Genomic DNA, 54,556 nt, shown 5'->3' on the forward strand with positions numbered 1-54,556 from the left:
AGTGATTTTCATGTGATTAATTTAACGCTCTTTTTGAGTTTTTAGATCTTCCTAATCTTTCTGAACTTGGGTGTTTGTGTTTTCAATATCTTAGGCATCTTTATACTTAGAACTAAGTGTTTGATTGCTTTAGCAGATATGGATTTCATGAATATGCGATTGCCATGTAATAGTCTGATTACATGATATTGTAGTACAACTACTTTGGTCACTATTTGTTAGAAATATTTTTGAGATATATTCTTTGTTGTTCTTGAAGCTGATAAAACATGTTAATTTCAAGAGTATTTAAGTGTTTCTCTAAATTAATTCCAAACTAATTAAGCATCTAATGTGGTTATTCACTAATTCTATTATAAGAAACACAATTCCCTTGTTTAGATTGAGAAATATTGAAAAAAGTTTCCTAATGTGATAACTACTCTCGATTTTCAATTAATTCGACCTGTTTTGTTGGTTATTTTTAATTGTATATTTTGGGTTCACTGCTCAAGTTTGTTTTTCTTCTGCTTTAACTTTAAGAGCTGTTGCAGGATAAGCATTAGCAGCACGATGGATCTTAGATAGGATCTCAAAGTGTTAGATTTTCATGGGCTCGTAGTCCATCGGCTAAACATGTCTGCTTGTTTTACTTTTGAACAATGTGAATGAATTTGTTTTTGCATGTTTGAATATTTTTTTGACAAACATATCTTCTTTCGCAATTTTCCAGGCTCAACCTAGCCAGTGTTAGTGGAACGGAGCATATGGATTTGGGTGTCCGCAGGGGGGTTATGATGCCAATGGATATGCGACAAGAGCCGCGCCTCATGATCCTAACATGTATTATACAAATTATGTTGCTGACGGGTATGGAAATTACCAGCAACCACAACAAGTGAATGCGGTTGGTCTTTTCTTCCTTTTAGAAGGAGAGAAGAAATTGCAGAACATTAAATTGTTTCATGAATATAATTAATTACTAAGACACCGTACCATAAGATTACGTTACTTGTGGTTTTTTTATTGTGTGAACATTCCTTGTAAGGCCGGGATTGAGAACAAGCGATATAGGAATGTGTTAGCCTCTTTTTTTAATGTGTTAAATCGGAATGAGATTTTGTGTTTTGCGTTCTTAGTTAGTTAACGGTTGTAGTAAAAACTATTATGACTGTCAAACTTAATATTTTGGTACAGGAAAAGAAAAGCTAATAAAGGACATTGGAGAAACTTAAAGAAGGGAAGGTTGGTGGTGCCATTAAGCTATTTCAGGTAAGATAAATACTACATATGTTTTAGTAAGATTTCTGATTGATATTATCTTGTTAATGGGATGCATTCGCGGTTGACTGCAATCCCTATATTTTTCTAGACACAAAACTACTTATGAAAGCATAATGGCATGTATATAATGGTACAAAATACATGCAAGACGCATCTCCTTTCTTTTCTGATTTTAATAAAAATGTACGAAACAACACATAAAGATATACTAACCCTGAATCACACTCATCTAAGTAATTTACATGCATATGTCAGGGAATTACACTCATGCTCATGTAATGCTAATGAACGTGTTCTTAACGTTGGCAATACATGCTCGATTTCTCGGTGCGTCTCCTTTCTTTTCTGATTTACACAACTGATTATACATGAACTAAATTCACACTGGTTTAATGTCTATTTATTCATTATTTCCTTTGGCAGGCTTAATTACCGAACGTGCTAAATCTTAGGGGTTAAGTGAGTTCTGATGTACGTGCTAAATCTATGGGGTTAAGTGAGTTTTGATGTACATGCTAAATCTAAGGGGTTAAGTGAGTTCTGATGTACGACAAGCAGCATTACAAATTACAATAGTCTACTATCTTGGCAATATAAATCCTTTGATCGTTGGACTGTGTTAAAGGTAACTACTGATCATACAATATGCCAAGCTTTTATGCAATTAGAAAACATATCACTCTGAATTGTTTAGATTTGAGTAAAATATACTCAGTGTATTATAAAATATTGTACATGAAGGGTATGGAAAAGGTGCATGTGGCATACATCTTTGCTACCATAATCCAGACACTTACGGTAGCAGGCCTGCATAGTATTGGTCATACAAGTAATGTTCTCTTGAACTAAACTCTTCTTGTACTCGCATAATAAACCTTTCTCATCATATTCCGCTGATAAAAGAAACTACTATTTGATGTAGGTTCTGAAATATGCTCATGCTCATTTGTAGCACCAGTCCTTTCAGCAGACAATACATCAAGTTTGGAACACCTCTAGGGTATATTGGGTGAATGGATTTGACTTCTTATATGTTGCAACAAAACGTAATTAGTGCTCGAAAGTGTGTTTTCTGGGATAAGATATACCCTATGGTTTTTGTTTAGATTAATCGCCATTTCTGATACATTGGTTTTTGTTTAGATTAATCGCCATTTCTGATACATTCTCAATGTACATTTCTTCACAAGGTAGTACTTGCATACCACCATATACACTACATTTCCGACAATTTGTTCACTGATATTTTCACCACGTATTGACACAATAAATTTTTATTTCTTGGGGGACCGTGCGCGCTAGCGCACGGGTCAACGACTACTATTGATAAGTATTTATTGTACTTTAAAATAGATGGTTCATTTTTTATGAGAAACATTTGTACTAAGACACAAATACTTGTAAAGATAGTACATATTGTAGGTATTTATGCAGGCCCGGCTTTGGGGCCGGTCCAACCGGACCTACAGCACTGGTAAACAAAATTTCGAGGCCCAAAAGAAATTTTGCTAGTTGAACCTCAATTATGTTATATCTAATATATTTTCAGTTGCCTAGCAAAAACAATAAATGCACTTGCCGTAGTTGGTAGAGAGGTATGTATCTGGGATATGACAATCGAGTTCGATTCCTGCCCCCATGTACTTTCTCCCCCCCCCCCCTTTTTTGGTATAATTAAAAGAATCATCCATTTTATGTGTATCAAACCTTTCAATTCAGTTTTTAAAAACCAACCCACGTAAAATATTACATCCTAACATTAATTTGGCTCTATATTTTTTTATACACAAAAAAATATTAATTGCTATAGTAATTATGCATTTTACCTTAAATAATTCTCCTCAAAATTTTATAGGGCCTAAAATTTGAATTTAGCACAGGGCCTCCAAATTTCCGGAGACGGCCCCGGATTTATGCTAATCAAATTAACAAAGCGGAATTAATCCCAATCCAGAATGCAAAAGTAAAACTTAGATTGAATATACTTTCAGAGCATGTACTCCCATTAGCCTCACGATCACGAACAAGAACTTCAAGTGTAGTTCTTCTACAAGTATCCACCCGCACGTTCGGACCGCCTTTGATTATGTTAGCTTAGAACTTCTTCAAGGTATGATGGTTGAGGAGTTTTAGATCACTTTAGAGTTTTCTTGATTGGAGGGAAAACTGAATTAGGGTTGTGTGTTTAATAAACAAACCTTAATTAAAACCTCTTGCCCAAGCAAAGAGAAAATCGGCCAAAGCTTTAAGCATTATGGCACGGCCACGTATAACCGCACAACCGCGTGGACCAGCGAGCTTTCGGCCTTGCTTCACAATGCTACGTGTGCTGCTACACAGCGCACGCGCCCATTGGGCTAGCCTCCAATGCACGCTGGCTTGTTGTTGCATGTAGCAACGCTAATGCGCCCATGGGCCTTGCGCGTTTGGCTTGTGGGATGGCAACGTTGGCGTTGCTACGTGTGGCCTCGTATGCGCCTATGGTCTTATGGCCAATACTCGGCGTATAACACGTGACGATCTAATGTCTTACGATATGGCGATTCGTGCGGCCAATCCCACGACTTACACGATATGATGTACGACTCTGATCCAACGACTAATTGTATATTATTTGTTTCGATCTCAATTTCCCTTTAGCTATTAAATGAAATTCCGATTTATTTAACTCAATGATCCGTTATATACCATTGATGTGACCTTGTAGGTACAGTCAAGAGTAAGTTTGAGCCGAATAATAAGGATTTTAACTCATTGATCGGAAGCATTTCTCCCGTTAGCTATTCCTATCACTTGATCTCACTGAATTAAGTATTCCCGTAATTAGTCTGAACCTTAATATTCGACCAATGCACTTTGGCTGAAGGACACATTACTTCAGCCTCCCACTTGTCCTTTTGACATGTGTGCATTCTCATTCCTTTGTCTCTTTGGGGGCGTTTGGATGATGGGAATTGGAATTTGAGGAATAGAGGGTGATATTGGGAATGAGAATTTGTGGATGAGAGTTCAATTAATTTTGCCTATTGCCTTGTTTGGATAGGGATGGGAAATAGATTGGGAATACATTTTAAATTTACCCAAATAACCTTGTAATATACTCCACCCTCTATTTCATTAATTGCAAGTTGGGCATTAATTTATTTCTCTCTCAATTCTCATTTAAAATTCCCATCCCGGCCCTCCCTAGGGAATTAATCCAAGGGAATTGAGGACATCATTTTCCATTCCCAAACCCCCTCCATATTCTATTCGTACCAAATAAACATGGGAATTGTTTCAAGTTGGGATATAAATTCCCATTCCCTACAACATTTCACACAAAACAAACACCTCATTTACTTACTAAGATAAATTAAGATGCAAACCATCCTTATTAGGCCCAGAAGTGTTTCTCGAATTACCGAGTTCAACTGTTATTGTAGATGATTAATCCTTAATTAATTTGAGCATAACCATGCATTTTCACAGCATCTAACTCTCTGATAGACCTTGTAAAACAACAACACCACATCCTATCAAAGATAGGAGGACAATCCCTTCTTGTAACTTATGAACAACTTACTTTGATTCATAGTTTTCCTGAATATTGCTTTTATAATTTTCTTTTATGGTGCGACGTTTAGCGAGCATCAAAGCAAACTAATTGTCAAACAAGTAATCATAATTACTCATGTTTTGAGGAATAGTTCAAATTACCATTAATGAGAACCACTTATGACGTACTTTTAATCTCTTAAATTGTTCTAATGGTCAATCCGATACAAATTTCAATAAGTAGCTATGCAAATGATTTCTGACATCCAAGTCTCATTTAGCTCAAGAAGCTGAACTGCAAATAAACTTGCAATCTAATATTATTTAGTCATTGTCCGTCCAACCGTTTAATGACCTGGATTAGGGGTCCTTTTATGATTCAATATTCAAAGTTCACTTATGGGTGTTTCCTTTTTCAACAACTCCAATCTTGATATCCCATTTGAATGATTTGTATCATTTGGACTTTTTCATTTAATACTTTTTTTATAATATAAAATTTAATCAAAACATGTTAAAATTTACAAAAAATATTGGTAAAAATTATCTTGTGCGTGCTCCACTTAATTTAGTGGAGCGTTAAAATTCGTCCTATATTACTCAAAACCGCCCCACTATTTTAACTATATACCGTCCTTTATTTGCCCCTGAATTAACATTTACCATCATCATTTATCCTCTTAACTTCCCACCCCCAAATCGGACCACCGTCGGCCAGCACCGCTGTCCACCATCATAGGCTAAAGTCGTATCACCTAATCAAAGATAAACATAAAATCACTAACTAAATAGCAAGGGAAGTCAGGATCGAATCCACGGGGATACATTGCTATTTCTACTACTAAAATAAAGGTGTAGACTATTGGTAACAGGAAAAATGATTGGTTTTTATATGATTAAACTACGACAATAATTAATGAAGATAATGACAATATTAGAGGAATATAGGGTAATGGTTTACCACAAATACAGACTAGGATTAGACGACGGACAATAATAAACAACCAATAATCATAACTAGGAAAAAATGTGCAATGTTATGAACTCCTTAAAAAATATACAAGTAGCAAGCTCTTGCAATTTACTAATCCAAAAAGTTTAAAACATGATTATTATCGCTAACATCAATTACTCAAAAGGTCATTACAGCTGACATGCGACGCTCCGAGGCGCCTCTCCAACTTTCTCTCTCCTCAAAAAGAAAAGCGAGGGAAAATGCCGCTTTCATTCTCCCCCTCTTTCAATTCACTTCGCATTCAAGCTTTCCCTCTTCCCCTGTTATTCTCTTCACCTGTTCCCTTCTTTCTCTCTCCTCAATCTTTATCATTCCCCTCTTCATTTCTTTACTCGTCATTTTATCTTACTTCCTACGCTAATAATCTCCATTTTAAAACCAATCCGCCATTGTTTGGATAGTTTCAATCGATCAATCCCCATTTTCAATTTTCCAATACCCACAAAAAATTTCCATTCATTTCATTCCCCATTTTCAATTCCGATAATAATGGGAAATTGTTTTTCTAAGAAGAAGAGTAAATGTCTAGCAGAAATTGCGCCGGCGGATGAGATAATTGGTCGGAAACCTTCGCCGCCGGTTGTTTATCTACATGGAAATCCGACTAACTCAGCTACTTACTACCTCCGTTTCGCTCTCTGTTACAAACCAATCTCTCTTCGTTTCATCCCTCAGGCCGAAACGGTGGACTTTACCGTCCGTTTCGATAGTGATGAATCTATATCGGGACCCTTCGAAACGATCATGAGGTATGTGGAATCGAAACTGCCTCACCCTGCACTGTTAAGGAGAGAGAAGAATGAGGATGAAACGACGGCGTATTGGGTGCCGGTGGTGAGGATGGTGGCGCTTCAGCACAAGAGTATGAAATGGCATTTGGGGAGGGTGGTGAGGTGGGGGTTGGATCTTTCAACACGTGGTGGAATGAGAGCGGTTGATCCAAGTATAGGGACTCCAAAAATGGAGGTTAATAAGTTAGGGAAGAGTTATGGAAATTTGCTTGAGATGTTGCTGGAGCATGCTCAGATGGAGGAGCGCATTCTTTTTCCTATTTTACAAGCTTCTGATCCAGGTCTATTTTATTTCATTACAAAACTAGTTCATTTATTCAAACAAATTTATTATGCACCCAATATATCGTATCGTATCGTACCACCTATGCTATTTTTTTTAAAATGAGTAAAGATTAGTTTAATTGTACGTCTATACAGTATGAATTATACACCCCAAATGTATAATAAATATCGTGAAAATTTAAAGTTCCTAAAAATGTAAATAGGTGATTGATGAATATTTTTTTTAAGGAAATTGGAAAAAAAGGAAGGTAACAAATGAAATACCCAAAATTGTGACAGAGCTCCTAATTTATTGCTAAATACAGTAAATTATATGTAATTAGGAAATTGATTGTTGCAGTGTTTAGAGTAACATGTGTGATCTTGCAATGAAGATTGGTTAAATGGATAGTTTGAGGATAGGTTATTGGCTATTTAGCTAAGCAGAAATAGGAAAAATAAGTTATAGCGCGGTGGCGGCTAATGTTAAGTTGAGAGTTACTCCGTAAAAAAGAATGAGGATGAATGGTGGTAGGAGGGGGAGAAAAGGGAAGGATAGTACATAGTACATAGTACATAGTACATAGTGTAAGTTGTTAGGAATAGAAACATTGAGTTGGTTTAGTAGGAGGCTAAGCATTAAAGTAAAAAGCTAAAATATGAGTAATTGAGTATGTAGGAGGAGGTTGCATAGTGATATAATACAAATACATTGAAAATGTTAATACAGGAGTGTGTAGGTGTGTGAATGAGGAACATGGAAGGGAGCTACCTGTAATGAATGGAATCAAAGAAGATATAAAATCGGCAGGAGTTCTGAATGCTGGCACTTGTATCCATCGGGAGGCCTTGTCTAGCCTTTCTGCTCGACTGCAGACATTGCAGGTTAATAACAATTCATATTCATTTTTAGGCCATACATAGCATGTTTGATTTATTATTATTATTATTATTATTATTATTATTATTATTATTATTATTATTATTAAAAACAGGAGAACTGCTGCCAACATTTTGAGGAAGAAGAGATAAATCTGTTCCCATTGATGGAGGCAGCTGATTTGACCCAGGAACAACACACAAATTTAATTGAACAGAGTATCAATGTGATGCAAGGGACTCATTCTTCTCACCTATTCCCTTTTTTCATGGATGGCTTACTTCCTCATCAGGCTATGGAGTACTTGGATTTGCTCATCACTTGCATTCACAAGGAAACAACACTCTCCATGCTTCGTCTACTTGTCCAGTAAGTTTACCCACCTTCTCATTCTTTAACTTCCAATTATTAATTATTTATTATTTATTATTTATTATTTATTATTTATTATTTATTATTTATTATTTATTATTTATTATTTATTATTAACAACATTTCTTAATGCAGAGATTGATAGCACCCATCTGCACCTGTCATTTCATTTTGTGAATCAACTTGAAAGTGAATGGGAGACCTTGAAGATCCAGATTAGCTATTTTCACCATTAAAATGTCTTTGTTAATGTAAATACATATAGTATATACTATATACTATATAGTATATAGAAACATCAACAGCAGCAACAGCCTTTGATAGTAATCTTCTGTCACTTAAATTGGATTCTAAAGTTTTACTCGTACATTGTCTTGTCATACAGGATTGTAAACTTCTCAACAATTCTACGGTTTCTACTTTCAGATTTCAATGTGCATACATCTATCTTTTTTTCTTTTCTTTTTCAAGCATAGTTTTCAATAAGTTTAAGAGGATTAAAATGAGTTTCATTAAATAATTACTAGCCTTTAATGCACGCAATGACGCACCGTATTCGTGGTTTTTATAATTTACATTAAGAAATCAATATATATTTCTTATCATATAATGACTACTTTTTCTTTTCCTTGGAACTTACAACCTTATCAATGGTTAATTAATCATGACTTGTTTTTTTAATCAAATACTTTTTTTACAAGTCGAAGAAACTTCTGTCAGGAATTGCGTGTACTATATGGTTAGCAAAATACCATCATACAATTGTTTATGGTTAGCAAAATACCATCATACAATTGTTTATGGTTAGCAAAATAGGTAATTTGTTTTTTAGTTTTAAAAAATAAATTAATTAGAGGGTAGCTATCTCCAAACACATCAAAATAACTTCTTAAAAGTAGTAGTGATAGAGATTTGAGCATATTTGCTCAGCCTAAAAATCACAAACAATAAAGATTTTGAATTACTGATCTAACCTAAATTAAATGTGAACCATTACATTCCCACATAATATTAATAGTAATTACTTTTAGATCAACCAACCATCATTATAATCCTTATAACTTAATATAAATATAATTGTGTTACATTTCTGATTAAAAATTTACTCTAATCCAAATTACATTCTAATATGTTATTTTCAATAACAAATTCACCAATGAATAGAAAATAATAATTTTTCACATAGTTTTTCACATCAATCAAGATATTCTATGCACCTCAGTTTCTCTTAATAATCCATTCAAAAGTAGCCAACAGATGGAATCACTTTTTTATTTAATTGGCAGCCCATCCACATTCCACCCATGGCATTCTAAGTTGAGAATGTAGCTTTTGTTTTGAGATGAAGTAGAGGATGTAGCTTTTGCCACCCATGAATTAGAAACCAAGGACAAAAAGAATAATAAGGTATAATTTCCTTTTATGATATACTCCCCCTATATCGATTTAATGATTACACTTTACCTTTTATTTTTGTCAATATAAATATTTGAATATTAATATCTCTACTTTTATATTCGTAAAATATATAAAAGTTGATATTTTGAAAGTACATACTCCATCCGTTGTCGAATATTAGTCCCTTTTGAAATTTTGACATTACTCACAACTGAAGAAATCTTCTAATTTTCTTGCATTACATATTTCAAAATATATTCATGTGTGATTTGTTTTGTTCATCTCAGAGTGTAGTTTAACAATATCAAACTTTTATATTTTTTTAACGTACGTATTGAGAGATATTTACATTTAAATATTGAGTTGAAATGGATGAAAAAATCAAAATAACACTAATATTTAAGAACGGAGGGAGTATTTAGATGAATCAAATAAATGATAATGATATTAAAATTTGTAAATAATGTCAAAAATCAAAGTGTTTCCTTTACTTCATTAAGTGGGTAATCATTTGTTCTTTTTTATTTGCTTTTGCTCTATGAACTTGTATAGAACAAGTCATCTATCCATAAAACTCAGTATCATATGTTCAACACGAAGTATACAACAGACAACAAAAAGTTAATTCGAAAATTTGAGATATGAGAGCTGTGGCTTGGTTCTGCTTGATGATGTACCTATGTGTTTTGCTTACGACAGCATCATTGCCCTTTCATCGAAGCCTCATCTCAGGTACTTTCAACTGCAGAAAACTTCATAGGTTTTTTTTGTTCTTTTTTGGTAATCCACTAAACAACTATTTGTTCTTCAATCATGCAAATTCTTCACTTTAGTTTCTGTACGGGGTGTCCTACCGGCACCACTTGGTACCGGCAGAACTCCCCGTAGGTAAACTTAACCTGCAGGTAATCTGGTCATCTTAGGTACAGAACCCTTACCGGCAATATTTGCAAAGACCCCTACCGGCATTATCATGAAGATAACCAACCAAGGGTCACTATCAACAGGTCGCTATCTAAACACAAGGGACCCACCTGATCGTACCTTTGGATTGGTCTATATAAGGAGCACCTCATTTATTGCTATGAGGTACACAAACACTTAAACACACTTCTTTCTTACTCTCTAATCATCTCTTAATCATCTTTTAATCTCTCAGTAATCTTACTTAAGCATCGGAGGGGGATCCTCGAACCACCCCCGAGGCTAGTTAATCCATTCTGTTGTGCAGATATCAACCGGCACTCTCAACAGGAATCCAATATCCCACAGTCAGCTGTTCCCATTCCACACCCGGAACAATTGGCGCTAGAAGGAGGGGACCTCATCCCTTGAAACGGTAGAACAGTTAGCATGGATCTCTCACAGAAAGACGGTAAAAAATCAAAGAAAAGTCAGGAAAAAGCAGCAACTCCACAACCGGCGACAACCTCCAAATTCCAACCCTCACTTCTAAACCCAGCCCATCCCTTACAAGCACAATCAATTGTAAGCCCAGCAACAAAAAAACACCTCGGTACCGGCACAAAATGAATTCACAGTGGAGGACGATGATGAGTTAGAAATAGAAAGCCCTGCCAGAGAGCAACCGAAAACTCTGCTGGAGCAGACGCTGCAGGAGCGCCGGTCTCCCCTATCGGAAGTATTCACGGGAGAGCAATTGAAAACATTGTCGGCGGTGATGGCCGCTTTGTCAGAGTTACCAGCCTCGCAGCAGCCAAGCTCAGTCGGCAGTCTAAGAAAGACCAGGTCGGCGATTCCCCAGTTACCCGTTAGGGATCTCCTAACCGCCCTGAATCAAGAAAACACCCCAGAAAAAAGAAAGCACTCGGATCCGGCGGAAACAGAATGGCCTGAAACAGAGCAAGTCCCAACCGCAGAGTATGAGCGAAGAGCGCCGGTTCTACAGATAGCTAGACGGCAGACAATCCAGCCAAAGGATTCTCCTCTGTGCAGAGAAATCCTAGAAGAAAGGATGGAAAGGATAAAAATCTCGACAGGGAGATACGATGGGACGACGGATCCGGAGGATCAATGCACCACATTCGAACAGCACATGATGCTGTACACAGATTCTGACGCCATGTGGTGCAAAGTATTCCCATCCACACTCTTAGGAGTTGAAGCAAGCTGGTATAAGGGCATAGAGGCACACTCCATTTACAGTTTTCGACACCTGCAGGCGTCGTTTTTGTCACGATTTGTGAGCAAACAGAAGAGAAAGAAATTGTCGGGAGAGTTAATGTCGTTTGCTCAAAGAGATAGAGAGCCGTTAAGAGATTATCTCACCCGCTTTAACAACGAATCAATCACTATTCCCAATTTGCAGCAGGAGGTTGCTGTTCTGGCTCGGATGAGGGGAATGCAAGAGTGCGAATTCAAGAAGTACCTTAGCCGGAAATCATACACTAATCTGGGCGACGTCCTGCACAAGGCCAATGAGTACATCAGGGGGGATGAAATGATGAAGATCTCCAATGTGGTAGTGGCAACCGGCGGAAATGTCGGGTACAATCCAGGCTATAACCCCCAGGCGGGAAAAGGAGGAAATAATTTTCACCAGAACAATAATCAGCAAGGGTCAAGCCAGAGAAACCAGAATAACAGAAATGCCAATCCACAGGGGCAGAGACCCCGACAAGACAGAAGGGAGTCTAGAGGACTCTTTGATAACTACACTCCGCTGAACACACCGCGGACGGCAATTTACAACATAAACAACAAGATGGACGGTTGGAGAAGGCCGCCACCAATGCAGAGTAGGGAAAGAAATGTCAAGAAATTATGTGACTTCCATAACGAGCACGGCCACCTCAGAGAGGACTGCAGAGACCTCAAAGACAACATTGAGGATATGGTCAGAAAGGGGTATTTTTCGCAGTATAGGGCGAGACAGGGAAATGGTAACAACAACTCGGTGGGGGGAAACCCTAGCAATTCATACCGGCCACAACAGCAAAATCAACAACAATACCCTAGAATCGAACAGCCATATCAGCCACCTAGAATCGAGCAAAAACAGCCGGAAACCAGTGCCAGAGCAGAACAGAGGAATGGCGGGAAAAAGCCACCCGTGTATGTAATTTCTGGCGGTCCAGTCCACGGAGGGACGATAAGCGGCGCCAGCAGAAGTTTGGAGGAACACAGGCACATGGTAAACTATCATAACACAAGAGTGTGACCGAACCCACCCAGCATACCAGTGATGTGTTAGGTTATGATACATATGACATTACATAGATCATGCGGAAACAACCATTAACCCAGGACAACATATTATTTACACATAATCATATAGCATAATTTAGATGCATACTCTTTGTTGCGTGCCCTCCCTAGCTGCGCCCGAACCGAACAAGAAAAAGTCTTTTAGGACTCCAAGTGTCGTCCCTCCGTAGATAGTCCACAGCACGTCCGGATCCGCCTTAAGATTGACCAACTAGAATCGCCCTTAAGGTACTAGAAAATTTCGGCACTTTATGAGCAAGATGTGTGTTTTAATTTTCTCTCAAAAAACTCACTTTTGAATACTTTGAAACTTATGTATAAATTATGACCCCTAGGCCTTTATTTATAGAGTTATGGAAAAGGAATCGTAATCCTAGTAGGATACGAATTAATTGGAATTAGAATTCTACATGAATTCTATTTAATTAATTTATCCAATTAGGAATAGAAATTTAATCATATACTGACTCTTGTAGATTCAGGAATCACGCATGAGCACAAACTCACACACACACGGCAGCCACAAGGGCTGCCCATGCGCGTGCGAGCAGCAGCCCGCGTAGCACGGCCCACGCAGCCGTGGCCCTTGGCGCGCGCTGGGCCTGCCTTGCGGTAGGCCTGGGCGCTGCCTTGGCTGGGCTTGTGGCGCGCATGCTTGCTGGGCGATGGCCCCGGCTTCGTGCTGGGCCTTCGTCCGGCAAGCCTCGTCCGATGCTAATTCGTACGATACGCTTCCGATTAAATTTCCATTTCCGGAATCTATTTCCGATACGAACAATATTTAATATTTCCGATTCCGGAATTAATTTCCGTTTCGAACAAATATTTAATATTTCCGTTTCCGGAATTATTTTCCGATTCCGGCAATATTTCCGATTCTGACAATATTTCCGTTTCCGGTAATATTTCCGATTCTGGTAATATTTCCATTTCCAATAATATTTTCCGATACGTACCATGTTTCCGTTTCCGGCAACATCTACGACTTGGATAATATTCATATTTCCGATACGATCCATATTTCCGTTTCCGGCAATATCATCGTTTCCGGAGTATTCATTTCTTGCCTGTGACGATCTTAGCTCCCACTGAAACCAAGATCCGTCGGTTCCGAATATTCATAGATGGAGTATTTAATGCCATTAAATACTTGATCCGTTTACGTGCTATTTGTGTGACCCTACGGGTTCAGTCAAGAGTAAGCTGTGGATTAATATCATTAATTCCACTTGAACTGAAGCGGCCTCTAGCTAGGCATTCAGCTCACTTGATCTCACTGAATTATTAACTTGTTAATTAATACTGAACCGCATTTATTAGACTTAACATAGAATGCATACTTGGACCAAGGGCATTATTTCCTTCAGTCTCCCACTTGTCCTTAGGGACAAGTGTGCATTTCCTAATTCCTTTGTCGCTCGATGCTTGCTCTTGAACATAAGGTAAGAGTTGTCATCCTTATTATGTCCAGAGGTGTTCCTCGGTTTCAGAGTTCAACTGATCAAATAAACAGATAATCATAGCCTATGATTCATCCGAGCACGGCCATGCATTTCACAGTTTCTAGCTCTCCGAGTGGCCTTGTACAACTTTTAAGCATCTCATCCCGATTTATGGGAGGACAATCCCAATCTTGCGATCTTGAGATTAGACTTCGTTTGATAGGTGATTACCTGAGCGTTGCCTTTATAGCCTCCTTTTACGGTGCGACGGTTGGTCAACGTCAAAGCAACCAGTTCTCAAACAAGTAATCTCAAATCACTCAGGTATTGAGGATTTAGTGTCTAATAATTTAATGAAATTTACTTATGACAGACTTTCATCTCTTACAGTAAAGTTTCATAGGTCTTGTCCGATACTAGTCTTCCCAAAGTAAGTATCTATGCAAATGATTACGACATTGCCATGTCCACATAGTTCAAGAAACAGAACTACTAGTCATCTTGCATTCTAATCGTCTAACGTTTTCTATGCGTCCAATTTTATAGAAAACTCCAATTAGGGACCATTTTCAACCTTTGACATTCAAGTTCACTTGATAGACATTTCTTAGTCACAGGACTGGTCCTGACAGTCTATCTTGAATATATCGTCAAGTTGAAGGGACTCATCATTTAATAAACCACAAATTAAATGGAAAAATGAATTTCTTTCATTTATTGTGAATGATTAACCAATAATGTTTTACAAAGATTTAAACTCTAAAACTTTAAAACATTAAACAGAGACATCAAAGCCATTCTCCAATATGCTTGATTCCCATAGCTGCAGTGTGCGAGTTGTGCTTCGCTTGCGGCAGAGGTTTAGTTAATGGATCTGATATGTTGTCATCAGTTCCAATTTTGCTTATCTCGACTTCTTTTCTTTCAACGAACTCTCGTAGAAGGTGAAATCTACGAAGTACATGCTTGACTCTCTGGTGGTGTCTAGGCTCTTTTGCCTGTGCAATAGCTCCGTTATTATCACAATACAGGGCTATTGGTCCTTTAATGGAGGGGACTACACCAAGTTCTCCTATGAACTTCCTTAGCCATATAGCTTCCTTTGCTGCTTCATGTGCAGCAATGTACTCCGCTTCAGTTGTAGAATCCGCAATGGTGCTTTGCTTAGCACTTTTCCAGCTTACTGCTCCTCCGTTGAGGCAGAAGACAAACCCAGACTGTGATCTGAAATCATCTTTGTCGGTTTGGAAACTTGCGTCCGTATAGCCTTTAACAATTAATTCATCATCTCCACCATAGACCAGGAAGTCATCTTTGTGCCTTTTCAGGTACTTCAGAATATTCTTGGCAGCAGTCCAATGCGCCTCTCCTGGGTCTGACTGGTATCTGCTCGTAGCACTGAGTGCGTACGCAACATCCGGGCGTGTACATATCATAGCATACATTATTGAACCAATCAATGATGCATATGGAATCCCATTCATTCGTCTACGCTCATCAAGTGTTTTTGGGCACTGAGTCTTGCTTAGAGTCATTCCATGAGACATGGGTAGGTAGCCTCGCTTGGAGTCCGCCATCTTGAACCTATCAAGCACCTTATTGATATAAGTGCTTTGACTAAGTCCAATCATCTTTTTAGATCTATCTCTGTAAATCTTGATGCCCAATATGTATTGTGCTTCTCCTAGATCCTTCATCGAAAAACATTTCCCAAGCCAAATCTTGACAGAGTTCAACATAGGAATGTCATTTCCGATAAGTAATATGTCGTCGACATATAATACTAGGAAAGCAATTTTGCTCCCACTGACCTTCTTGTATACACAAGATTCGTCTGCGTTCTTGATGAAACCAAAGTCACTGACTGCTTCATCAAAACGTATATTCCAGCTCCTGGATGCCTGCTTCAATCCGTAGATTGACTTCTTTAGCTTGCATACCTTTTTAGCATTCTTTGGATCCTCAAAACCTTCAGGCTGTGTCATAAACACAGTTTCTGTTAAAACGCCGTTTAAGAAAGCAGTTTTGACATCCATCTGCCATATTTCGTAATCGTAATATGCAGCGATTGCTAACATTATTCGAATAGACTTTAGCATTGCAACTGGTGAAAAGGTTTCATCGTAATCCACACCGTGGACTTGCCTGTAACCTTTTGCAACCAATCTAGCTTTGAAAACTTCAAGTTTCCCATCCTTGTCCTTTTTCAGTTTGAAAACCCATTTGCTTCCAATGGCTTGGTAGCCATCTGGCAAATCGACCAAATCCCATACTTGGTTTTCAGACATGGAGTCTAATTCAGATTGCATGGCTTCTTGCCATTGCTTGGAGCTAGGGCTCGTCATAGCTTGCTTGTAAGTCGCAGGTTCATCACTTTCAAGTAATAGAACGTCATAGCTCTCGTTCGTCAAAATACCTAAGTACCTTTCCGGTTGAGATCTATATCTTTGCGATCTACGCGGGGTAACATTTCTAGATTGACCATGATTCTCACCAGATTCTTCTAAAGATCTCTGAGTTTCATCCTGAATGTCATCTTGAGCATTCTCTAGAGTTTGTTGTTCGACTCGAATTTCTTCGAGGTCTACTTTTCTCCCACTTGTCATTTTGGAAATGTGATCCTTCTCCAAAAAGACACCATCTCGAGCAACAAACACTTTGTTCTCAGATGTATTGTAGAAGTAATACCCCTTTGTTTCCTTTGGATAGCCCACAAGGATACATTTGTCAGATTTTGGATGAAGTTTGTCTGAAATTAATCGTTTGACGTATACTTCACATCCCCAAATCTTAAGAAAAGACACATTTGGAGGCTTTCCAAACCATAATTCGTATGGAGTCTTTTCGACAGCTTTAGACGGAGCTCTATTTATAGTGAGTGCAGCTGTATTTAGTGCATGTCCCCAAAATTCTAATGGAAGTTCGGCCTGACCCATCATTGACCTGACCATGTCTAGCAAGGTTCTGTTCCTCCGTTCTGACACACCGTTCCATTGTGGTGTTCCAGGAGGAGTCAATTCTGATAGAATTCCACATTCTTTCAGATGGTCTTCAAATTCATAGCTCAGATATTCACCGCCTCTATCAGACCGCAGTGCCTTAATCTTCTTGCCTAATTGATTCTCTACTTCACTCTGAAATTCCTTGAATTTGTCAAAGGATTCAGACTTATGCTTCATTAGGTAGACATAACCATACCTACTGAAGTCATCAGTGAAAGTGATAAAGTAGCTGAAACCACCTCTAGCATTTGTACTCATTGGTCCACATACATCTGTATGGATTAAACCCAATAGTTCATTTGCTCTTTCTCCGACTTTAGAGAAAGGTTGCTTTGTCATTTTGCCAAGTAAACATGATTCGCATTTACCATAATCCTCTAAGTCAAATGGTTCTAGAATTCCTTCCCTTTGAAGTCTTTCTAAGCGTTTCAAGTTTATATGGCCTAATCGACAGTGCCACAGATAGGTGAGATCTGAATCATCCTTTTTGGCCTTTTTGGTATTTATGTTATATACTTGTTTGTCGTGATCTAATAAATAAAGTCCATTGACTAATCTAGCAGATCCATAAAACATCTCTTTAAAATAAAACGAACAACTATTGTCTTTTATTATAAAGGAAAATCCCTTAGCATCTAAGCAAGAAACTGAAATGATGTTTTTTAGTAAGACTTGGAACATGGAAACATTCTTCCAGTTCCAAAACTAGCCCGGAGGGCAACGACAAATAGTAAGTTCCTACAGCTAATGCAGCAATCCGTGCTCCATTTCCCACTCGTAGGTCGACTTCTCCCTTGCTTAACTTTCTACTTCTTCTTAGTCCCTGTGGATTGGAACATAAGTGTGAGCCACAACCTGTATCTAATACCCAAGAAGTTGAATTAGCAAGTATACAGTCTATAACGAAAATACCTGAAGATGGAACGACTGTTCCGTTCTTCTGATCTTCCTTTAGCTTCAAGCAATCTCTCTTCCAATGCCCCTTCTTCTTGCAGTAGAAGCATTCGGATTCAGAAGTGGGTTGACTGACCTTCCTCTTTGCAGATTTGGCGCCAGTTTGCTTAGTTGGGCTGGCCTTGTTGCCACCTTTCTTAGCATTCCTCTTCTTTCCAGATTTCTTGAACTTGCCCCCACGCACCATAAGCACATCCTGCTTATCACTTTTGAGCGTCTTTTCAGCGGTCTTCAGCATACCGTGAAGCTCAGTGAGCGTTTTGTCCAGACTATTCATACTGTAGTTCAGTTTGAACTGATCATACCCGCTATGAAGAGAATGGAGGATGGTGTCTATAGCCATTTCCTGAGAAAATTGCTGATCCAGCCGACTCATATTCTCAATGAGTCCAATCATTTTGAGAACATGTGGACTTACGGGCTCGCCTTTCTTAAGCTTGGTCTCAAGAATTTGCCTATGAGTCTCGAATCTTTCGACTCGAGCCAGATCTTGGAACATGTTCTTCAACTCACTGATGATTGTGAAAGCATCTAAGTTGATGAACGTTTTCTGCAGATCCGCACTCATGGTGGCGAGCATTAGACATTTCACATCCTTGTTGGCATCAATCCAACGATTGAGGGCAGCCTGAGTGACCCCGTCTCCAGGAGCTTCGGGCATCGCCTCATCTAGGACATACTCCTTTTCTTCCTGCATAAGAACTATTTGCAAGTTCCTTTGCCAGTCAAGGAAGTTTTTCCCGTTCAACTTCTCCTTTTCGAGAATTGACCGAATGTTGAATGAATTGTTGTTTGCCATATTAAAACTACAATTGAAAAGAATAAACAAATAAATAACCATTCACAGTTTCTCTTAATAAACTTAAATTCTAGCATACATGCATAATTCAATGTTTATTAAGCATTTTATTCAAGTTATGTGTTCCGGCAGGTGTGAATAAAATGATTCCAAGATCCTAAAATCATTGAAGAACTAAGCACAGTTTGTCGACTTAATCCTAGAACATCTTAGGTAAGCAAAAGCCTTTTACTAATAGTCTAGAAACTATTCTTGGTTGATAGGTACGTCTAAGAACTTATTAGGTAAACCTATCGAATTTGCCACGACATAAAAGGACTCCTTACTTATATCGTTGAGTTTCACCAAAACTAACATGTACTCACAATTATTTGTGTACCTTGCCCCTTTAGGACCAATAAGTAACACCTCGCTGAGCGAAAACTATTACTAGATTGATGTAAAGGATATCCAAGCAAGTGTATATTTTGGCATGGCACCTTTTAACTCAATTTTTAAGTTTGGAACTTAAGGCTCTTACTATGTTGGTTAGATTTTAAGTGAACTAAAATCCTTAATCATGCAACATAATCAAGCTTTTGATCTCATGCATTTTAAGACATATTTAAAGCAATAAATAACTTAAAACATGCATAAGATATTTGTGATCTAGTATGGCCCGACTTCATCTTGAAGCTTTGACTTCAAAGTCCGTCTTGAAAATCTCCGTGGGAGGCACCATTTTCTTCAAATAGGATAAGCTATAACTAATTACAACTATTTGATGGTACGCAGACCATATTTGAATTGAAAAATAACTTTGGTGCTTTAGACCAATTACATTCAAATTAATGGTACGCAGACCATATTTTCTATCCTATTTGGGCCATACTAGTCACTTCATAACCTGCAAAACAGTACATATACAATATATACCATTCACCCATTCATTATCATGAATGGCCCACATAGCTGGTTAGTAAAACACATTATGCATCACGTAAACATTTGCAGCAATTAATCAAGGGCACCAATAATCTACCAATTATTCAGTCCTTATTAATTCTAATCAAGTTGTTTTAACCTTAAGGATTTGTAGACCTAATCAAGAGTTTATGACTAAAAAGCGCTCCCACTTAAACCAGTAAATTCATATGCTTTACCAATTTTAAACATAAAAATGTATTTCTAGTCCAACCGGAAACATACAAATTTAATTAAAATTTAAAGCTCATATAAATTTATAATTGAATCCAAAAATTTAATTTAATTTCAGTCGCATTTAAAATAATTCATGATTTTAATTTTAGTAAAATAATTAGAATAAATTCCATTTATTATAATTATAATATTCAAAATTAAAATCCAAGAATTTAATTCAAATTATTAATTTTAAAATTAATTAAAATTACGTGAACTGAAATTTTCAAATTAAACATTCAAAACGATCTAATCGTAACGCAAAACACCCTACGCGTTGCACGCCCATGGGCCGTACGCACACAGCCATTGCTGGCCATGTGCGCGCAGCTCATGCGCTCGTCGCATAGCTGCTGCTGTCTCATCGCAAGCCTCCGCACAGCGCCCCATCGCACGCGAGCTATCGCTCGCAGTGCGCGCGCGCGAGATCGCTCGCTGGGCGCGCTGGCTCGCTCGCTGTGCGCGCGAGCCATCGCTCGCTGGGGCGCGACATCGCTCGCTGGGCGAGCGACATCGCGCGCTGCGCGCGCGAGCCATCGCTCGCTGGGGCGCGACATCGCTCGCTGGGCGAGCGACATCGCGCGCTGCGCGCGCGAGCAGTGCTGGGCGCAGCGCTCGTGGCACGCGAGCTTGCGCTCGCTGCGCGCGAGGCTGCGCGCACTTGTGCGAGGCAGCGCGCGTTGTGGCGCAGCTCGCTTGCTGCCCACACGCGACTGCCTTGGCTCGCCCTTCGCCCATGCCCATTCGTTCATTGCTCGTGGCACACGACACAAGGCAGGGCTGCTGCCTTGTGCTCGTGCACTACGCCCTTGCTCATTGCATTCGTGCCGCACGGGCGACGAGCTCCCTTGCTCGTCGTCGCATGCCCGCATTATACAACACCCCTTAAGGGTAACACGAAGCGTCCATTGCTTCGTGCGTGCAAGTTATTTGAACGAATCGCATAAAAATTTAAAATTTATATTTAAAATTAATGACAAATTAATAAAAATTATTAATTTCATAATTTTAGGGCGAAAAAATCGAAAATTTATTATCCAATTGATTTCCGATTGATATGGATTCAAGTCTAGGTCATAAAAATTTAAAATTTATCGTAAATTTACAATTTTTATGGTGGTTTTTAATCATAGGTTTCTAATTAAATTATAATTAATTATGAAAATCAAATTAATTCTAAATTATTCTAATTTTCAACAAATTAATCATAATTACAAATTAGATTGCATAATTAACAAGACTAGGCATTCAAACTTGTTAAACATATGCAGTAGGTCAATCAAAAATTCAAGATTTATCAACAGGAATCGCAAATATTTAATTTAACATCTTAAATTTACGAAATTTTGCATTCGAAAAACTAAAACCTTCGAAAAGTCATAGTTAGGCTTCGAATTTGAGAATTCTGGGTTCGGCAGAAAAATACTATTTTTGTCAAAATTTTAGAATGCCTTTTACATGCGGAATTGACACAAAAATCACTCAATTCGGATGAGTAATGAAGAAACTGCCGAAAAACTGCGTACATATAATTAAATAAACGCAATTTGCAATTAATTAACAATTACGAAAATTAATCACCCCTTTTAATTCTTGCAAATTTGTAATTTTTAACCATGTTCATGCAATTTAGATTATGAAAATAATAAGGGGCTCGTGATACCACTGTTAGGTTATGATACATATGACATTACATAGATCATGCGGAAACAACCATTAACCCAGGACAACATATTATTTACACATAATCATATAGCATAATTTAGATGCATACTCTTTGTTGCGTGCCCTCCCTAGCTGCGCCCGAACCGAACAAGAACAAGTCTTTTAGGACTCCAAGTGTCGTCCCTCCGTAGATAGTCCACAGCACGTCCGGATCCGCCTTAAGATTGACCAACTAGAATCGCCCTTAAGGTACTAGAAAATTTCGGCACTTTATGAGCAAGATGTGTGTTTTAATTTTCTCTCAAAAAACTCACTTTTGAATACTTTGAAACTTATGTATAAATTATGACCCCTAGGCCTTTATTTATAGAGTTATGGAAAAGGAATCGTAATCCTAGTAGGATACGAATTAATTGGAATTAGAATTCTACATGAATTCTATTTAATTAATTTATCCAATTAGGAATAGAAATTTAATCATATACTGACTCTTGTAGATTCAGGAATCACGCATGAGCACAAACTCACACACACACGGCAGCCACAAGGGCTGCCCATGCGCGTGCGAGCAGCAGCCCGCGTAGCACGGCCCACGCAGCCGTGGCCCTTGGCGCGCGCTGGGCCTGCCTTGCGGTAGGCCTGGGCGCTGCCTTGGCTGGGCTTGTGGCGCGCATGCTTGCTGGGCGATGGCCCCGGCTTCGTGCTGGGCCTTCGTCCGGCAAGCCTCGTCCGATGCTAATTCGTACGATACGCTTCCGATTAAATTTCCATTTCCGGAATCTATTTCCGATACGAACAATATTTAATATTTCCGATTCCGGAATTAATTTCCGTTTCGAACAAATATTTAATATTTCCGTTTCCGGAATTATTTTCCGATTCCGGCAATATTTCCGATTCTGACAATATTTCCGTTTCCGGTAATATTTCCGATTCTGGTAATATTTCCATTTCCAATAATATTTTCCGATACGTACCATGTTTCCGTTTCCGGCAACATCTACGACTTGGATAATATTCATATTTCCGATACGATCCATATTTCTGTTTCCGGCAATATCATCGTTTCCGGAGTATTCATTTCTTGCCTGTGACGATCTTAGCTCCCACTGAAACCAAGATCCGTCGGTTCCGAATATTCATAGATGGAGTATTTAATGCCATTAAATACTTGATCCGTTTACGTGCTATTTGTGTGACCCTACGGGTTCAGTCAAGAGTAAGCTGTGGATTAATATCATTAATTCCACTTGAACTGAAGCGGCCTCTAGCTAGGCATTCAGCTCACTTGATCTCACTGAATTATTAACTTGTTAATTAATACTGAACCGCATTTATTAGACTTAACATAGAATGCATACTTGGACCAAGGGCATTATTTCCTTCATGATGACGTTCTCGGAATCGGATTGCAGAGGCATCATTTTCCCGCATGATGACCCGCTAGTTCTCACAATCGATATAGCAAATGCCGACGTGAACAGAGTACTGGTAGACGGAGGCAGCTCAGCAAACATCATCTTCTGGGAAGCCTTCAAACAATTGCACATACCAGAAGGCGAACTTCAAAGGGTGAACTACCTAGTAATCGGTTTCTCAGGATCTACAGTGTACCCAGAGGGTAACATACGGCTGCCGGTGAAAATCGGAGAAGGATCTGAAATGCGAGATCTCATGGTGGATTTCCTAATCATCAAAGTACCAGCGGCCTACAATGTGATCATCGGTCGCCCATTCATACATGACGTGCAGGCGGTAGTCTCCACCTATCACTTGACAATGATATATATGTCGAACCTGGAAAGGCCGGCAAAGATAAGGGGAAGTCAGTTGGCGGCAAGATCCTGTTACTTGACTGCTTTGAGAACACCGGGAAGAATGGTCCCAGAAGTAAACCTGACTACTGAGCCGGCAAGGCAAGAAGTAAACTGGACTACTAAGCCGGCAAGACCAGAACAACTGCCAAAAAAGAAGAACTGCACGAAAAGAGGTCGAACTGACCTGGACATGGAACACTTCGATGAGAGACCGGTATCAGCACCAAGACTAATGCCAGATGGTTTGACAGAAAATATTGAGCTGGAGGTTGGAAACATGGATAAAACGGTCGTGATCGGTACAGAAATGGGGAGTGACATAAAGGTCAACCTCATAAGCTTGCTGAGGGAACACGCGGACATCTTTGCATTCTCAGCGGATGAGATGCCCGGTATTGATCCAGAGATAATGGTCTACCGGTTAAACGCCGACAGAAATGTTAGGCCTGTACGGCAGAAAAAACGTAATTTCTCCACAGAAAAAATGGCAGCAATACAAGAAGAGGTGGATAGACTGCTGGCGGCAGGTTTTATTGAGCCATCTGACTACCCTGAATGGTTGGCAAATGTAGTAATGGTGAAAAAGCCGAGTGGGTCATGGAGAATGTGTGTAGATTTCACCAACCTTAACAGAGCATGTCCAAAAGATTTCTATCCACTTCCACGGATTGATAGGCTGGTAGACTCTACTAGCGGCCATGCAATGCTCAGTTTCCTAGATGCTTTCTCAGGGTATCATCAGGTCAGCCTGCATAAATCAGACAGGAAGAAGGCGGCTTTTATCACGGATGCAGGAGTTTTCTGTTATAAGGCGATGTCATTCGGGTTAAAAAATGTAGGGGCAACGTATCAAAGGCTGGTCGACAAGGTGTTTGCCGACCAAAAAGGCAGAAACGTGGAGGTCTATGTAGATGACTCTATCGTAAAAAGCCGGAAAGAGGAGGATCATGTTAACGATCTCCGAGAAACTTTTGAGACTTTGAGAAAATACAGGATGAAATTAAACCCAAAAAAATGCGTCTTAGGAGTAAGGTCGGGAAAATTCCTGGGGTTCTTGGTCAGCGAGCGTGGCATAGACGCTAACCCTGAAAAAGTAGAAGCAATCATCAGTCTGCCGCAACCCAAAAGCGTAAAAGACATACAGCGGTTGACAGGAAAAATGGCCGCCTTAAACAGATTTGTGAGCAAGTCGGCAGATAAGCAAATGCCCTTCTTCACAACCTTGAGGCAAAATAAGAAATTCAAATGGGGGCCGGCAGAGCAAGAGGCTTTTGAAGCTCTAAAAAGTCACCTAAAGAACCTGCCAACAATAGCAAGGGCAAAAGAGGGCGGAAAATTACAATTGTACATATCGGCGTCGCCAAAAACAGTTGCAGCAGTACTGGTAGCCGAAACAGAAAACAAAGGGCAGCAGCCAGTATATTTTGTGAGCCATGTGCTAAACGGCCCAGAAACAAGATACACGTTGGTGGAGAAAATAGCATATGCAGTCCTTATCGCGGATAGAAAGTTAAGACCATACTTTGATGCGCATACAATCGAAGTGCTAACAAACTTTCCTCTCGAAAAAGCCATCGGCAAGCTAGATACATCAGGCCGACTGCTAAAATGGGCAATAGAGTTGTCCGAGTTTGACTTGGAATTCCGGCCAAGAACTGCAATCAAAGCCCAGACATTGGCGGACTTCATAGTTGAAGCGTCATACCAAGAGGATGAAGTACAAGTTGAAGTATGGGATGTGTCAGTGGATGGTTCAGCTGCACAGACAGGCAGTGGGGCTGGAATAATCATGAAATCGCCAGGAGGAGACATTTTTTAGTATGCTATAAATTTTATGTTCAACGCGTCAAATAACGAGGCAGAATACGAGGCAGCAATCGCCGGCATCCAAATGTGCCTCGCAGCAGATGCCAAAAGAGTAACACTCACAACAGACTCCCAGCTGGTAGCAAGTCAATTTAGCGGAGAGTACGAGGCCAAAGAACCTTCAATGGTCAAATACCTGGAAAAGTTGAGGTCAGTGTCGGCTCAGCTAGAGAAATTCAGTATTAATCTGGTACCCCGAGCAGAAAATACGCTGGCAGATGCACTATCAAAGTTAGCAAGTTCAAATATCGCCGACTTGAAAAGAACAGTCATGATGGAAGTCATGAATAAGCGAAGTACGGAGTCGGAGGAAATACGAGTCATGGCCATCACAACTACCTCAGAATGGTACGATAATATCCAAACATACATACAGACTGGAGCCCTACCAGCAGGTTTGGCAGAAGCCAAAAAGACAAAAAGGGACGCGGTTTGGTACATCATCCTGTGGGAACGGTTGTACAAAAAGTCATTTAGCCTGTCATTCTTAAGGTTCCTGACAGCATTCGAGTCAGCAAGGCTGATCGAAAAGATGCACGAAGGGACATGTGGGAACCATGCCGGTGGAAAACCCCTTGCCATCATCTGTCAAAGGCAAGGCTATTACTGGCCAACAATGTTAGAAGATTGTCGAGCATATGTAAAAAAGTGCGAGAAATGTCAAAAGTTATCAGCTGTGATAAACCTGCCAGCCAATGATTTGATGCCCATTCTGAACCCAATCCCATTCGCACAATGGGGAATGGATATTGTTGGACCATTCCCAATGGCGGCTGGAGGGCGCAAGTTCTTAATAGTAGCAGTGGACTACTTCACCAAATGGATAGAAGCAGAGCCGGTAGCAAAAATAACGGCAAACCAGGTGAAAAAGTTCATATGGAAAAATATAATAACAAGATTCGGACTGCCGCAGGCAATAGTTTTTTATCATGGATCACAGTTTGATTGTGCACCCATACAATGCTTCCTGGGATTATACAGAGTAAAGTTAGCTCACTCGTCAGTATGTCACCCACAGAGCAATGGGCAAGCAGAGGCGGCGAATAAGCAAATCCTGGCTGCACTGAAGAAGAAGTTAGAAGACTGTAAAGGCAAATGGGCAGATCTTATGCCAGAAATTTTGTGGTGCAACAGAACTTCTATCAAGGAGGCTACCGGCGAAAGTCCGTTTAAGTTAAGCTTCGGGTCTGAGGCGGTCATACCGGCAGAAATGGCTCTGCCAACCATGCGAATCCAGCATTACGATGAGGAAAGAAACGATCAGCTGCTGCGACATCAGTTGGACTTCATGCCAGAAATCCGCATGAAAGCAGAAATCAGTTCGGCAGCATACAAAAGCAGAATGAGCATAGCATACAACAAGAAAGTGAAACAACGGCCTCTAGGAGTAGGAGACCTGGTACTGCGAAGAACGGCGGCAACAGGAAAAGGAAATGCTCAAGGAAAGCTGACAGCTAATTGGGAAGGACCATACCAGATATGGGAGGAAATTGTTCCTGGATCATACCGGTTAATGCAGATGGATGGTACCGCACTCAAGAACTCCTGGAACGCCAGTACTCTGAGAAAGTACTATGTTTGAAAAAACTGTAATGATGATGCATGAGCAGACTGATTGCAATTGCAGCCTGCATTTTGCTGTTATGTATAATTAGGGCTGTCCCCAAATACGACCAGTCCATAAATGAAGGAAGAAAAGAGCAAAAAACAAACGTTGCATAAATCCACACACAAAGGTAATGTATGGATGTGATCAGTAGCAGTAAAGAAAATAAATGCCGTATGGGCACTTTACTGTGAAGCGTAGCAGTCCATAATAAGTTGATTGTGATTAGTAGCTTTGGAGAAAATAAATGCCGTTAAGGGGCACTCCATTGTGAAGCGTAGCATTCAACGAAGTGTATGGATGTGATCAGTAGCAGTAAAGAAAATAAATGCCGTATGGGCACTTTACTGTGAACCGTAGCAGTCCATAATAAGTTGATTGTGATTAGTAGCTTTGGAGAAAATAAATGCCGTTAAGGGGCACTCCATTGTGAAGCGTAGCATTCAACGAAGTGTATGGATGTGATCAGTAGCAGTAAAGAAAATAAATGCCGTATGGGCACTTTACTGTGAAGCGTAGCAGTCCATAATAAGTTGATTGTGATTAGTAGCTTTGGAGAAAATAAATGCCGTTAAGGGGCACTCCATTGTGAAGCGTAGCATTCAACGAAGTATATGGATGTGATCAGTAGCAGTAAAGAAAATAAATGCCGTATGGGCACTTTACTGTGAAGCGTAGCAGTCCATAATAAATTGTTGTGATTAGTAGCTTTGGAGAAAATAAATGCCGTTAAGGGGCACTCCATTGTGAAACGTAGCATTCAACGAATTATATGGATGTAATTAGTAGCCGTAAAGAAAATAAATGCCGTATGGGCACTTTACTGTGAAGCGTAGCAGTCCATAATAAGTTGTTGTAATTAATAGTTTTAGAGAAAATAAACGTTGTTAAGATGCACTCCATTTCGAAGTATAACATTCATTTCGAAGTGTATCATTCAACAAGTTAGCAATATAGTGAGGCCGACAACAAACAAGAGTTTATGCTAATAAAATGGAAGTATCATACGCAAAATGAAGTAAACATGCAATCAAAAACTACTTGTTATAAATACACGATTACAGCAGAAAACACTAAAAATCGACAGCCATCACCAAAAAATCTTGCGAAGTGATTAGCTGATCACAAGGCACAAAAGATGTCGATTAAAAACCGACACCCCTACAATAAAACGATGTTCTAAGATATGTTACATCAACAATAAGTGCCCTAACAGCATCTGGCAAAAAGTCAAAAGCCAACCGCCTAAACTAAAAAACCCTAACATGTATGAGGCCGGCTGGGAAAAGTAGAGGATCCGCAAGAAGAGGAGGGTGATGACTGCCAAGACCGTCAAACGGCATGCTCATCACCAGACCAATAGGCATCTTCTGGAACTTGCAATGGGGGCAAGGTTCTTTGATTGGCATTGCAAATCACAGCCTCGGGTAGCTCCTGAGGCTCAAAGCCGGTAGCAACCTTGTACAGCTCTTTCTCCTCATACCCATCCTCAAATTCTTGCCACCCATCCTCATCCAGCTTCTTCACATGGCAAACGACCCGATGAGCAGCGCACCAACCACCATTATGGCGCAAAGTAAGAAGATCATTATACCAGTTGGACTGGAGAAGCTTATCAACAACCCTCTTGGCGGCAGTCTTCTTCACCCAGGCAAACTCTGGTTAAGATCAGCCAGCTCCTGAGTCAGACCGTTTGCTCTCTCAGTTTCAGCCTTCAACTTCGGCTCGACATCTTCCAGCCTTTTGTTCGCCGCCTCCAAATCTGAAGAAGCAGTCTCCAACTTCTTCTCGTTATCCTTCAAAGCAGATTCAGCCGCCTCAGCCCGCTTCTTCAGCTCGGCAATATCAATACTATTCTGCGTCAGCTGCATCTGGTTCCAACGATAGACATTATACAAATCCATGCTGGATTGAACAGCCTAAAAAACAAAACAAAAAGCAAATGAGTAATAAAAAATAGTCGGATAGAAAGTTGTAACAAATTAAGCAAGAAATACCTTGTACAAATCGTTGAAATGCTGAGCAGCAAGGGCGTCAATCTGACCCTGTGGCCTGTCAGCAGGAGTTATCAGATCCCGAAAAGCACGGTAGCCCAAATCCCCACCGTCCTTAGCAGAATCGGTCGCCACCGACTCCCCACATAGCAGATCAATGTGTGGGTAGAACTGGTCGGTGGGTTCGCCCCCAGAAGACCCGAACCATGACTTCATTGCTTCCGGGATCTTAAAGGGTGTATCCTCAATCCAACCGCCGGTATGAAGCGGCAGATGATAATTCAGCCGAGAATCACCAGATCGATTCTCACTACGACTAACAGGGGGCATACTAGAATTACCCCCTGTCACAGCGGCCGACGTGGCACAGTGCTGAAGTGGAGCCTCATTCTCGCCGCCACCACCTTCCACGTCCAAAATCTCAATGGACGGCTGCGGAGACGGGTGAACCGCAACAGCAGAATCAGCCGTCTTTTTGAGAATATCGTCAACGGGGAATTCGTAGTTGTCAACAGCAGCCGAAACATCATCGCCGCCAGCAGCCTTAGACTTCTTAGTGGGGTCAGAGCGCCCACTAGTAAGTGACAACCTCTTTCGAGTCTTCCCACCACGGCCGGTTGGATTAGATTGCATAGTGGGCGGTTGCACAGTTTTTGGAATAGAGACAGAGGAGGATTTGGTTTTAGAACCGCCGACAACACGATTCTTTGCAACGGTAGCAGTTGAACGACGGGAGGAGGCCCGTGTGGAGTACGTTGATATGGTGTCGTACTTTCCCTTAGGCTGCGGAGGCTGCGTGCACACAGGTCTCCAATTCTCGTCAAATCCAAGAATTTCTCTATCCAATGTTTTAGTACCTGCAAGGACAAAGACTCAATTAAATCCGGCAACGAACTTATGCAATACACAAAACTATAAATAGCAATAATAAGTACATCCCATTCAGCTAAAAATATGTTTACCAAAGCAGTGGGTGTTGCAAAGGCCGACAGCGGACAAGGGCTGATTACCCAAAATATAATAGGCATTAGGGAGCCAATTCCGATTAACAGCCTGCTTTTTGCTGAGGCCGACATCTAAAATGTCACACGCCAAATAATCAAAAGCTTTTCTCTCCCGCCGGCCCAAACCACGCTGGTTGTACTGCTCCATTCGAGGCCGGGGTTTAGTAAAAGTCCGTCGGAGTAAAAAGTCGTCAGGAACTTGAACGAAGTAAAAACGATCCTGCCAATCTTTACAGCTCGACAAAGGAGGATGCACAGTCTTCCTCTTCGTTGCGCTATACGCCGACATCCACCCCGTCTCTCCATCCTTCTTCAACCATAACAGCCGCTTGAATAAATTCAACGTCAGCGGCCATTGTTTAAACAAACACAACCAGACATATGAAATAACAGTTCTGATGGTAGTAGGGGTAACTTGGGCCAAGCAGACATTCCAAGCCCGGAATATTTTCTCAACAAAAGGGTGCAGAGGAAAGCGAAGCCCAAAATCGAAATGCTTCGCATACACAGCAATATGGCCGGGAGGGCAGTCAAATATAGTTGCACCTTCATCCGGCACTACCAGCTTATACTCAGCCGGTAATCCAAGAAAGGTCCCTCCATGAACCACATGATTCTTCTTTATGATCAGATCACGCCAAGTCGTCAAAATCGCGGTTGTACGAGGAAGACTTTTTAAGGGAGGGAGTTCTTCTTTCCTATGAACATCCGTGGAGTCGTCGGTAAAATAAGGCTGCTCTTTAGCCTCATCCGCAAGAACTTCAGCGACTATCACGTCGGCCGGATCGTCATCATCTGAACCAATACCGTCGTCTCCAATGTCTGTGTCATTCCTACCAGAAACGCCAGCATCATCACCATCATCACCCCTATGATCATCAACATCCTTGCCGGCGGAATCCTCGAAAATGGAATCACCATCAGAGTATTCGCCGGTAGCCATATCTATATCATCATTAACAGGCTCTTTACCAGGGTGGCGGCCGCTAGTGCTAGCCGGTTGTTCGGAAGCCATCCTATCAGCCTGACCAAAAGAAACACCGGAGTTGCCAATATTAGTTCCATACTGCCCGTGTCCACTGCCGGCGAAATCCAAGAATTCCCGGTAATCACGAATATAATACCGCACCGAAAGGGGAGAAACATCTAAAGCAGGCTCAGAAGTCGGAATAGGATGCTCATGAGACCTCATTTCCCGTATCATTCGAGCCCGCAGATGATGTAGGGCATAACAACGCTCTCTCTCAGCCTGATTCAAACCCTCGTCATATACCTCACGAATGGCAGTCCGTCTTAAATTAGATTGAGAGTACGGCTCCTCCCGGGCCCAACTACAATTACTCTCTCGAGGAACACTCCAACCGGTAAACCCAGAAGGCTGAGAAGAAGGGTTGTCCCTACCCAAATTTTTGGTCATTTTGTTTTTAAGGCGGCGGATAATTAAAAAATTTGACACAGCAGAAAAGCAAAAACAATATATATATATATATAGCAAAGAGTAACAAAATAGAGGAGGGGGTACCTACTGTTTTTCTGGAGTTTGAAATACAAATGAAGCACGCGAAAGAGAAAAACAAGGAGAACCTACAAAAAACACAGAAACGAAGGAAAATCAAACACAAAAACAAAAGAGAGGAAGAAAAACCCGAAATTCAGTAACGATGAAAAGGGAGGCTAGTAAACCTTGGAAAATTCAAACCACAACAACAGCAAAAGCTTGAAAATCAAACAGCAGCGAAGTTCAGCGAAAAACCCCAAGGGAAGAGAGAGAGAAAGGTCGGAAGTTCAAGAAAAAAGTGGACGAAATGGAAAAATCTCGAAGAGGTTAAGGATTTTTATAGGTCAAAGGGGGAGTATGCGAAACGTCACGACCCGTAAGTCAAGCAGTTAAAAGGTCAGTTACACTCGAAATCAACGACCCAGATTAAGCGCACCAAATAATGCCCGGGATGAAGGCCACGTGGAAGAACGTGGGTAACAATCTCCCGCCACTTGCAAGATAAAAAATTCAAATAATGCCTAGTCACCCACAACATCTTCAAGGTGGCCAGTGGTCCAAATCTTTGATCAAGGGGGCTAGTTGCCAAAATTTTTTCCAAAGGGGCCAGTCGTCCTAATATTTATCAAAGTCGCCCTAATATTTTATCAAGGGGGCTAGTTGCCCAAATTTTTTCTTTTTCTAAAGGGGCTAGTCGTCCAAATATTTTTCAAGGGGGCTAGTCATCCAAATGTTTTCTAAAGGGGCTAGTCGTCCAAATATTTTTCAAGGGGGCTAGTCGTCCAAATGTTTTTACAAGGGGGCTAGTCATCCAAATGTTTTTTAAAGGGGCTAGTCGTCCTAATTTTTTTTAGGGGGCTAGTCGCCCGAATGTTTTTTCCAAAGGACCTAGCAATATAATTCTTCATTCAGAGCGAAGGAAGTCGGCAAACTGTTCGCGGTCTTTCCTCAAAAACACTCGCAACACAGTCAACGCCCGCACTTCACTCTGAGGGGGCTAGTTGTACCACCAGGTATCAAAATAGTACTTATTTTTTCCCGTTTAATCAGAGCAAACGCAGCAATTGTCATATATGCGCTTACTCTGAGGGGGCTAGTTGTACGGGGTGTCCTACCGGCACCACTTGGTACCGGCAGAACTCCCCGTAGGTAAACTTAACCTGCAGGTAATCTGGTCATCTTAGGTACAGAACCCCTACCGGCAATATTTGCAAAGACCCCTACCGGCATTATCATGAAGATAACCAACCAAGGGTCACTATCAACAGGTCGCTATCTAAACACAAGGGACCCACCTGATCGTACCTTTGGATTGGTCTATATAAGGAGCACCTCATTTATTGCTATGAGGTACACAAACACTTAAACACACTTCTTTCTTACTCTCTAATCATCTCTTAATCATCTCTTAATCTCTTAGTAATCTTACTTAAGCATCGGAGGGGGGATCCTCGAACCACCCCCGAGGCTAGTTAATACATTCTGTTGTGCAGATATCAACCGGCACTCTCAACAGGAATCCAGTATCCCACAGTCAGCTGTTCCCATTCCACACCCGGAACAGTTTCTATTTGCATGTTCAACGGAAGATTTTAGCTACGAAATTGTTGAGCAGTATAGGTATGAAATAACCAAGCTGATCGATTCGTTTTCCTTTAACAGTATATCAAGCTTATTACAGAACAGATCCTACAAACTCATAAGCAACAAGTAGATATACACAGACAGACATCCAAAGATGAATATAAAAGCATCTCTGCAATTAAAGGCAGGCCTAGTCGAACTGTATGAAGGATAACTCTAAATTACAGCTTGTAACTGTAAGAAATATTTTTTTTTTCTAGAGTTGGATAGAGAACTTCCTAGCTTTACGAATAACGTGAGGGGCATAGTCCTCTAAAATCACATGATACACCCAGTAAATAATCCACAAGAGGTTTTTAAAAAATTCAATAGTTCACTATATGCAGATGCATAACATAACTCATAACCCATAATAGCAATGTGTTTCAGTTGAATTGCAGGAAAGAAACCATGCACAAAGTGGATTAGTACAGAAAATGAGAATAGGTCATGGGGGTGGTGAAGGAGGTAGTGGTCATGGTGGCAGTGAAGGGAATGGAAATGGTGAATCATCATCGGCTAGGCAACCCGGAAGACCTCTTAATGGAGCTGATAGTGTCAGTAGTCGTGATCACCTCCGCCATGGAGCTGGTGTCCACACATCCAACTGCAACTTCGCTATGCTAATAGTATCCATCACTCTTTCTCTGCTTTTGTTTTGTTTTGTTTCCTGTGAGCTTGAAATAAACATTTGAAACAAAAGATGTACCATCAGTAGGTTCTTTCTTTAAAACTTGGACTTTTGAAATTAGCTTTTGGCAAGGTCTGATTGTATTGTGACAGGATAACAGTACATGGCTTATAAACTGATGTTAGGGGGTAATGGTACAAGCATAACGTAAGAAACGGACAGTAAGTGGACATAAACAGGGAGTACAAGAGTTAATTGATTGAGATTTCCATCTTGAACCTCTCTTTAGATTTGGGAAATGAGATAGCAGTTATATTTTCTTCATTGCTTCCCTGTGGATTAAAGTAGCAACTGTACAGAGTTCACTTCTGTAATTTCCTTGACCTCATTATAAAATACTAGTGCAAGAACCTTTTCTCATAGGCACATGCATCTTTAAAAAATATCTACACAGATAATGAACAGTTTTGCTACCAGAAAATCTATTGTCGCACCATACAGAACGAGATGAATTCCACATTCAACTGACTGGTAGTCGGTTACATTACAAAGTTGTCACGGAAAATATTATAGTCAAAGAGATAGAGAACTCTCCCTGGACCCAATTTGATGTTCGATCTATCCAATTTGAGAGACTAAGAATAAACTTGAATTAGGATGATTTAGGACCATTAATACAATTTTGAAAAGAATCTCAATATAAGAATCACTTGTAGGAGAAACAAATGTGCCAAAGTTGAGTTGAGTTTCATGTTCGGGTATGAAACGGTGCCATGATGATGGCACAATCGTCCATGGTGTCTTGATTTCGGGCCATGTACGGTGCCTGCAAGATGAACTCCGGGTCCTCGGGGGATCCGAAGCAGAGTCTTCGACGTCCAAGTTAGTACAACTAATGTATAGTTGAGAGTGTTTAGGGGGGAGAGAGATAGTAGGAAGGGTCCTCATAGGTTAGAAAATTGACCTCAGTTTACCTTTCCCCCATAAGGGGTATATATAGTGGCTATGTTGGTTTTTTAGGCTCTTTAGGCCTTATGAGTAAGATTGGACTTGAGTGGGTCTAATTAGCTTTAGGATAAAATGGTATGCCTATTTTATCACCCAAACACCATGCCTCCAGACATGATTCTATTTGAGAAATGGGTTGGGTGTTCATGTCAATTTTGGCAGAGTAAGAACCAATTACTTATCGACTTCTGAGGACTAGGACTAGGCATCCGAGATCCGAGATCCGAGAATTGAGGACTAGGCACCCGGGGACTAGGACTCTTAGTCCAGGGTTCTCAGGTTTATAGATGGTAGGGGAGACCAAGTATAGATTTATTCAAACCTTCAGCTTTGCTATACTTTGTTTCTTATCCACAACTGAAATTATTATCTATTAGCTCGGTTTTCACCACTAGCTCGGTCTTTTCCCACTCCTCGGTTTTTAACTTTGGCGATCCGAGGGTATCTTGCTGCCATGTCTTAACTTCGGCGATCCGAGAACCATTATGAGAGTTATGAATATCTTTACTTTAGCCATCCAAGGACCATTCCAAAAGTTATGAATATTTTCGTCATTTTTTAACTTCGGCGATCCGATGATCATTCCAAGAGTTATGATTTTAACTTTGGCGATCTGAGGACCATTCCAAAAGTTATGAATATTTCTTAACTTAGGCGATCCGAGATCATTCCAGAAGTTATGAATATTCCTTAACTTAGGCGATCAGAGGATCATTCCAGAAGTTATGAATATTTCTTCCATTTATTAACTTCAGCAATCTGACGTTAAACACACAATAACTTCCACGCTTTCTTAAGCTCCTTCTACTCTTTCTCAATTTGGGCACACCACTCCAATCTCGCACCCTAAAGTGCATTTGTGTGTAGAGTGACGCGTTAACTTTAGGTGACGAATTGGGTAAATACAAATTAACATCCTTGTCATTCATTGCCATGGTGTAACGATATTAATCTCATTTTGTCTTGTTATTATATTCAAATTGTAATCCTTCAGAACACCTTATTTGCAACATTTGAAAACGATAGTATAACAATGCCTATTAACAAGAGTCTTCTTTAACCTCTCCGAGTTAGAACTTATTGATCGTAACGATAGTTGGCCTAAAAAACAATTGACTTCTTTGAACAAGTTAAGGTAGACTATGATGTTATTGAAATTAAACTATTGAGAAATTGGTCGTCAAAGAAATCAAGAAGAATGAGATGAAGTGGATAACAAAATGGTTAGAGGACATCTCCTTGATAACATTTCCAACACCTTATCAATAAAACCATTAGAGAAATTGGTCGTCAATAAACCAAGAAGAAGAATGAGATGAAGTGGATAACAAAATGGTTAGATGACATCTCCTTGATAACATGATCATCAACACAAACAAGTCCATTTGGGCCATCTTGGAGAAGAAGGATGTCAGTAGGAAGGTAAGTGGGTAAACTTCAAGATGAGAGATGTGAACATATCATGGAGCAATTTTATGAGTATGAGCAATGCGACATCATGTAAGCGCGCAAGATGTAAGTTCTCATACGGTCATACCTACAAACTTTCTCCTTGTCATTTATCATCCTGAAGTTGATCCACTTACCAATACCAATCAAGTACGTCTTTGTACCTACATCAGCGCTATACTTCTTCTCCAAGATGTCCTAAATAGACTTGTTTGACTAGTTGATGAAGATATAAAACATTTTATAGAGGAGGTGTCCTCTAATAATTTGGTTGTCCATATCATTCTTCTTCTTGGTTTTTTCAGTGGCCAACTTCTCGGCTTCGAAGTAACATCTTTTAGTGGGTATAGCCTCCATCAAGTTGTTCAAAGAATATCAACAGTTTTGGGACCCCCTCTTGTAGTTGATACCATCGAGAGGTTACAATTTGGAGAGAGGCCATATAGTCTTGTTAAACGTTGTAGTTGAAATAATATCGTTTCCAAATTACATTGGAAACAAAATTCTAATTTACAAGGGCCATAAAGAAGTCTTATAATACATCATAGTCATTGACATAATATCGTTTTCAGATTGTTGGAAAGAAGGTGTTCTAACAAATTAAAAGGGCTATTTCACTAATTGGAATCAAATCAAAGACGCTAGAAACTACAAGAAGAATTTGTGATTACATGTGCTCCAAATCGTGTGGCCGCTTATTTTTTCTCGCCAAAATTGACAATGCATTCACGCCGGTTAGAGCGAGCTTGCCCGTTCAACCAAGCGAAGCTTCTGAGCAACCTTTGGAAGATCATTACTCCAACAAGAAAGAATGTGGTTGAATTGTTGGAAGGCAAGAGCAAAGGGATGATGGCATCAAAAGATCCTTACTGTGCAGTGTGCACACAACAGTGAACAGATTCATGACTCGGTTAAGGGAAGAATAGGGAAGGATCCGAGTTGTTATCCTTAAGAAGACTTTAGCCGTAAATAGAATTTGATTTGAAAGTTAGTAGTTTTGTTTCTATTAGCTACTGGTTTTGTGGCTTTGGTTTGCTTATGTTATGTTTGTTTGGTCGCAAACGGGCGGCTATTTGGCTATGGACTAAGAAGGGGTTCCTCCCACGTGTTGACGTAAAAACAACATGTATCAGGATTTCTATAAGGACGTAAAAATGACTGTTTGTAGCATTGTAGGGGAGTAACTAAACTTTTTTCCTGTTACAATTGAACTACACTAAGGATTTGCATTGAGTCCTTTCCACTTTGCAACAGTATTGGATGAACAAGATGAGATACCAGGGTGTATGTTAATGTATGGGTGACGGAGTACGGGATAATGTTAATTGTTAAATTAGAGCGATGGAGGCAATGATTAGAGTCTTGAGGGTTCAAACTTAATTCCGGGTACATGGGATATCGTTTTAGCACTGGGAGGGAGTCAAGCTAGGATATAGTATGGTGAGGAATTTCCCAGGAGTGATTGTTTTAAGCACCTTGGGTCGATATTGTAGAGGAACGGAGAAATCGGCAAGGATGTGACCCACATAATTAAATCCAGGCGTCTCAAATGGAGAGTAACAACTATGTGACCATAGTGTACCTTTGAAGCTAAAGGGAAAATTCTACATGGGTCGGAACAGAGTTGATAGATGGGTCGGAGTGGTAGGCATTTAGGAAAATCATATTAGGAAGATGCGAGTAGCAGATGCGTATGTTGAGATGATGCTGCGGGAATAAGATAGAGTACAAGATCCACCAGTAAGGAAAGTGGTGGGTTGAGATCAAGGGGATCTTATAAGAAGATGAATTGAATGGAACGAGTTAAGAATAATTTGAAGTTAGGTTTACAAAGCATATAACACTTGATATAAGGGAATGAAGAGAGAGGATCATGGTTGAGAATCACAACAGACAACCTATTGGCTCTTCTAGCCTACCCCATCATTAGGATTAAGGCTTCGTTATTGTTATTGTTATTGTCGTTGTTGTATTGTTGACTAATAGTCTTACAAGTTTTTTAGGCTCAATTAATTAATAAAATCTTACCTTTTACCCCCCCCCCCCCCCCAAAAAAACAAATAAATCATGCTAGGAAGGCAATAAGTAGTCTTTTTTTTTTTCTTTTTTGGCAAATAGTAGTTCTTTCAAAGTGTAGCAACTCGGGATAGGCAATTGTTAGCCTCGTCACACTACCCCTCCACTATTCTCTTCCTCCCACTAAGATATACTTCCTCCGTTCTTATTTACATTACACAATTGGGTTATGGACACTATTCACACAAATTCATTTGACTTCTTTTGTGATTTATACAAAAACATACTCGTGTGGGGTCTTATTAGATTCGTCTCAATAAATATTTTTTAAATATCAACTATTTTAATTTTTTCTTATCCATAATTGAATATTTGAAATAGTGCATTGGCAAACGTGCCTAAATAATTGTGTCATTTAAAAAAGAACGGAGCGACTATATATTGAAAAAAACATTGAAAATTTATGGACCATGATACCAAAATATATTTTATTATGATCCTCTCCTGCTCTCCACCTTAAGTTCGAATGTTTGTTGTTTAACATGTAAGCATCTAAAAGAATGCTTTTCGAGTTACCTTATCATAGAGAAAATAAGGAATACGATTTTATTTCACGATCAACTAACTAGCAAACTATAAAACTGAGGAATATGAGTTCCTCCTACAATCAGCGAATTATTATGCATCCTTTCCTGGTTGTACTAGGTTCATCGATATAACTATTCAAATTCAAAGAACTTATGCAGTTATGCAAGTTTTTACCAAGATTCACAAGTAGATATTTGATAGTTACCCCTGTTAAAATAATGTGCCGCTATGCCTAGATTTCAGCAACAACTTCCTCACTTGTTAAAGATCCCAAACATTGCAATAAATTTCGTACCTTATGCTAATCTAGAATTGTGTAAGCTGTTCAAGCTTGCGGTTCTGGAAAAACTTGCAGCGACCTTTACCACTGGACTCAATCTCCTCACTATTTCTCTTGCCCCCTGTGAAGCCAAGACTGCTGAGCTTGAGCTGTCGCTTGCCATTTTTGTTAGCTGTACCATCCTCGTCCAAGGCACTATCAGCTTCCCTACAGAGAAATAAGGACAATGATAATCACACACAGAGAGATATACCCACAGGAAATTATTTACTTGTAAAGCAATCTCATAAAATCAGCAGATGCTTGTGTGTGTTTGTGTTTTGTCTCAAGGATAGCAAAATGTCAAAGCTGCTAAAAAATGGTAAAAGTAAATATCCCAAATACTTAAGGCACCATTTCTCCCTTGCTCGGAATCAGAACACATCCAAGAAATCGAAATGTGCATTTGCCGCAAAGGGAGAAGCTTTATCTTTATACTTATTTATCACCCAGAAAACAAATGTGAGCTAAACATTTAGTAATACAGCCTAATGTTATTTAATCAGCAAAAGGTTGAGACTTGCTGGAAGCTCACTGTAAACAATATGCCCATATATTTGCTGCTAAACCTCAATAACGGATTACATATGTCATCTCTCCCACTACGATGATGCTTGTCAAGATGCAGGTATGAGCACCTGTAAATTGATTGGAAAGGGGATGGAACCAAACCTCTCCATGTGTTTGGATTCTTCACGTTACTTCCAAATGACTCGCTAAGATCAAGCACAAGTGTTGCAGTTGATGCACGCTAACATCAGGGATCCAAAAGCATAATGTTCTACCTTATAGCCTATATATGATTTCAGACTCTCAGAATCCAGACGACAGAACATTTCCCAACATTAACATTGGAATATCCATGTCTAAAACCAGCCAATTACTTAATAAAATAGGTGAATTCAATAAGAAAACCCAGGTCACAGATGCCAACCATTGTCATTCATACAATGAGCATCCATAACAGTCATCTCATAACCCAGATTCTCCTTACATCTGATTGTTCTTGGCACCCAGAGAAATTTCTAATTTTCTATACTTGATTAGAATCCTGGTATTCAACTATTAAAGAACATCTTGAGTCCCTTTGTGTGTGTTGGTGGGTGTGTTGGCCTGTTGGGGAGGAGATTGTAGCCCCATCAACCAGATTATCTGAGAAAGGAATACAAAAGGTCTGAGTGAAGATTGTCAACCATAACAAACTGGATCTGAATATTGCACGTACTTTTGATCCCCATACCACCTCAAGATAATTCAAAGGGCTGAATCCCAGCGTCCATCCATAAATGCATATCTTGTATACAGAGGTATTAAACTGTTTCTACTGAAAGTTAACAAACTAAAACTGTGGATTTGCATACATAAATTTTAGCAATAAAAAGAAACATTTAGACTAAGTCTCACCATACTACTTCAGCACCGTTCTTGAAGTAGGTAGCGCAAGTGCCCCAGCTGAAGCGTACCAATGTAGGGAATCCAAAAATAGAATGTTTGTGATGTTCTAGCCAGGCCTTAGTCTCAGGATCTGCATAATTGGGCATCATAAGATTACCTAAAATGATGAATTCATGCTTAACGGAAAAAAGTCTTTATATAAAAGAGTCTTCAGCTGCAAACCTCCAGGATAGCCAGATCCGAACTTCCTGTGCATGTTTTCGGCTGATTCATCAAAGCTCCAATTACGCAAAGCCCGATCTCTAGTAACCTAATGGTCCAATTAAATATGATTATACGAGAACCATCTTACATCATTCAAGCAATAGAAAATTAAAGGAAGATACAATTACCTTTGCAACTATGCTGGCTCCACTGACAACAGGGTAAAGACTGTCAGCTTTCTTGGCAACCACAAATTTAATAGATGGAAACCTTTCAGACAACTTTGCACAGTACTTGTCAGGATCTCCAACTGTATCCACATAAACCTATAATGAGACATCACTGTCAACTATGCTGCCCCGGGTAAAGAATATGAGCTGGAATCAAATGTTACTCCGGGGTTTTCATTATAATCAAACAACTGGCATCTGTCAAAGACTTTTGAGAAGGTCTATCTTCGTTTAACCTCCAAACACAAATTCTGATATGCAACAAACAAAAAATGATAACAGCTTCGATCCATTCTTTCCTCTTACCTGTTCATGGCTCTACCCCATCAGTGAATACTTTAAATTGACTTTTGACAATCTAGCTCATAATTTTCTATCACTAGTTGACTTTCTTAATATTGTTTCTTGTGATGGATGTTGTTTTGTTGGCTGCATAAAATATCTTCATCACTAATCTTGCTACTATAACTGTAATCTTTTATTCTTTTTTCTCTTTGTTGTAATTAAAAAAAACTTATATGCTGCAAATATCTAAACAGGGAATTACCTCGCAAGGATTCTCATAGTCCTTTCAACATGGTACTTTTTATTTATTTTTTTAAACAACAAAAATAAGTCTCCGTCTGGTTTGCTGGGAAAAAAATTAAATGAAAATTAAATTTCCATGGAAAACAATTTTCAAGGAAAAACACAATTCCAAACTAGTTTTCCTTTGTTTGTTTCCTTACAAGTTACAAGAAAAGTTATAGATAAAAGGAAAATAGGAGCTGATGGGTGAGGATGGATGGGAGGAAGAAAAAGGGAGGTAAGCAGGGAGGAAAAGTGGTTCCGCTTCCTTTCAAAACGAAAATGTTTTCCACCTATGAGAGAAATAATTTTCATCATTGGAAAAAATTTCCACTCTCGATCATTTGAAAACATTTTACACCAAATCAAACACTCCCTAAAGCTTACAAGACAAGTAAGCAAAAAAATCACATGGACCCAGTCCTTAGTATCCTACAATGAAACTCAGCAATAGCCAACAAAAGCAAAGAAGCTTCCTTTTCACGTGTGCTTAGGTGTATGTTTTCATTATTTAGGGGTATACTATTATGTTATATAAGACTTATGCACACATTAGGGTCCAGCTTCTACATGCAACCTCTTGAACAATCTAGTAATGTGTATTTCTTTAAAGCCTTCAAATGATTTCAAGACTTTCAACATTGGAAAACAGAATATCAGTCAACTATAAACGTTCGCTCACGTTTTCTAAGATAAGTCTGTTAGATCTATTATCATACCTGTGTTAGAAGCACACCCATATTAAGCACTCGTGTGACAAGGCCCATTGCCGAGTCATGTGATATTTCATTAAGATTTATCTTACTCCTGTTGGAAAAAATAGAGAGAAGATCAAATTCAAAGGTAGATAAACTTCCTAGATGAAATAAAAATACTGAATAGAAGACATAACAATCCCTTGCTTACTTCTTCAACATTTTAGCTGACAGTTCTCGTGGATCTATTACATCAACACTCCATCCAATAGACTCATTGGCCTTCAACGATTCGAACAACTCTTCCCTTTTCTCTTCCTTGAGAGTTTTTGAATCTGATATATATTTAAGGGTGATTAAGAAGGTAGTCACGTCTAAGAGTTAAAAGGCAAAACATTTCTTCAAGCTAACAGGCCTTATACATTGTTTACAAACAAACAAATAAGGTGAGCATGTTATTGTGGTGTTATCCTATGACAGCATACAGATTTCATAAATAGACATTATTCAATAAACTAGATCACATTAGTGGATGAACTGAAGATACTCCATAAAAAAAGCCTCAATATACGCACTGCAAGCAAATTTAAAAAAAAAAAAAATTAAGCAAGGATTAAGAATTCCACTGGCTCTTTGAGTCAAAATATTGTAGACCTTTTCAAAGTAAGATATGGTAAAGGTTAAACAATCCCCTCAACCAACCCTTCCAGCCCACCCCCCCTCTCTTACCCACGTGAAGCACGTTGTAGAACTTCAAATTTGTTACATGGTACAACAAGCGCAAATCAGATCATGGACACATGTGCAGACATCACGATGCTCACTATGCACCAAAAGTACACAAGTGGTTATGAAAAAGAACATGACATTATGATAAACGAACATGCGATATGTTCATTTATATAGCAATGGTTGAAATGGAAGTAACACATCTCATGATTAAATTAATCATAATGTCAAGTTGGTGTACTTACGAGCATCGTGCACATGTCTGGAAGCCTACCGACTATTTTAACAAAACTAAGCAGAAAATACATCCCGTACCCATTCTAGAAAGTACCAAGATCCCAATAACATTGATCCATCTATTTCAACAAGTATTATCAAACATCATTTGGTTATTGGAAGAACATGACACTAGCTTTAATTCTACAGCTAATATTATCTAACACCATATACTTCTCATTGATAATGGACCTCAGATGTTGTAGAATGTCACCCTGGAATTCAGTGGTTTACTACTTGGGCAGAAACATATATTTTTACAGGGGCAAGGGACCTTTCAAAAGCATAAGCAATGAATATAATCATATAACAAAAAATTCAGAAACTAAACCTTCATAGTACAATTCCTTCAATTTTATTAAGAGATGTAAAGTATGTTCTTCCACCTATTCAATTAGAACATAAGAATCTAACTTACTATTGATTGAGTCAAAACCATGGAACCAAGGACAGCACAACACCGAGAATAAGCATAGACATTTAAATAACATGCTATGCCAGTATAGGATGCAAGAACAGATATAGTATTAGCCTATTAGGTACATTCAAGTACAGGATGAAGATATTCATTTTGAAACTGAAGAGTTATTCGCTACAAAATTTTGCTCACAAAAGCCAAAAACCAGCAGCAAGCCAGTAATATTTCGTATAGTGTACTACTTCTGGAATTCCATATGCTTAAATATCGGCCGTACCGCATTATCACTGTCAGTCTGTCAACCCTGAGCCAGTCACTTCCAAAGCCATGATTGTTCAAGCCTAATTTTACAATTTTCGACTAAAATTTAAAACTCCAATTCTAAAAGCTCCAAAGAGAATAGCACGAGAACTCATATATTGAAGTCAAAGTTGAAATAAGGCAAGCTCAAACTACTTCAACGAAAGAGGCAAGAAAATCATCTTGATGGGTGGACGTTAACTTGCAAAAGCATAAACAGGAAACAAGGCTGGCAACAGCATGCACTTCAAGGAAATCGAGATGAGCAGACTATCTTAAGCATACGTTTCTCTGCAAGTTAGCAGCCCTTACATTTCGGAAAAACTATATCCTAGTATCGTATATTCAACATGATCACATGAAAAATATGGAAGACCAAGAAACAAGAACACAAAAGAGTTTGCGAGAAACTTGACTTTGATAGAGAAACTTGACTTTGATAAAGAAGGGCATTCTATTAGAAAGTAAAGGCTCCCCTGACCTGCTGGGTTGGGTGGCCGGGTTAGCCATGAGTTATTCTATTTCTATCGTTGTTAATATTATCAGCAAGAACTCCGCCTGTGAGTGTCGCGTATGCGGCATTCACCATGCGACATTCACTGCCGGTCCCAAACCCAGATAAAGGAGGAGGGTTGCGGTAGGTTGGTGGCGGCCAGCGGTAAAACTAAGTCACATATCATGACATGAATCGACAACGGAATATCGTGGGGTGTTCCTTTCTCAGCGACGCGCTACACCTCTTAAGCCCGGGTGTAGTGAAAAATAAGGGTTGCTAGGTCGTCGCCCAGAAGCGGCGCGCCAGCCCTACACCTAGGGTGGTGCCAAATATGCAAGGGTGCACTACACTTCCTACGCCCGGGTGTAGTGGAAAATATGCAAGGGTTGCTACGTCGTAGCCCGGAAGCGGCGCGCCACCCGAGGGTGGTGTTAATTATCCAAGGTTTCATGGTAAGGGTAGGGGTAAGGGTAGTAGGATGCGTTTTGGGACTTGGAACATTGACTCTTTGACCTCAGACGAATTAGTAGAGGTTATAAGAAGGAGGAGAATTAACATATAATGTTTGCAGGAGACTAAGTGGGTTGGAAAGAAGGCAAGAGAAATAGCTCCATGGGGTTATAAGCTTTGGTATTCGGGAAAAACTAGGGGTAGAATGGGGTAGGTATCCTTATTGACCGAGCATATATTGATGATGTAATGGACGTGACTGGAAAGAGTGGTCGAATTATGAGTATTACGCTTGTGATAGGAGATGAAGTTGTAACTGTTGTGAGTGCCTATGCACCACAAGCAAGACTAGATGCTTCAACTAGACAAGAATTTTGGGAGGATTTGGAAGAAGTGGTGGAATGCGTCCCTAGAAGTGAGAAACTGATCATTGGTGGGGATCTCAACGGACATGTAGGCTCGAGCCGCAATGGACTTGAAAACATTCATGGTGGTTTTGGGTATGGGGAACGGAATGAAGCGGGAAATGCTATTTTGGATTTTGCATTGGCATATGACTTGGGTATAATGAACACTTGGTTTGAGAAAAGACACTCTCATAGAAGTGGAGGTAATACGAGTCAGATTGACTTCTTTTAGTAAAGATTGCTTTGAGACAATGCTACACCAATTGTAAGGTGATTCCGGGTGAGAGTAGATTAACCCAACATAAACTTGTGGTACTTGATTTTCGAGGTAGAAGTTATATAAGGAAGAGAACACCAATAGTGGAGCCTAGGATCAAGTAGTGGAAACTTCAAGGGGAACAACAACTAAAATTTGTAGAAAAGTTGGCAAGCGAAGGTATTTGGGTCGCTGATATGCATTTAGATATAAACTCATTATGGACAAGAACGGAGCACACCATAAAGGGAGTGACAAAAGAGGTCCTAGGGAAATCTAAAGGAATCATGCCACCAAGTAGGGACATATTTTGGTGGAATGAAGTTGTGCAACAAGCTATAAAGAGCAAACGTGAATGCTATAAAGAGTTCGGAAAATGTAGAAGTGATGAGAACTACGAGAAGTAAAGGAGGCTAAAAGGGAAGCAAAGAAGGTCGTAAGAGAGGCTAGAGCAAAGGTGAATCTGGATCTTTACGCAAGATTGGATACAAAATAAGTGGAAAAGGACATCTATAAACTAGCTTGAACGAGAGATAGAAAGACGCGAGACATCGGAAGGATTAAATGTGAAAGATGTTGATCAAAAAGTTTTAGCGGGAGATAAGGAAATCAAGGATAGAGGAAGGTTCTACTTTGATAACTTGTTCAACGGGGATCAAAGGCGCAATATTGGAGATACAAATATCCCTCCAGATGTAGCTAACCTAGACTTTATGCAAAGAATTCAAAAGAGAGAAGCCGAAATGGCATTGAAAAATATGGGACGCAAGAGGGCAGTGGGGCCTGATGGCATACCTATCGAAGTCTGGAGATGCTTGGGAGAGAGAGGGGTTGTATGGTTAACAACTCTTTTCAACAAAATTTGGGGAAGTAATGCCATTAGAGTGGAGGAAAAGTACTATCATCCCATTGTACAAGAATAAGGGTGGTGTCCAGGATTGTGCTAACTATCGAGGAATCAAACTAATGAGTCATATTATGAAACTTAGGGAGCGGATTATTGAGCAAAGATTAAGGAGAACTGTGAAGATTTCGGAGAACCAGTTTGGGTTTATTCCTGGGAGATCGATTATGGAGGCCATTCATCTTATAAGCAACTAATGGAGAATTATCGGGATAAGAAGAATGATTTACATATGGTTTTCATTGATTCGGAGAAAGCGTATGATAAGGTCATCATCATTATCATTACCCCATTGCCTCAAAGAGGCTCCCGCAAGAAGCGGGGTAAGGGGGGGTCGGGTGTACGCAACCTTACCCCTGCAATTGCAGAGAGGTTGTTTCCAATTGACCCAAAAGGGATAACGGGACGACAACGGGACGACCATCTCCTACTTCATGGAAAGGAAGCGAAGAGGTTTTAAGAGCCATTTTGATTTAGTCCATTACATCCCACAGCCAAAAGAACAAATGAATCTTTGGCTCCATCGGAAATGGACCTAAGGCGTATGATAAGGTACCGAGGGAAATTATTTGGTGGGCACTAAGTAGGAAAGGAATTCTGAGGAAGTATTTTGATATCATCAAGGACATGTATGAGGGAGTTAGCACGAGTGCACGAACTAGTGTTAGTAAGACCGAAGAATTCCCCATTACGGTTGGAGCGCATCAAGGTTCCGCACTTAGCCCATTTCTTTTTGCTATAGTCATGGGCGAATTGACGAGATCAATTCAAGATGGTATACCCTGGTGCATGATGTTTGCAGATGATATTGTGTTGATTGAAACCAAAGAAGGAGTGGAAAGTAAGTTAGAGTTATGGAGACAAACTTCGGCATCTTGGGGTTTAGGCTGAGTAGAAATAAGACGGAATATATGGAGTGTAAGTTTAGTGGAGTCCAGGACAGAGAGACAGGGGCGATTACCTTAGATGGGAAAATTGTCTAGGGTTCTGAAATGTTCCGTTATTTAGGATCTATTATCCAAAAGGGGGTGTCGATGTGGCTCATAGAATCAAAGCAGGTTGGTTGAAGTGGAAAAGTACCACGGGTTCCTATGTGACCCAGGCATGCCCCAAAGATTGAAGGGAAAATTCTACAGCACGACATTTCGACCGGCGTTGTAATATGGCACGGAATGCCCGGCAATGAAATATTGTCACATGCATAAGATGAATGTGGCGGAGATACGCATGTTACGTTGGATGTGTGGACATACAAGAAAGGATTGTTTGAGGAATGAGATTATTAGGAAGAAAGTAGGGGTTGCACCGATTGAGTTTAAGATGATGGAAAATCGTTTAAGATGGTTTAGGCATGTAAGCAGAAGATCAAGTGATGCCCCGGTTAGGAGGCTAGAAGGGTGGCAAAGTGATAGAATTGCAAGGGGTAGGGGAAGACCTAAGAAAACTTGGAGGAAGGTGATTGAGCACGATATGAGCCTACTTGGGATCTAGGTAGCACTGATACGGATACGGGAACGGATACGGGGACGGAAAACGACAAAACCAAAATTTCTAAAAACGGGTACGGCTTGGATTCGGCTTCTTTTATAGGTCTAAGTTGGGTCTCAAGCTTGGCCCACTGGCGATTATCTAGGAATATGGGATGCGCCTGGTTGTGCCTGGCATGGGAATCTTAAGTTTTTGACCTAATTGCTTTCTAAGATGGACTAATATTAACACAAACAAACAATATTTCTAGCATGAGGTCTTATTTCAATACATCCTAGAGCCAAATAAGTGAGGGGAATGCCTTCTACAGCTCCAATATACCAAAACATTACAATACCACAAAGGTTTCTGAATTTTCTTTCAATTTTCTCTATACTACCATTGGAGGTAGTTAGACACCAGCTCAAAGATATGAACTATTTCAGCAAAAGTTACGGGATGGACTTGACATATTGCTACAACAGGGAAGCATGTTTGGAATATTGCAGAAATTCTAATACTTTATGGGTAAAATCACTAAAATATATCCTTCGCATCTATGTTGTTAATAGAGATTGTTGGACCTGAGCCCAACTACTGACAAGAGTGATAGTAACAAGGTTTAGAATTAGTGGGCAGAATGGAAGGTGAGTTTGCTGTTGCGTTTGCAAGTGAATGGAAGCATCATCCTAAGCATGTCCACACTGTATGTAGTCGTCATAACTTGCTCAAATGATACATGCCTAAAATTCCACTGTTTAGATAAACTTGAGCAAAATGAGCACTCCAATTCATAAAACCATCTGCTCTTCATCTGTACATAACAAACCCCATGTTCTCATACTCAAGTTAAACTTCATTCCTACAATATATGTGTTGATCTTCCACTCCGAGACCTCCTTTCATCTAATATTAAATTGTACTATGTATTGTCAGGCAGTGTTTACATGCTGATGATCTTTGTTAAACTTGGAAGATACGGAACTATCCCAAAAGAAAATCTAGCAAGCCTACAAGTGGTTTGGCTAACACTTCAGGTTCAACCACAATTAGTGTGTAACAATTTTCGGTCGGAATGCAAAACTAGAACCTCTATGTCTGTCTTTTAGAGCATCCGTGAAAAGGATAAAGTTTGTATAAAACTTATCTCCTCCAACAGAATAGTCTTTATTTAACCTCATTTCCTAGATTGAGGGTGTGTTGTATGTCAATTGCATAATTATTGATGCAAACAATATTTGTCAATTCATCCAAAATATATATATATATAAACGGACCTACAAAACAAGATCGGATACCTCTTTCCAGCATTATATATTCCCAACTTATTCCACACACATACCAATCAAGGGGACTTACTGTATCCTTATCCTGCTCTTCAATTTCCTATCCTCATCCCACCCTCGAATCCTCATCCCACACACCCAACGCCCCAATATATTTCGCATTCTCTACGACCAAGAGGAGCCAATTCCCACACACGGCAATTCATGGAAAAAAATTGACAAATTTAGTCCAACAGCCAAATCAATACATGCTGACCGGCACAAGTATTAAGGAATGTGATTTAATTTTCTGATAATAATGATGCAAGTGATGGATTTACTGTAAATATTTGATAGTAGGTGAATCAGTTGGGGGGAGTGAGGACTATTTTAATGTGGAAGTTACTAAAAATAGAAATATAACTCCTAAAAAATACGATATACAATAATACATAGAAATTGTTTGATCAACAAAATCAATGAACTCTCAAACAAGAAAACCCCAATAGTAGAGAAAAATATACTTGACAAATTTTACGAAAAGTGGGGGAACCTGCAAAGTTTAATGAGGCTAGAGCATTCTGGAAAGAAACAGCACAATACAAGCATCCATATACCATCGGCCCTGCAGCAAGAAAAGTACTTTAATTTAGCAAATTAAATATGGTGATTTTATAATAATTTGGATTTGCGGGTAGAAATTAAACATTGTGTGAAGTATTAAAATAATTGTAGAATCGTACAAAGAAAGGGGGATTAAAGAACCTAGAACAGGCCCTCTTCCAGCTTCATCGATGCCCATCATACAAGGCTCTAATGCCCATTTGGGTAGCTCTCCTTCTGATGCCATCTTCCTCTTTTTCTCTTTCTCTGTGAGTTTCCCGCCAGAAACCAGCAGCAGACTAGGTTAGAAGAATGTAGAGGGAGAGTAGGGGGTAAGGAGACGAGGCTTTCTGGTATTGACGGACAATACTAAAGGAAGTCTTTGTCACAAGTGACTTGTGTCCATATTGGACACAAGTGAGTACCAATACAAAATTTGGAGTACCAATACAGAATATGTTAGTACCAATACAAATTATGTGAATACCAATAATAACACATATGACTTATATTGGTGGTATTTCTAAGCCATTTTACATTTTGGTACTGACATATTATGTGTTGGTACTCAAGATAATTGTATTTGGATCACTTGTGTCCACGTGGACACAAGTCACTTGAGGTTTAGAAACCCTCGACAATACTAACGTTAAAATGATAACTTCAACTCATTAAATGAGTTTGGCCCATCAAAATAACATTTACTTCTAATTGAACAATTTTCTACAATAATATTAGAATATGGGAAATTTTCGAAAATATATCTCAAAGGTTTCACATAACGTATCAAAATATTTTCAAAAATATAATATACCCCCATTTTGCTTTAAATGCACCAAATGCCTTTGGACTTAATGGTCGTTAGTGCTCCGTTAATGTGCTTTACCTTCATGTCCTTACTCACCCAATATTTTACAGTTAACTTCAAAAATAAAAAATAAAACATTTCTCTCTTCTTCTCTCTCCTCTCCTCTCCTCTCTTCTCCTTTTCCTAGACCCATCTTCATCCCAATTTCCCACTCATCATCTTCTTCATTCCATTTTTCTTACTCCTGCTATTTTTGCTCTCCTTCAAAAACAAAAATATTTCTAGCCAATTGATTAACAATAACCCCAAAACTAATATGTACACCGCCTCCTAATTCGAATCCAACCTTAAACCCGTCTCCGACCTCGTATCCTCCTTCGAGTCCTGAGTCTAATCCGTCAATGCTGCCGCCACCGCCATCTCCATCGCTTTCGCCACCAATACCGCAGCCGTTATCACTGGTGGTTCTTCCTTCTCCGACTGATTTCCCATTGCATGTGATGTTGGGATTTAATGCTAATCTAATTAAAGAAGCGGAAAACAATCTCAGATCCAGAATCTCATGCAAAAGTATTAGTTAAACGAACATACATTTGATGCATGTACTTTGGCGGTTTGCAAAAGATGCTCTTTGTACCTTCTCCGTCCTTTTGCTTGGAGGTTAAGGAATGGATATTTATGTATTTGAAAGATATATTTTTGAGGAAGCTTCTTGAGATTGCTGATTTGTACGGGTTTCGCTCGGTTTTACGGGTCGGCGCCCAAAATGCTCTGTTTTGGGGCCGGCGCCCGAATTTGACTTTCCTTATATGTTTTTGAGTGGAAAAGTGCCACAAAGAATGATGGTGGCATCCGTTTCTTGAGATTGAACTTGGATTTTGAAATTGCATTTTGGAAATGTGTTTGGGCCTGAATTGGAACCCGAGGTTAGGATTTGGGCCCAAGGTTTGTATCTTTGAATTGGAAGTTCGGAATAGAAATTGAACTTGGGGATTAAATTTGTATGGCTTTGAATTATGAATTGGATTTGGATTTTGGAATTAGAATGTGATTGGATTGGAATTGTGTTTCCTTTGAGATTTGTACTTGAATTTTGAACGAAAGTTCAAGATTGAATTGAATTATGTCCTTCGCAACTGGTCGCTTGTACATGGAAATCAATCGCCTAAACCTATTGGCGATATCGTTATTGGACTCTAGGGGAGACACAAATTTGTTGTCTACATATGTACTCCCACTTGCCTCACAAACACGAACGAGAACTCCAATTTTAGTTCCTATACAAACGTCCCCCGACACGTTCAGCTCCGCCTTGATTCCGTTAGCTTAGAACTTCCACAAGACTTTTGGATTTTGGGAAAAACTCAAACTTGGAGGCACACAGAGAATTAGGATTCTTATTTGTGCTCTAGGGTTTGATCAAGTGTGTAGTATTGAAAACGTAAAGCTTGGGTTAATGAAATAACCCTTAGGGTTATATTCCTAACCGGCCAAGGACAAAGCCAAAACCGATCAACTGATGCACGCAAGCCCACATGCACAACACACATGTGTTGGGCCTTGGGCCGCACAATATGGTTGTTGCTGCTGCTCTACCGCGTGCACCCATCCGCAAGGCTATGGGCCTGATGCGCGCATGTGCAGCGTTGTGCGCTTGCCGGCCTTGCACGCTTGGCTCGTGGGCCGCATCGTTGCTCTCCCCTCTCGTGTTTGCATTTAATGCCTTACGGCTATTATTTATCGTATAGTACTTAACGACCCAACGTCGTACGATACGATTATTTGTCCGGCCCGACCTTCGAATATACGCAATACGATTATGATCCAACGTCTTATCGTATATTTATGTTTTCCGAATAAAATTCCCGAATATCCATTAAATGAATTTTCGATTCATTTAATCCGACAATGTGTTTTATGTCATTGGTTTGACCTTGTAGGTTCAGTCAAGAGTAAGCTGTTGATGAGTCATATTTGTATAGGGTATTTTAGGCGCATTTAGGTTGCATTATTAGGCATTTATATCATTTTAGTTGCATTTAGGATCACATTTGCATAAGTTATCGTTGTCGTACTCTATTACGCCCCGTTTGTGTTTTCTTAATGTTTCAGGTGATTTTACGGTCATTTGGATGCTTTCGGAGTGTTATGAGTTGATTTGGATGATGAACGGATGGAATGTTGACTCGAGGATCATTGCATATCTCTAGGGATAATTTTGAGTCAATAACGAAGCTAAACGCTATTTTTCTAAGCATCAAAACGGACAAGCGTTCACTCTTTTGATGATATCTCAAGTTCTACATGTCGGAATGAGGCGATTTTTATTGGCCTAGAAAGTAGACTTCAAGAGCTTTCCAACGACAGGTCACACGTCCTTATAGGCATTGTAGAACAAGAGTTATGACATAAACAAGATGGCTCGACTATCCGATTCGCCCGAAGCCCAAAACGATGGCCCAATCTTCCCCTTGGGCGCGAAAACCAGCGACCCACCAGCGGGCCCGCTGGTTTCTCCGCCCAGCTACTTCCATGCGGGTTCGTTGCGTCGTTTCTCGTGATTGTTCAATTAAATGATAACTTATGTAATTATTATTATATTCCTATTTTGTTTAGAATTTAAGAAAGACTAAAATACCTCAAGGGAATGAATGTATTCCCTTATGCTTTTATTTTCTTTTACGTTTTACAATTCCTTAGAACGCTTTTCACGTTATTTTCTATTCTCTCGTTTTCCATTGTTGAACCCTAGTTTTTCCATAATTCAATTCATAAATCTAAGGTACTTTTCATAATTTCTTTTGCTTTAATTCTTTCTTATTATTTTCGTTTCTTAGATTAATTCGTCCTTTGATTATGAATCTCGTTTTTATTATTTATTTCATGCTTGTTAATTCAATTATGAGCGAGTAGTTTTATTCTAGGGCTAAGTAAGGGAAGCCATGTTTATACCATGATTGTTATGCATTAAAGTTTGTTAATTTCTAGATTATGCTTGAGTAATTCCAATTGATTTGTTTTAATTATTGATTCATGTTATTGGCCATTTTCATGGATTGAATATCTAGCTAATAGGAATTAGAATCGAAAGATCGTATTTTTAGAGGCTTAGTACAATTGGCAATTCTGATTATGTTAGCGACCGTACTGCATATGTTGGATTGAAAGTGTTAAGACCCGACTGTAGGATTAACATGTACTTTAATTACTCGGCCTAGTTTATTCGTTGTCGAATTGAATTGTGTTATTGGATTGGTATAAGCATGGTGAACCGAACAGACGCCCTAGACCTTTAATTCATTGATAAATTACGCATTTTTATTATTGTTTTAGCTTTAGTAGTTAATACTCAAACTCAACTTTCGTTATTGAAATAGTTCGTATAATTGGGCAAAAACTAATAGAACTTGTCTCCCTGTGGGATCGACCCGTATTTGCTAAGTATCTGCTAACAACAGACACCGTGCACTTGCGGTATCACTTTTTAACTCATCAGCTGTGAGCCTAATAAGGACTAGAACTCACAGATCGGGTACATTGCTCCAGCTAGTTGTTCCGATCAGTTGATCTTACTGAATTAATTATTTTGTAATTAATTCAAACCTTGGTATTAGACTAATGCACCTTGGGTAAAGGACACATTTCCTCCAGTCTCCCACTTGTCCTTTAGATAAGTGTGCATTCACATTCTATTGTCTCTTAGTGTTACTTTCTGAACATAAGGTAAGATCCAAGCCATCCTTATTAGGTCCAGAAGTGTTTCTCTGATTACTGAGTTCATCTGTTAAACTTTTACAGAAGGTTAAGCCTTAAGCATTCTTAGCACAACCATGCATTTTCACAGTATCTAACTCTCAGAGAGACCTTGTTACACAGCA

The 54,556-nt window shown here is 39.6% G+C and overlaps 3 protein-coding genes across 7 annotated transcripts; 1 reads left to right on the top strand and 2 right to left on the bottom strand.

Annotated features, from left to right (window-relative positions):
* Positions 1-5,954: 5,954 nt before the first annotated feature.
* Positions 5,955-8,555, top strand: LOC110790888 (uncharacterized). The gene is made up of 4 exons (XM_021995643.2): positions 5,955-6,887; positions 7,601-7,755; positions 7,866-8,119; positions 8,258-8,555. The coding sequence occupies exons 1-4, from the start codon at positions 6,305-6,307 to the stop codon at positions 8,262-8,264; spliced, it is 999 nt and encodes a 332-aa protein (XP_021851335.1). The 5' UTR covers positions 5,955-6,304; the 3' UTR covers positions 8,265-8,555.
* A 14,176-nt stretch (positions 8,556-22,731) lies between these two features.
* Positions 22,732-31,656, bottom strand: LOC130472398 (uncharacterized). Its single transcript, XM_056843178.1, has 3 exons — positions 31,603-31,656; positions 29,076-29,929; positions 22,732-28,997 (listed from the first exon to the last, which is right to left on the bottom strand). The coding sequence occupies exons 2-3, from the start codon at positions 29,703-29,705 to the stop codon at positions 28,722-28,724; spliced, it is 906 nt and encodes a 301-aa protein (XP_056699156.1). The 5' UTR covers positions 29,706-29,929; positions 31,603-31,656; the 3' UTR covers positions 22,732-28,721.
* On the bottom strand, positions 31,539-50,229 carry LOC110790891 (ribonuclease H2 subunit A). 5 transcript variants are annotated; one of them, XM_056843179.1, is made up of 9 exons: positions 50,033-50,229; positions 49,821-49,892; positions 42,511-42,634; positions 42,324-42,411; positions 40,996-41,133; positions 40,826-40,913; positions 40,613-40,733; positions 39,185-39,376; positions 31,539-31,660 (listed from the first exon to the last, which is right to left on the bottom strand). In XM_056843179.1, the coding sequence occupies exons 1-8, from the start codon at positions 50,115-50,117 to the stop codon at positions 39,196-39,198; spliced, it is 897 nt and encodes a 298-aa protein (XP_056699157.1). In that variant the 5' UTR covers positions 50,118-50,229; the 3' UTR covers positions 31,539-31,660; positions 39,185-39,195. The 5 variants fall into 5 exon arrangements, with proteins under 5 accessions (XP_056699157.1, XP_021851339.1, XP_021851338.1 ...); XM_021995647.2 differs by lacking the exon at positions 31,539-31,660 and adding an exon at positions 33,198-33,867; XM_021995646.2 differs by lacking the exon at positions 31,539-31,660 and adding an exon at positions 33,198-33,874.
* Between the last annotated feature and the right edge of the window lie 4,327 nt (positions 50,230-54,556).

This window comes from Spinacia oleracea, chromosome 4 (assembly GCF_020520425.1).
Source record: "Spinacia oleracea cultivar Varoflay chromosome 4, BTI_SOV_V1, whole genome shotgun sequence".
NCBI lineage: Eukaryota > Viridiplantae > Streptophyta > Magnoliopsida > Caryophyllales > Amaranthaceae > Spinacia > Spinacia oleracea.

What these genes read in the sequence shown, in the direction of transcription:
- LOC110790888 (XM_021995643.2), top strand. Translation starts at nt 6,305, where the DNA reads ATGGGAAATTGTTTTTCTAAGAAGAAGAGTAAATGTCTAGCAGAAATT. An exon ending in TTTACAAGCTTCTGATCCAG is followed by an intron (nt 6,888 to 7,600) that starts GTCTATTTTATT and finishes ATGTTAATACAG; the next exon opens with GAGTGTGTAGGTGTGTGAAT. An exon ending in CTCGACTGCAGACATTGCAG is followed by an intron (nt 7,756 to 7,865) that starts GTTAATAACAAT and finishes TATTAAAAACAG; the next exon opens with GAGAACTGCTGCCAACATTT.
- LOC130472398 (XM_056843178.1), bottom strand. Translation starts at nt 29,705, where the DNA reads ATGCAATCTAATCCAACCGGCCGTGGTGGGAAGACTCGAAAGAGGTTG. An exon ending in ATTTCAACGATTTGTACAAG is followed by an intron (nt 28,998 to 29,075) that starts GTATTTCTTGCT and finishes TTTGTTTTTTAG; the next exon opens with GCTGTTCAATCCAGCATGGA.
- LOC110790891 (XM_056843179.1), bottom strand. Translation starts at nt 50,117, where the DNA reads ATGGCATCAGAAGGAGAGCTACCCAAATGGGCATTAGAGCCTTGTATG. An exon ending in TGGAAGAGGGCCTGTTCTAG is followed by an intron (nt 49,893 to 50,032) that starts GTTCTTTAATCC and finishes TTCTTGCTGCAG; the next exon opens with GGCCGATGGTATATGGATGC. An exon ending in AGCCTCATTAAACTTTGCAG is followed by an intron (nt 42,635 to 49,820) that starts GTTCCCCCACTT and finishes AATATATATCAG; the next exon opens with ATTCAAAAACTCTCAAGGAA.